Raw genomic sequence first — 69,879 nt, forward strand, 5'->3', positions numbered from 1 at the left:
GCGAGTTCCTCGGGGGCCTCTCGGGATTCCTCTCCCGTCGATGCCGGGGCCTAAGACCTTGTGTGGAGTCGGGGCCGGAACCTGAGGATTCCTCTCCAGTGCTGACATGGATCTTGGGGTACTTCTGGAGTCTCCCCAGGGGAGTCAGTCCTCGTCTCGAATGCGGGCATGCACTTGCGCTTTCCTCCAGAGCGGTAGCAGCAGTGTCACGCAGTCCGCCGCGTGCATCAATGGATCTATGGTTTTCCCTCGAGTCTTTCCCACGAGGCTTTCCCACGAGGCTTTCCCACAGGGCTGTCCCACGTGCACACGTGGTGGGAGTCGATCCTCGGCTTGAACGTCAAGGCAGTGCAGGGAAAACAGGTTCCTCTGGAATGGACTGACACATCTGGGGGACTCTTGGAATGGTGGCATGACTCTGGAGTTCCTCTCGCCTTTCCTGTGGAGAGCGCCTCCTCTTGAGATGCGATGGGAACGCCGGGAATTCTTTCCCTTCGAAACAGGGAAAGGATCCCTCATCTCGAGCTAGGACCCGGAAACCGGGCTCCCCTGGATGTGTGCGGGACACCACGTGCTTCCTCTCGAGTGGAGACGGGTATGTCGGGGAACTTCTTGAGTTGCAGCAATGGTGTGAAGGACCCTTTGGAAGTTCCAGTGGTTAGATGTGATTGGCCTCGAGAAGCCTCAGCGGAAATGGGCCTCATCTCGCCTGGAGGTGAAAACCTCCTGGATTGTCTCGAGTTGCGGCAGGTGCTCTCGACTTACCACGGGGACCTCGGGGACCCGCTCTGGTGGCCTCAGGAAAGGCCAGTCCCCATGCGAGTTCCTCGGGGGCCTCTCGGGATTCCTCTCCCGTCGATGCCGGGGCCTAAGTCCTTGTGTGGAGTCGGGGCCGGAACCTGAGGATTCCTCTCCAGTGCTGACATGGATCTTGGGGTACTTCTGGAGTCTCCCCAGGGGAGTCAGTCCTCGTCTCGAATGCGGGCATGCACTTGCGCTTCCTCCAGAGCGGTAGCAGCAGTGTCACGCAGTCCGCCGCGTGGATCAAAGGATCTATGGTTTTCCCTCGAGTCTTTCCCACGAGGCTTTCCCACGAGGCTTTCCCACAGGGCTGTCCCACGTGCACACGTGGTGGGAGTCGATCCTCGGCTTGAATGTCAAGGCAGTGCAGGGAAAACAGGTTCCTCTGGAATGGACTGACACATCTGGGGGACTCTTGGAATGGTGTCACGACCCTGGAGTTCCTCTCGCTTTTCCTGTGGAGAGCGCCTCCTCTTGAGATGCGACGGGAACGCCGGGAATTCTTTCCCTACGAAACAGGGAAAGGATCCCTCACCTAGAGCTAGGGGGCGGAAACGGAGCTCCCCTGGATGTGTGCGGGACCCCACGTGCTTCCTCTCGAGTGAAGACGGGTATGTCGGGGAACTTCTTGAGTTGCAGCAAGGGTGTGAAGGACCCTTTGGAATGTCCAGTGGTTAGATGTGATTGGCTTCCAGAAGCCTCAGCGGAAATGGGCCTCATCTCGCCTGGAGGGCAAAACCTCCTGGATTTTCTCGAGTTGCGGCAGGTGCTGTCGACTTACGACGGGGACCTCAGGGACCCGCTCTGGTGGCCTCAGGAAAGGCCAGTCCCCATGCGAGTTCCTCGGGGGCCTCTCGGGATTCCTCTCCCGTCGATGCCGGGGCCTAAGACCTTGTGTGGAGTCGGGGCCGGAACCTGAGGATTCCTCTCCAGTGCTGACATGGATCTTGGGGTACTTCTGGAGTCTCCCCAGGGGAGTCAGTCCTCGTCTCGAATGCGGGCATGCACTTGCGCTTTCCTCCACAGCGGTAGCAGCAGTGTCATGCAGTCCGCCGCGTGGATCAAAGGATCTATGGTTTTCCCTCGAGTCTTTCCCACGAGGCTTTCCCACGAGGCTTTCCCACAGGGCTGTCCCACGTGCACATGTGGTGGGAGTCGATCCTCAGCTTGAACGTCAAGGCAGTGCAGGGAAAACAGGTTCCTCTGGAATGGACTGACACATCTGGGGGACTGTTGGAGTTCCTCTCGCCTTTCCTGTGGAGAGCGCCTCCTCTTGAGATGCGACGGGAACGCCGGGAATTCTTTCCCTACGAAACAGGGAAAGGATCCCTCATCTCGAGCTAGGAGGCGGAAACGGGGCTCCCCTGGATGTGTGCGGGACCCCACGTGCTTCCTCTCGAGTGGAGACGGGTATGTCGGGGAACTTCTTGAGTTGCAGCAACGGTGTGAAGGAACCTTTGGAAGTTCCAGTGGTTAGATGTGATTGGTCTCGAGAAGCCTCAGCGGAAATGGGCCTCATCTCGCCTGGAGGGCAAAACCTCCTGGATTTTCTCGAGTTGCCGCAGGTGCTCTCGACTTAAGACGGGGACCTCAGGGACCCGCTCTGGTGGCCTCAGGAAAGGCCAGTCCCCATGCGAGTTCCTCGGGGGTGTCTCGGGATTCCTCTCCCGTCAATGCCGGGCCTAAGACCTTGTGTGGAGTCGGGGCCGGAACCTGAGGATTCCTCTCCATTGCTGACATGGATCTTGGGGTACTTCTGGAGTCTCCCCAGGGGAGTCAGTCCTCGTCTCGAATGCGGGCATGCACTTGCGCTTTCCTCCAGAGCGGTAGCAGCAGTGTCACGCAGTCCGCGGCGTGGATCAAAGGATCTATGGTTTTCCCTCGAGTCTTTCCCACGAGGCTTTCCCACAGGGCTGTCCCACGTGCACACGTGGTGGGAGTCGATCCTCGGCTTGAACGTCAAGGCAGGGCAGGGAAAACAGGTTCCTCTGGAATGGACTGACACATCTGGGGGACTCTTGGAATGGTGGCACGACCCTGGAGTTCCTCTCGCCTTTCCTGTGGAGAGCGCCTCCTCTTGAGATGCGACGGGAACGCCGGGAATTCTTTCCCTACGAAACAGGGAAAGGATCCCTCATCTCGAGCTAGGAGGCGGAAACGGAGCACCCCTGGATGTTTGCGGGACCCCACGTGCTTCCTCTCGAATGGAGACAGGTATGTCGGGGAACTTCTTGAGTTGCAGCAACGGTGTGAAGGACCCTTTGGAAGTTCCAGTGGTTAGATGTGATTGGCCTCGAGAAGCCTCAGCGGAAATGGGCCTCATCTCGCCTGGAGGGCAAAACCTACTGGATTTTCTCGAGTTGCGGCAGGTGCTCTCGACTTACGACGGGGACCTCAGGGACCCGCTCTGGTGGCCTCAGGAAAGGCCAGTCCCCATGCGAGTTCCTCGGGGGCCTCTCGGGATTCCTCTCCCGTCGATGCCGGGGCCTAAGACCTTGTGTGGAGTCGGGGCCGGAACCTGAGGATTCCTCTCCAGTGCTGACATTAATCTTGGTGTACTTCTGGAGTCTCCCCAGGGGAGTCAGTCCTCGTCTCGAATGCGGGCATGCACTTGCGCTTTCCTCCAGAGCGGTAGCAGCAGTGTCACGCAGTCTGCCGCGTGGATCAAAGGATCTATGGTTTTCCCTCGAGTCTTTCCCACGAGGCTTTCCCACGAGGCTTTCCCACAGGGCTGTCCCACGTGCACACGTGGTGGGAGTCGATCCTCGGCTTGAACGTCAAGGCAGTGCAGGGAAAACAGGTTCCTCTGGAATGGGCTGACACATCTGGGGGACTCTAGGAATGGTGGCACGACCCTGGAGTTCCTCTCGCCTTTCCTGTGAAGAGCGCCTCCTCTTGAGATGCGACGGGAACGCCGGGAATTCTTTCCCTACGAAACAGGGAAAGGATCCCTCATCTCGAGCTAGGAGGCGGAAACGGGGCTCCACTGGATGTGTGCGGGACCCCACGTGCTTCCTCTCGAGTGGAGACGGGTATGTCGGGGAACTTCTTGAGTTGCAGCAACGGTGTGAAGGAACCTTTGGAAGTTCCAGTGGTTAGATGTGATTTGCCTCGAGAAGCCTCAGCGGAAATGGGCCTCATCTCGCCTGGAGGGCAAAACCTCCTGGATTTTCTCGAGTTGCGGCAGGTGCTCTCGACTTACGACGGGGACCTCAGGGACCCGCTCTGGTGGCCTCAGGAAAGGCCAGTCCCCATGCGAGTTCCTCGGGTGTGTCTCGGAATTCCTCTCCCGTCGATGCCGGGGCCTAAGACCTTGTGTGGAGTCGGGGCCGGAACCTGAGGATTCCTCTCCAGTGCTGACATGGATCTTGGGGTACTTCTGGAGTCTCCCCAGGGGAGTCAGTCCTCGTCTCGAATGCGGGCATGCACTTGCGCTTTCCTCCAGAGCGGTAGCAGCAGTGTCACGCAGTCCGCCGCGTGCATCAATGGATCTATGGTTTTCCCTCGAGTCTTTCCCACGAGGCTTTCCCACGAGGCTTTCCCACAGGGCTGTCCCACGTGCACACGTGGTGGGAGTCGATCCTCGGCTTGAACGTCAAGGCAGTGCAGGGAAAACAGGTTCCTCTGGAATGGACTGACACATCTGGGGGACTCTTGGAATGGTGGCATGACTCTGGAGTTCCTCTCGCCTTTCCTGTGGAGAGCGCCTCCTCTTGAGATGCGATGGGAACGCCGGGAATTCTTTCCCTTCGAAACAGGGAAAGGATCCCTCATCTCGAGCTAGGACCCGGAAACCGGGCTCCCCTGGATGTGTGCGGGACACCACGTGCTTCCTCTCGAGTGGAGACGGGTATGTCGGGGAACTTCTTGAGTTGCAGCAATGGTGTGAAGGACCCTTTGGAAGTTCCAGTGGTTAGATGTGATTGGCCTCGAGAAGCCTCAGCGGAAATGGGCCTCATCTCGCCTGGAGGTGAAAACCTCCTGGATTGTCTCGAGTTGCGGCAGGTGCTCTCGACTTACCACGGGGACCTCGGGGACCCGCTCTGGTGGCCTCAGGAAAGGCCAGTCCCCATGCGAGTTCCTCGGGGGCCTCTCGGGATTCCTCTCCCGTCGATGCCGGGGCCTAAGTCCTTGTGTGGAGTCGGGGCCGGAACCTGAGGATTCCTCTCCAGTGCTGACATGGATCTTGGGGTACTTCTGGAGTCTCCCCAGGGGAGTCAGTCCTCGTCTCGAATGCGGGCATGCACTTGCGCTTCCTCCAGAGCGGTAGCAGCAGTGTCACGCAGTCCGCCGCGTGGATCAAAGGATCTATGGTTTTCCCTCGAGTCTTTCCCACGAGGCTTTCCCACGAGGCTTTCCCACAGGGCTGTCCCACGTGCACACGTGGTGGGAGTCGATCCTCGGCTTGAATGTCAAGGCAGTGCAGGGAAAACAGGTTCCTCTGGAATGGACTGACACATCTGGGGGACTCTTGGAATGGTGTCACGACCCTGGAGTTCCTCTCGCTTTTCCTGTGGAGAGCGCCTCCTCTTGAGATGCGACGGGAACGCCGGGAATTCTTTCCCTACGAAACAGGGAAAGGATCCCTCACCTAGAGCTAGGGGGCGGAAACGGAGCTCCCCTGGATGTGTGCGGGACCCCACGTGCTTCCTCTCGAGTGAAGACGGGTATGTCGGGGAACTTCTTGAGTTGCAGCAAGGGTGTGAAGGACCCTTTGGAATGTCCAGTGTTTAGATGTGATTGGCTTCCAGAAGCCTCAGCGGAAATGGGCCTCATCTCGCCTGGAGGGCAAAACCTCCTGGATTTTCTCGAGTTGCGGCAGGTGCTGTCGACTTACGACGGGGACCTCAGGGACCCGCTCTGGTGGCCTCAGGAAAGGCCAGTCCCCATGCGAGTTCCTCGGGGGCCTCTCGGGATTCCTCTCCCGTCGATGCCGGGGCCTAAGACCTTGTGTGGAGTCGGGGCCGGAACCTGAGGATTCCTCTCCAGTGCTGACATGGATCTTGGGGTACTTCTGGAGTCTCCCCAGGGGAGTCAGTCCTCGTCTCGAATGCGGGCATGCACTTGCGCTTTCCTCCACAGCGGTAGCAGCAGTGTCATGCAGTCCGCCGCGTGGATCAAAGGATCTATGGTTTTCCCTCGAGTCTTTCCCACGAGGCTTTCCCACGAGGCTTTCCCACAGGGCTGTCCCACGTGCACATGTGGTGGGAGTCGATCCTCAGCTTGAACGTCAAGGCAGTGCAGGGAAAACAGGTTCCTCTGGAATGGACTGACACATCTGGGGGACTGTTGGAGTTCCTCTCGCCTTTCCTGTGGAGAGCGCCTCCTCTTGAGATGCGACGGGAACGCCGGGAATTCTTTCCCTACGAAACAGGGAAAGGATCCCTCATCTCGAGCTAGGAGGCGGAAACGGGGCTCCCCTGGATGTGTGCGGGACCCCACGTGCTTCCTCTCGAGTGGAGACGGGTATGTCGGGGAACTTCTTGAGTTGCAGCAACGGTGTGAAGGAACCTTTGGAAGTTCCAGTGGTTAGATGTGATTGGTCTCGAGAAGCCTCAGCGGAAATGGGCCTCATCTCGCCTGGAGGGCAAAACCTCCTGGATTTTCTCGAGTTGCCGCAGGTGCTCTCGACTTAAGACGGGGACCTCAGGGACCCGCTCTGGTGGCCTCAGGAAAGGCCAGTCCCCATGCGAGTTCCTCGGGGGTGTCTCGGGATTCCTCTCCCGTCAATGCCGGGCCTAAGACCTTGTGTGGAGTCGGGGCCGGAACCTGAGGATTCCTCTCCAGTGCTGACATGGATCTTGGGGTACTTCTGGAGTCTCCCCAGGGGAGTCAGTCCTCGTCTCGAATGCGGGCATGCACTTGCGCTTTCCTCCAGAGCGGTAGCAGCAGTGTCACGCAGTCCGCGGCGTGGATCAAAGGATCTATGGTTTTCCCTCGAGTCTTTCCCACGAGGCTTTCCCACAGGGCTGTCCCACGTGCACACGTGGTGGGAGTCGATCCTCGGCTTGAACGTCAAGGCAGGGCAGGGAAAACAGGTTCCTCTGGAATGGACTGACACATCTGGGGGACTCTTGGAATGGTGGCACGACCCTGGAGTTCCTCTCGCCTTTCCTGTGGAGAGCGCCTCCTCTTGAGATGCGACGGGAACGCCGGGAATTCTTTCCCTACGAAACAGGGAAAGGATCCCTCATCTCGAGCTAGGAGGCGGAAACGGAGCACCCCTGGATGTTTGCGGGACCCCACGTGCTTCCTCTCGAATGGAGACAGGTATGTCGGGGAACTTCTTGAGTTGCAGCAACGGTGTGAAGGACCCTTTGGAAGTTCCAGTGGTTAGATGTGATTGGCCTCGAGAAGCCTCAGCGGAAATGGGCCTCATCTCGCCTGGAGGGCAAAACCTACTGGATTTTCTCGAGTTGCGGCAGGTGCTCTCGACTTACGACGGGGACCTCAGGGACCCGCTCTGGTGGCCTCAGGAAAGGCCAGTCCCCATGCGAGTTCCTCGGGGGCCTCTCGGGATTCCTCTCCCGTCGATGCCGGGGCCTAAGACCTTGTGTGGAGTCGGGGCCGGAACCTGAGGATTCCTCTCCAGTGCTGACATTAATCTTGGTGTACTTCTGGAGTCTCCCCAGGGGAGTCAGTCCTCGTCTCGAATGCGGGCATGCACTTGCGCTTTCCTCCAGAGCGGTAGCAGCAGTGTCACGCAGTCTGCCGCGTGGATCAAAGGATCTATGGTTTTCCCTCGAGTCTTTCCCACGAGGCTTTCCCACGAGGCTTTCCCACAGGGCTGTCCCACGTGCACACGTGGTGGGAGTCGATCCTCGGCTTGAACGTCAAGGCAGTGCAGGGAAAACAGGTTCCTCTGGAATGGGCTGACACATCTGGGGGACTCTAGGAATGGTGGCACGACCCTGGAGTTCCTCTCGCCTTTCCTGTGAAGAGCGCCTCCTCTTGAGATGCGACGGGAACGCCGGGAATTCTTTCCCTACGAAACAGGGAAAGGATCCCTCATCTCGAGCTAGGAGGCGGAAACGGGGCTCCACTGGATGTGTGCGGGACCCCACGTGCTTCCTCTCGAGTGGAGACGGGTATGTCGGGGAACTTCTTGAGTTGCAGCAACGGTGTGAAGGAACCTTTGGAAGTTCCAGTGGTTAGATGTGATTTGCCTCGAGAAGCCTCAGCGGAAATGGGCCTCATCTCGCCTGGAGGGCAAAACCTCCTGGATTTTCTCGAGTTGCGGCAGGTGCTCTCGACTTACGACGGGGACCTCAGGGACCCGCTCTGGTGGCCTCAGGAAAGGCAAGTCCCCATGCGAGTTCCTCGGGTGTGTCTCGGAATTCCTCTCCCGTCGATGCCGGGGCCTAAGACCTTGTGTGGAGTCGGGGCCGGAACCTGAGGATTCCTCTCCAGTGCTGACATGGATCTTGGGGTACTTCTGGAGTCTCCCCAGGGGAGTCAGTCCTCGTCTCGAATGCGGGCATGCACTTGCGCTTTCCTCCAGAGCGGTAGCAGCAGTGTCACGCAGTCCGCCGCGTGGATCAAAGGATCTATGGTTTTCCCTCGAGTCTTTCCCACGAGGCTTTCCCACAGGGCTGTCCCACGTGCACACGTGGTGGGAGTCGATCCTCGGCTTGAACGTCAAGGCAGTGCAGGGAAAACAGGTTCCTCTGGAATGGACTGACACATCTGGGGGACTCTTGGAATGGTGGCACGACCCTGGAGTTCCTCTCGCCTTTCCTGTGGAGAGCGCCTCCTCTTGAGATGCGACGGGAACGCCGGGAATTCTTTCCCTACGAAACAGGGAAAGGATCCCTCATCTCGAGGTAGGAGGCGGAAACGAGGCTCCCCTGGATGTCTGCGGGACACCACGTGCTTCCTCTCGAGTGGAGACGGGTATGTCGGGGAACTTCTTGAGTTGCAGCAACGGTGTGAAGGACCCTTTGGAAGTTCCAGTGGTTAGATGTGATTGGCCTCGAGAAGCCTCAGCTGAAATGGGCCTCATCTCGCCTGGAGGGCAAAACCTCCTGGATTTTCTCGAGTTGCGGCAGGTGCTCTCGACTTACGACGGGGACCTCAGGGACCCGCTCTGGTGGCCTCAGGAAAGGCCAGTCCCCATGCGAGTTCCTCGGGGGCCTCTCGGGATTCCTCTCCCGTCGATGCCGGGGCCTAAGACCTTGTGTGGAGTCGGGGCCGGAACCTGAGGATTCCTCTCCAGTGCTGACATGGATCTTGGGGTACTTCTGGAGTCTCCCCAGGGGAGTCAGTCCTCGTCTCGAATGCGGGCATGCACTTGCGCTTTCCTCCAGAGCGGTAGCAGCAGTGTCACGCAGTCCGCCGCGTGGATCAAAGGATCTATGGTTTTCCCTCGAGTCTTTCCCAAGAGGCTTTCCCACGAGGCTTTCCCACAGGGCTGTCCCACGTGCACACGTGGTGGGAGTCGATCCTCGGCTTCAACGTCAAGGCAGTGCAGGGAAAACAGGTTCCTCTGGAATGGACTGACACATCTGGGGGACTCTTGGAATGGTGGCACGACCCTGGAGTTCCTCTCGCCTTTCCTGTGGAGAGCGCCTCCTCTTGAGATGCGACGGGAACGCCGGGAATTCTTTCCCTACGAAACAGGGAAAGGATCCCTCATCTTGAGCTAGGAGGCGGAAACGGGGCTCCCCTGGATGTGTGCGGGACACCACGTGCTTCCTCTCGAGTGCAGACGGGTATGTCGGGGAACTTCTTGAGTTGCAGCAAGGGTGTGAAGGACCCTTTGGAATGTCCAGTGGTTAGATGTGATTGGCTTCGATAAGCCTCAGCGGAAATGGGCCTCATCTCGCCTGGAGGGCAAAACCTCCTGGATTTTCTCGAGTTGCGGCAGGTGCTCTCGACTTACGACGGGGACCTCAGGGACCCGCTCTGGTGGACTCAGGAAAGGCCAGTCCCCATGCGAGTTCCTCGGGGGCCTCTCGGGATTCCTCTCCCGTCGATGCCGGGGCCTAAGACCTTGTGTGGAGTCGGGGCTGGAACCTGAGGATTCCTCTCCATTGCTGACATGGATCTTGGGGTACTTCTGGAGTCTCCTCAGGGGAGTCAGTCCTCGTCTCGAATGCGGGCATGCACTTGTGCTTTCCTCCAGAGCGGTAGCAGCAGTGTCACGCAGTTCGCCGCGTGGATCAAAGGATCTATGGTTTTCCCTCGAGTCTTTCCCACGAGGCTTTCCCACGAGGCTTTCCCACAGGGCTGTCCCACGTGCACACGTGGTGGGAGTCGATCCTCGGCTTGAACGTCAATGCAGTGCAGGGAAAACAGGTTCCTCTGGAATGGACTGACACATCTGGGGGACTCTTGGAATGGTGGCACGACCCTGGAGTTCCTCTCGCCTTTCCTGTGGAGAGCGCCTCCTCTTGAGATGCGACGGGAACGCCGGGAATTCTTTCCCTACGAAACAGGGAAAGGATCCCTCATCTCGAGCTAGGAGGCGGAAACGGGGCTCCCCTGGATGTGTGCGGGACACCACGTGCTTCCTCTCGAGTGCAGACGGGTATGTCGGGGAACTTCTTGAGTTGCAGCAAGGGTGTGAAGGACCCTTTGGAAGTTCCAGTGGTTAGATGTGATTGGCCTCGAGAAGCCTCAGCGGAAATGGGCCTCATCTCGCCTGGAGGGCAAAACCTCCTGGATTTTCTCGAGTTGCGGCAGGTGCTCTCGACTTACGACGGGGACCTCAGGGACCCGCTCTGGTGGCCTCAGGAAAGGCCAGTCCCCATGCGAGTTCCTCGGGGGCCTCTCGGGATTCCTCTCCCGTCGATGCCGGGGCCTAAGACCTTGTGTGGAGTCGGGGCCGGAACCTGAGGATTCCTCTCCAGTGCTGACATGGATCTTGGGGTACTTCTGGAGTCTCCCCAGGGGAGTCAGTCCTCGTCTCGAATGCGGGCATGCACTTGCGCTTTCCTCCAGAGCGGTAGCAGCAGTGTCACGCAGTCTGCCGCGTGGATCAAAGGATCTATGGTTTTCCCTCGAGTCTTTCCCACGAGGCTTTCCCACGAGGCTTTCCCACAGGGCTGTCCCACGTGCACACGTGGTGGGAGTCGATCCTCGGCTTGAACGTCAAGGCAGTGCAGGGAAAACAGGTTCCTCTGGAATGGGCTGACACATCTGGGGGACTCTTGGAATGGTGGCACGACCCTGGAGTTCCTCTCGCCTTTCCTGTGGAGAGCGCCTCCTCTTGAGATGCGACGGGAACGCCGGGAATTCTTTCCCTACGAAACAGGGAAAGGATCCCTCATCTCGAGCTAGGAGGCGGAAACGGGGCTCCCCTGGATGTGTGCGGGACCCCACGTGCTTCCTCTCGAGTGGAGACGGGTATGTCGGGGAACTTCTTGAGTTGCAGCAACGGTGTGAAGGAACCTTTGGAAGTTCCAGTGGTTAGATGTGATTTGCCTCGAGAAGCCTCAGCGGAAATGGGCCTCATCTCGCCTGGAGGGCAAAACCTCCTGGATTTTCTCGAGTTGCGGCAGGTGCTCTCGACTTACGACGGGGACCTCAGGGACCCGCTCTGGTGGCCTCAGGAAAGGCCAGTCCCCATGCGAGTTCCTCGGGGGTGTCTCGGGATTCCTCTCCCGTCAATGCCGGGGCCTAAGACCTTGTGTGGAGTCGGGGCCGGAACCTGAGGATTCCTCTCCAGTGCTGACATGGATCTTGGGGTACTTCTGGAGTCTCCCCAGGGGAGTCAGTCCTCGTCTCGAATGCGGGCATGCACTTGCGCTTTCCTCCAGAGCGGTAGCAGCAGTGTCACGCAGTCCGCCGCGTAGATCAAAGGATCTATGGTTTTCCCTCGAGTCTTTCCCACGAGGCTTTCCCACAGGGCTGTCCCACGTGCACACGTGGTGGGAGTCGATCCTCGGCTTGAACGTCAAGGCAGGGCAGGGAAAACAGGTTCCTCTGGAATGGCCTGACACATCTGGGGGTCTCTTTGAATGGTGGCACGACCCTGGAGTTCCTCTCGCCTTTCCTGTGGAGAGCGCCTCCTCTTGAGATGCGACGGGAACGCCGGGAATTCTTTCCCTCCGAAACAGGGAAAGGATCCCTCATCTCGAGCTAGGAGGCGGAAACGGGGCTCCCCTGGATGTGTGCGGGACCCCACGTGCTTCCTCTCGTGTGGAGACGGGTATGTCTGGGAACTTCTTGAGTTGCAGCAACGGTGTGAAGGACCCTTTGGAAGTTCCAGTGGTTAGATGTGATTGGCCTCGAGAAGCCTCAGCTGAAATGGGCCTCATCTCGCCTGGAGGGCAAAACCTCCTGGATTTTCTCGAGTTGCGGCAGGTGCTCTCGACTTACGACGGGGACCTCAGGGACCCGCTCTGGTGGCCTCAGGAAAGGCCAGTCCCCATGCGAGTTCCTCGGGGGCCTCTCGGGATTCCTCTCCCGTCGATGCCGGGGCCTAAGACCTTGTGTGGAGTCGGGGCCGGAACCTGAGGATTCCTCTCCAGTGCTGACATGGATCTTGGGGTACTTCTGGAGTCTCCCCAGGGGAGTCAGTCCTCGTCTCGAATGCGGGCATGCACTTGCGCTTTCCTCCAGAGCGGTAGCAGCAGTGTCACGCAGTCCGCCGCGTGGATCAAAGGATCTATGGTTTTCCCTCGAGTCTTTCCCAAGAGGCTTTCCCACGAGGCTTTCCCACAGGGCTGTCCCACGTGCACACGTGGTGGGAGTCGATCCTCGGCTTCAACGTCAAGGCAGTGCAGGGAAAACAGGTTCCTCTGGAATGGACTGACACATCTGGGGGACTCTTGGAATGGTGGCACGACCCTGGAGTTCCTCTCGCCTTTCCTGTGGAGAGCGCCTCCTCTTGAGATGCGACGGGAACGCCGGGAATTCTTTCCCTACGAAACAGGGAAAGGATCCCTCATCTTGAGCTAGGAGGAGGAAACGGGGCTCCCCTGGATGTGTGCGGGACACCACGTGCTTCCTCTCGAGTGCAGACGGGTATGTCGGGGAACTTCTTGAGTTGCAGCAAGGGTGTGAAGGACCCTTTGGAATGTCCAGTGGTTAGATGTGATTGGCTTCCAGAAGCCTCAGCGGAAATGGGCCTCATCTCGCCTGGAGGGCAAAACCTCCTGGATTTTCTCGAGTTGCGGCAGGTGCTCTCGACTTACGACGGGGACCTCAGGGACCCGCTCTGGTGGCCTCAGGAAAGGCCAGTCCCCATGCGAGTTCCTCGGGGGCCTCTCGGGATTCCTCTCCCGTCGATGCCGGGGCCTAAGACCTTGTGTGGAGTCGGGGCCGGAACCTGAGGATTCCTCTCCAGTGCTGACATGGATCTTGGGGTACTTCTGGAGTCTCCCCAGGGGAGTCAGTCCTCGTCTCGAATGCGGGCATGCACTTGCGCTTTCCTCCAGAGCGGTAGCAGCAGTGTCACGCAGTTTGCCGCGTGGATCAAAGGATCTATGGTTTTCCCTCGAGTCTTTCCCACGAGGCTTTCCCACGAGGCTTTCCCACAGGGCTGTCCCACGTGCACACGTGGTGGGAGTCGATCCTCGGCTTGAACGTCAAGGCAGTGCAGGGAAAACAGGTTCCTCTGGAATGGACTGACACATCTGGGGGACTCTTGGAATGGTGGCACGACCCTGGAGTTCCTCTCGCCTTTCCTGTGGAGAGCGCCTCCTCTTGAGATGCGACGGGAACGCCGGGAATTCTTTCCCTACGAAACAGGGAAAGGATCCCTCATCTCGAGCTAGGAGGCGGAAACGGGGCTCCCCTGGATGTGTGCGGGACACCACGTGCTTCCTCTCGAGTGCAGACGGGTATGTCGGGGAACTTCTTGAGTTGCAGCAAGGGTGTGAAGGACCCTTTGGAAGTTCCAGTGGTTAGATGTGATTGGCCTCGAGAAGCCTCAGCGGAAATGGGCCTCATCTCGCCTGGAGGGCAAAACCTCCTGGATTTTCTCGAGTTGCGGCAGGTGCTCTCGACTTACGACGGGGACCTCAGGGACCCGCTCTGGTGGCCTCAGGAAAGGCCCGTCCCCATGCGAGTTCCTCGGGGGCCTCTCGGGATTCCTCTCCCGTCGATGCCGGGGCCTAAGACCTTGTGTGGAGTCGGGGCCGGAACCTGAGGATTCCTCTCCAGTGCTGACATGGATCTTGGGGTACTTCTGGAGTCTCCCCAGGGGAGTCAGTCCTCGTCTCGAATGCGGGCATGCACTTGCGCTTTCCTCCAGAGCGGTAGCAGCAGTGTCACGCAGTCTGCCGCGTGGATCAAAGGATCTATGGTTTTCCCTCGAGTCTTTCCCACGAGGCTTTCCCACGAGGCTTTCCCACAGGGCTGTCCCACGTGCACACGTGGTGGGAGTCGATCCTCGGCTTGAACGTCAAGGCAGGGCAGGGAAAACAGGTTCCTCTGGAATGGACTGACACATCTGGGGGACTCTTGGAATGGTGGCACGACCCTGGAGTTCCTCTCGCCTTTCCTGTGGAGAGCGCCTCCTCTTGAGATGCGACGGGAACGCCGGGAATTCTTTCCCTCCGAAACAGGGAAAGGATCCCTCATCTCGAGCTAGGAGGCGGAAACGGGGCTCCCCTGGATGTGTGCGGGACCCCACGTGCTTCCTCTCGAGTGGAGACGGGTATGTCTGGGAACTTCTTGAGTTGCAGCAACGGTGTGAAGGACCCTTTGGAAGTTCCAGTGGTTAGATGTGATTGGCCTGGAGAAGCCTCAGCGGAAATGGGCCTCATCTCGCCTGGAGGGCAAAACCTCCTGGATTTTCTCGAGTTGCGGCAGGTGCTCTCGACTTACGACGGGGACCTCAGGGACCCGCTCTGGTGGCCTCAGGAAAGGCCAGTCCCCATGCGAGTTCCTCGGGGGTGTCTCGGGATTCCTCTCCCGTCGATGCCGGGGCCTAAGACCTTGTGTGGAGTCGGGGCCGGAACCTGAGGATTCCTCTCCAGTGCTGACATGGATCTTGGGGTACTTCTGGAGTCTCCCCAGGGGAGTCAGTCCTCGTCTCGAATGCGGGCATGCACTTGCGCTTTCCTCCAGAGCGGTAGCAGCAGTGTCACGCAGTCCGCGGCGTGGATCAAAGGATCTATGGTTTTCCCTCGAGTCTTTCCCACGAGGCTTTCCCACAGGGCTGTCCCACGTGCACACGTGGTGGGAGTCGATCCTCGGCTTGAACGTCAAGGCAGTGCAGGGAAAACAGGTTCCTCTGGAATGGACTGACACATCTGGGGGACTCTTGGAATGGTGGCACTACCCTGGAGTTCCTCTCGCCTTTCCTGTGGAGAGCGCCTCCTCTTGAGATGCGACGGGAACGCCGGGAATTCTTTCCCTACGAAACAGGGAAAGGATCCCTCATCTCGAGGTAGGAGGCGGAAACGAGGCTCCCCTGGATGTCTGCGGGACACCACGTGCTTCCTCTCGAGTGGAGACGGGTATGTCGGGGAACTTCTTGAGTTGCAGCAACGGTGTGAAGGACCCTTTGGAAGTTCCAGTGGTTAGATGTGATTGGCCTCGAGAAGCCTCAGCGGAAATGGGCCTCATCTCGCCTGGAGGGCAAAACCTCCTGGATTTTCTCGAGTTGCGGCAGGTGCTCTCGACTTACGACGGGGACCTCAGGGACCCGCTCTGGTGGCCTCAGGAAAGGCCAGTCCCCATGCGAGTTCCTCGGGGGCCTCTCGGGATTCCTCTCCCGTCGATGCCGGGGCCTAAGACCTTGTGTGGAGTCGGGGCCGGAACCTGAGGATTCCTCTCCAGTGCTGACATGGATCTTGGGGTACTTCTGGAGTCTCCCCAGGGGAGTCAGTCCTCGTCTCCAATGCGGGCATGCACTTGCGCTTTCCTCCAGAGCGGTAGCAGCAGTGTCACGCAGTCCGCCGCGTGGATCAAAGGATCTATGGTTTTCCCTCGAGTCTTTCCCAAGAGGCTTTCCCACGAGGCTTTCCCACAGGGCTGTCCCACGTGCACACGTGGTGGGAGTCGATCCTCGGCTTCAACGTCAAGGCAGTGCAGGGAAAACAGGTTCCTCTGGAATGGACTGACACATCTGGGGGACTCTTGGAATGGTGGCACGACCCTGGAGTTCCTCTCGCCTTTCCTGTGGAGAGCGCCTCCTCTTGAGATGCGACGGGAACGCCGGGAATTCTTTCCCTACGAAACAGGGAAAGGATCCCTCATCTTGAGCTAGGAGGCGGAAACGGGGCTCCCCTGGATGTGTGCGGGACACCACGTGCTTCCTCTCGAGTGCAGACGGGTATGTCGGGGAACTTCTTGAGTTGCAGCAAGGGTGTGAAGGACCCTTTGGAATGTCCAGTGGTTAGATGTGATTGGCTTCGAGAAGCCTCAGCGGAAATGGGCCTCATCTCGCCTGGAGGGCAAAACCTCCTGGATTTTCTCGAGTTGCGGCAGGTGCTCTCGACTTACGACGGGGACCTCAGGGACCCGCTCTGGTGGACTCAGGAAAGGCCAGTCCCCATGCGAGTTCCTCGGGGGCCTCTCGGGATTCCTCTCCCGTCGATGCCGGGGCCTAAGACCTTGTGTGGAGTCGGGGCCGGAACCTGAGGATTCCTCTCCAGTGCTGACATGGATCTTGGGGTACTTCTGGAGTCTCCCCAGGGGAGTCAGTCCTCGTCTCGAATGCGGGCATGCACTTGCGCTTTCCTCCAGAGCGGTAGCAGCAGTGTCACGCAGTCCTCCGCGTGGATCAATGGATCTATGGTTTTCCCTCGAGTCTTTCCCACGAGGCTTTCCCACGAGGCTTTCCCACAGGGCTGTCCCACGTGCACACGTGGTGGGAGTCGATCCTCGGCTTGAACGTCAAGGCAGTGCAGGGAAAACAGGTTCCTCTGGAATGGACTGACACATCTGGGGGACTCTTGGAATGGTGGCATGACCCTGGAGTTCCTCTCGCCTTTCCTGTGGAGAGCGCCTCCTCTTGAGATGCGACGGGAACGCCGGGAATTCTTTCCCCACGAAACAGGGAAAGGATCCCTCATCTCGAGCTAGGAGGCAGAAACGGGGCTCCCCTGGATGTGTGCGGGACCCCACGTGCTTCCTCTCGAGTGCAGACGGGTATGTCGGGGAACTTCTTGAGTTGCAGCAAGGGTGTGAAGGACCCTTTGGAAGTTCCAGTGGTTAGACGTGATTGGCCTCGAGAAGCCTCAGCGGAAATGGGCCTCATCTCGCCTGGAGGGCAAAACTCCTGGATTTTCTCGAGTTGCGGCAGGTGCTCTCGACTTACGACGGGGACCTCAGGGACCCGCTCTGGTGGCCTCAGGAAAGGCCAGTCCCCATGCGAGTTCCTCGGGGGCCTCTCGGGATTGCTCTCCCGTCGATGCCGGGGCCTAAGACCTTGTGTGGAGTCGGGGCCGGAACCTGAGGATTACTCTCCAGTGCTGACATGGATCTTGGGGTACTTCTGGAGTCTCCCCAGGGGAATCAGTCCTCGTCTCGAATGCCGGCATGCACTTGCGCTTTCCTCCAGAGCGGTAGCAGCAGTGTCACGCAGTCCGCCGCGTGGATCAAAGGATCTATGGTTTTCCCTCGAGTCTTTCCCACGAGGCTTTCCCACGAGGCTTTCCCACAGGGCTGTCCCACGTGCACACGTGGTGGGAGTCGATCCTCTGCTTGAACGTCAAGGCAGTGCAGGGAAAACAGGTTCCTCTTGAATGGACTGACACATCTGGGGGACTCTTGGAATGGTGGCATGACCCTGGAGTTCCTCTCGCCTTTCCTGAGGAGAGCGCCTCCTCTTGAGATGCTACGGGAACGCCGGGAATTCTTTCCCTACGAAACAGGGAAAGGATCCCTCATCTCGAGATAGGAGGCGGAAACGGGCCTCCCCTGGATGTGTGCGGGACACCACGTGCTTCCTCTCGAGTGCAGACGGGTATGTCGGGGAACTTCTTGAGTTGCAGCAAGGGTGTGAAGGACCCTTTGGAAGTTCCAGTGGTTAGATGTGATTGGCCTCGAGAAGCCTCAGCGGAAATGGGCCTCATCTCGCCTGGAGGGCAAAACCTCCTGGATTTTCTCGAGTTGCGGCAGGTGCTCTCGACTTACGACGGGGGCTTAGGGACCAGCTCTGGTGGCCTCAGGAAAGGCCAGTCCCCATGCGAGTTCCTCGGGGGCCTCTCGGGATTCCTCTCCCGTCGATGCCGGGGCCTAAGACCTCGTGTGGAGTCGGGGCAGGAACCTGAGGATTCCTCTCCAGTGCTGACATGGATCTTGGGGTACTTCTGGAGTCTCCCCAGGGGAGTCAGTCCTCGTCTCGAATGCGGGCATGCACTTGCGCTTTCCTCCAGAGCGGTAGCAGCAGTGTCACCCAGTCCGCCGCGTGGATCAAAGGATCTATGGTTTTCCCTCGAGTCTTTCCCACTAGGCTTTCCCACGAGGCTTTCCCACTGGGCTGTCCCACGTGAACACGTGGTGGGAGTCGATCCTCGGCTTGAAAGTCTAGGCAGTGCAGGGAAAACAGGTTCCTGTGGAATGGACTGACACATCTGGGGGACTCTTGGAATGGTGGCAAGACCCTGGAGTTCCTCTCGCCTTTCCTGTGGAGAGCGCCTCCTCTTGAGATGCGACGAGAACGCCGGGAATTCTTTCCCTACGAAACAGAGAAAGGATCCCTCATCTCGAGCTAGGAGGCGGAAACGGGGCTCCCCTGGATGTGTGCGGGACCCCACGTGCTTCCTCTCGAGTGGAGACGGGTATGTCGGGGAACTTCTTGAGCTGCAGCAATGGTGTGAAGGACCCTTTGGAAGTTCCAGTGGTTAGATGTGATTGGCCTCGAGAAGCCGCAGCGGAAATGGGCCTCATCTCGCCTGGAGGGCAAAACCTCCTGGATTTTCTCGAATTGCGCCAGGTGCTCTCGACTTACGACGGGAACCTCAGGGACCCGCTCTGGTGACCTCAGGAAAGGCCTGTCCCCATGCGAGTTCCTCGGGGGCCTCTCGGGATTCCTCTCCTGTCGATGCCGGGGCCTAAGACCTTGTGTGGAGTCGGGGCCGGAACCTGAGGATTCCTCTCCAGTGCTGACATGGATCTTGGGGTACTTCTGGAGTCTCCCCAGGGGAGTCAGTCCTCGTCTCGAATGCGGGCATGCACTTGCGCTTTCCTCCAGAGCGGTAGCAGCAGTGTCACGCAGTCCTCCGCGTGGATCAAAGGATCTATGGTTTTCCCTCGAGTCTTTCCCACGAGGCTTTCCCACGAGGCTTTCCCACAGGGCTGTCCCACGTGCACACGTGGTGGGAGTCGATCCTCGGCTTGAATGTCAAGGCAGTGCAGGGAAAACAGGTTCCTCTTGAATGGACTGACACATCTGGGGGACTCTTGGAATGGTGGCATGACCCTGGAGTTCCTCTCGCCTTTCCTGAGGAGAGCGCCTCCTCTTGAGATGCGACGGGAACGCCGGGAATTCTTTCCCTACGAAACAGGGAAAGGATCCCTCATCTCGAGATAGGAGGCGGAAACGGGCCTCCCCTGGATGTGTGTGGGACACCATGTGCTTCCTCTCGAGTGCAGACGGGTATGTCGGGGAACTTCTTGAGTTGCAGCAAGGGTGTGAAGGACCCTTTGGAAGTTCCAGTGGTTAGATGTGATTGGCCTCGAGAAGCCTCAGCGGAAATGGGCCTCATCTCGCCTGGAGGGCAAAACCTCCTGGATTTTCTCGAGTTGCGGCAGGTGCTCTCGACTTACGACGGGGGCTTAGGGACCAGCTCTGGTGGCCTCAGGAAAGGCCAGTCCCCATGCTAGTTCCTCGGGGGCCTCTCGGGATTCCTCTCCCGTCGATGCCGGGGCCTAAGACCTCGTGTGGAGTCGGGGCAGGAACCTGAGGATTCCTCTCCAGTGCTGACATGGATCTTGGGGTACTTCTGGAGTCTCCCCAGGGGAGTCAGTTCTCGTCTCGAATGCGGGCATGCACTTGCGCTTTCCTCCAGAGCGGTAGCAACAGTGTCACCCAGTCCGCCGCGTGGATCAAAGGATCTATGGTTTTCCCTCGAGTCTTTCCCACGAGGCTTTCCCACGAGGCTTTCCCACTGGGCTGTCCCACGTGAACACGTGGTGGGAGTCGATCCTCAGCTTGAACGTCTAGGCAGTGCAGGGAAAACAGGTTCCTGTGGAATGGACTGACACATCTGGGGGACTCTTGGAATGGTGGCAAGACCCTGGAGTTCCTCTCGCCTTTCCTGTGGAGAGTGCCTCCAATTGAGATGCGACGAGAACGCCGGGAATTCTTTCCCTACGAAACAGAGAAAGGATCCCTCATCTCGAGCTAGGAGGCGGAAACGGGGCTCCCCTGGATGTGTGCGGGACCCCACGTGCTTCCTCTCGAGTGGAGACGGGTATGTCGGGGAACTTCTTGAGCTGCAGCAATGGTGTGAAGGACCCTTTGGAAGTTCCAGTGGTTAGATGTGATTGGCCTCGAGAAGCCGCAGCGGAAATGGGCCTCATCTCGCCTGGAGGGCAAAACCTCCTGGATTTTCTCGAATTGCGCCAGGTGCTCTCGACTTACGACGGTAACCTCAGGGACCCGCTCTGGTGGCCTCAGGAAAGGCCTGTCCCCATGCGAGTTCCTCGGGGGCCTCTCGGGATTCCTCTCCTGTCGATGCCGGGGCCTAAGACCTTGTGTGGAGTCGGGGCCGGAACCTGAGGATTCCTCTCCAGTGCTGACATGGATCTTGGGGTGCTTCTGGAGTCTCCCCAGGGGAGTCAGTCCTCGTCTCGAATGCGGGCATGCACTTGCGCTTTCCTCCAGAGCGGTAGCAGCAGTGTCACGCAGTCCGCCTTGTGGATCAATGGATCTATGGTTTTCCCTCGAGTCTTTCCCACGAGGCTTTCCCACGAGGCTTTCCCACAGGGCTGTCCCAAGTGCACACGTGGTGGGAGTCGATCCTCGGCTTGAAAATCAAGGCAGTGCAGGGAAAACAGGTTCCTCTGCAATGGACTGACGCATCTGGGGGACTCTTGGAATGGTGGCACGACTCTGGAGTTCCTCTCGCCTTTCCTGTGGAGAGCGCCTCCTCTTGAGATGCGACGGGAACGCCGGGAATTCTTTCCCTACGAAACAGGGAAAGGATCCCTCATCTCGAGCTAGGAGGCGGAAACGGGGCTCCCCTGGATGTGTGCGGGACCCCACGTGCTTCCTCTCGAGTGGAGACGGGTATGTCGGGGAACTTCTTGAGTTGCAGCAAGGGTGTGAAGGACCCTTTGGAAGTTCCAGTGGTTAGATGTGATTGGCCTCGAGAAGCCTCAGCGGAAATGGGCCTCATCTCGCCTGCAGGGCAAAACCGCCTGGATTTTCTCGTGTTGCGGCAGGTGCTCTCGACTTACGACGAGGACCTCAGGGACCCGCTCTGGTGGCCTCAGGAAAGGCCAGTCCCCATGCGAGTTCCTCTGGGGATTCCTCTCCCGTCGATGCCGGGGCCTAAGACCTTGTGTGGAGTCGGGGCCGGAACCTGAGGATTCCTCTCCAGTGCTGACATGGATCTTGGGGTACTTCTGGAGTCTCCCCAGGGGAGTCAGTCCTCGTCTCGAATGCGGGCATGCACTTGCGCTTTCCTCCAGAGCGGTAGCAGCAGTGGCACGCAGTCCGCCGCGTGGATCAAAGGATCTATGGTTTTCCCTCGAGTCTTTCCCACGAGGCTTTGCCACGAGGCTTTCCCACAGGGCTGTCCCACGTGCACACGTGGTGGGAGTCGATCCTCGGCTTGAACGTCAAGGCAGTGCAGGGAAAACAGGTTCCTCTGGAATGGACTGACACATCTGGTGGACTCTTGGAATGGTGGCACGACCCTGGAGTTCCTCTCGCCTTTCCTGTGGAGAGCGCCTCCTCTTGAGATGCGACGGGAACGCCGGGAATTCTTTCCCTACGAAACAGGGAAAGGATCCCTCATCTCGAGCTAGGAGGCGAAACGGGGCTCCCCTGGATGTGTGCGGGACACAACGTGCTTCCTCTCGAGTGGAGACGGGTATGTCTGGGAACTTCTTGAGTTGCAGCAAAGGTGTGAAGGACCCTTTGGAAGTTCCAGTGGTTAGATGTGATTCGCCTCGAGAAGCCTCAGCGGAAATGGGCCTCATCTCGCCTGGAGGGCAAAACCTCCTGGATTTTCTCGAGTTGCGGCAGGTGCTCTCGACTTACGACGGGGACCTCAGGGACCCGCTCTGGTGGCCTCAGGAAAGGCCAGTCCACATGCGAGTTCCTCGGGGGCCTCTCGGGATTCCTCTCCCGTCGATGCCGGGGCCTAAGACCTTGTGTGGAGTCGGGGCCGGAACCTGAGGATTCCTCTCCAGTGCTGACATGGATCTTGGGGTACTTCTGGAGTCTGCCCAGGGGAGTCAGTCCTCGTCTCGAATGCGGGCATGCACTTGCGTTTTCCTCCAGAGCGGTAGCAGCAGTGTCACGCAGTCCGCCGCGTGGATCAAAGGATCTATGGTTTTCCCTCGAGTCTTTCCCACGAGGCTTTCCCACGAGGCTTTCCCACAGGGCTGTCCCACGTGCACACGTGGTGGGAGTCGATCCTCGGCTTGAACGTCAAGGCAGTTCATGGAAAACAGGTTCCTCTGGAATGGACTGACACATCTGGGGGACTCTTGGAATGGTGTCACGACCCTGGAGTTCCTCTCGCCTTTCCTGTGGAGAGCGCCTCCTCTTGAGATGCGACGGGAACGCCGGGAATTCATTCCCTACGAAACAGGGAAAGGATCCCTCATCTCGAGCTAGGAGGCGGAAACGGGGCTCCCCTGGATGTGTGCAGACCCACGTGCTTCCTCTCGAGTGGAGACGGGTATGTCGGGGAACTTCTTGAGTTGCAGCAAGGGTGTGAAGGACCCTTTGGAAGTTCCAGTGGTTAGACGTTATTAGCCTCGAGAAGCCTCAGCGGAAATGGGCCTCATCTCGCCTGGAGGGCAAAACCTCCTGGATTTTCTCGAGTTGCGGCAGGTGCTCTCGACTTACGACGGGGACCTCAGGGACCCGCTCTGGTGGCCTCAGGAAAGGCCAGTCCCCATGCGAGTTCCTCGGGGGCCTCTGGGGATTCCTCTCCCGTCGATGCCGGGGCCTAAGTCCTTGTGTGGAGACGGGGTCGGAACCTGAGGATTCCTCTCCAGTGCTGACATGGATCTTGGGGTACTTCTGGAGTCTCCCCAGGGGAGTCAGTCTTCGTCTCGAATGCGGGCATGCACTTGCGCTTTCCTCCAGAGCGGTAGCAGCAGTGTCACGTAGTCCACCGCGTGGATCAAAGGATCTATGGTTTTCCCTCGAGTCTTTTCCACGAGGCTTTCCCACGAGGCTTTCCCACAGGGCTGTCCCACGTGCACACGTGGTGGGAGTCGATCCTCGGCTTGAACGTCAAGGCAGTGCAGGGAAAACAGGTTCCTCTGGAATGGACTGACACATCTGGGGGACTCTTGGAATGGTGGCACGACCCTGGAGTTCCTCTCGCCTTTCCTGTGGAGAGCGCCTCCTCTTGAGATGCGACGGGAACGCCGGGAATTCTTTCCCTACGAAACAGGGAAAGGATCCCTCATCTCGAGCTAGGAGGCGGAAACGGGGCTCCCCTGGATGTGTGCGGGACCCACGTGCTTCCTCTCGAGTGAAGACGTGTATGTCGGGGAACTTCTTGAGTTGCAGCAAGGGTGTGAAGGACCCTTTGGAAGTTCCAGTGGTTAGACGTTATTAGCCTCGAGAAGCCTCAGCGGAAATGGGTCTCATCTCCCCTGGAGGGCAAAACCTCCTGGATTTTCTCGAGTTGCGGCAGGTGCTCTCGAGTTACGACGGGGACCTCAGGGACCCGCTCTGGTGGCCTCAGGAAAGGCCAGTCCCCATGCGAGTTCCTCGGGGGCCACTCGGGATTCCTCTCCCGTCGATGCCGGGGCCTAAGACCTTGTGTGGAGTCGGGGCCGGAACCTGAGGATTCCTCTCCAGTGCTGACATGGATCTTGGGGTACTTCTGGAGTCTCCCCAGGGGAGTCAGTCCTCGTCTCGAATGCGGGCATGCACTTGCGCTTTCCTCCAGAGCGGTAGCAGCAGTGTCACGCAGTCCGCCGCGTGGATCAAAGGATCTATGGTTTTCCCTCGAGTCTTTCCCACGAGGCTTTCCCACGAGGCTTTCCCACAGGGCTGTCCCACGTGCACACGTGGTGGGAGTCGATCCTCGGCTTGAACGTCAAGGCAGTGCAGGGAAAACAGGTTCCTCTGGAATGGACTGACACATCTGGGGGACTCTTGGAATGGTGTCACGACCCTGGAGTTCCTCTCGCCTTTCCTGTGGAGAGCGCCTCCTCTTGAGATGCGACGGGAACGCCGGGAATTCTTTCCCTACGAAACAGGGAAAGGATCCCTCATCTCGAGCTAGGAGGCGGAAACGGGGCTCCCCTGGATGTGTGCGGGACCCCACGTGCTTCCTCTCGAGTGCAGACGGGTATGTCGGGGAACTTCTTGAGTTGCAGCAAGGGTGTGAAGGACCCTTTGGAAGTTCCAGTGGTTAGATGTGATTGGCCTCGAGATGCCTCAGCGGAAATGGGCCTCATCTCGCCTGGAGGGCAAAACCTCCTGGATTTTCTCGAGTTGCGGCAGGTGCTCTCGACTTACGACGGGAACCTCAGGGACCCGCTCTGGTGGCCTCAGGAAAGGCCAGTCCCCATGCGAGTTCCTCGGGGGCCTCTCGGGATTCTTCTCCCGTCGATGCCGGGGCCTAAGAACTTGTGTGGAGTCGGGGCCGGAACCTGAGGATTCCTCTCCAGTGCTGACATGGATCTTGGGGTTCTTCTGGAGTCTCCCCAGGGGAGTCAGTCCTCGTCTCGAATGCGGGCATGCACTTGCGCTTTCCTCCAGAGCGGTAGCAGCAGTGTCACGCAGTCCGCCGCGTGGATCAAAGGATCTATGGTTTTCCCTCGAGTCTTTCCCACGAGGCTTTCCCACGAGGCTTTCCCACAGGGCTGTCCCACGTGCACACGTGGTGGGAGTCGATCCTCGGCTTGAACGTCAAGGCAGTGCAGGGAAAACAGGTTCCTCTGGAATGGACTGACACATCTGGGGGACTCTTGGAATGGTGTCACGACCCTGGAGTTCCTCTCGCCTTTCCTGTGGAGAGCGCCTCCTCTTGAGATGCGACGGGAACGCCGGGAATTCTTTCCCTACGAAACAGGGAAAGGATCCCTCATCTCGAGCTAGGAGGCGGAAACGGGGCTCCCCTGGATGTGTGCAGGACACCACGTGCTTCCTCTCGAGTGCAGACGGGTATGTCGGGGAACTTCTTGAGTTGCAGCAAGGGTGTGAAGGACCCTTTGGAAGTTCCAGTGGTTAGATGTGATTGGCCTCGAGATGCCTCAGCGGAAATGGGCCTCATCTCGCCTGGAGGGCAAAACCTCCTGGATTTTCTCGAGTTGCGGCAGGTGCTCTCGACTTACGACGGGAACCTCAGGGACCCGCTCTGGTGGCCTCAGGAAAGGCCAGTCCCCATGCGAGTTCCTCGGGGGCCTCTCGGGATTCTTCTCCCGTCGATGCCGGGGCCTAAGAACTTGTGTGGAGTCGCGGCCGGAACCTGAGGATTCCTCTCCAGTGCTGACATGGATCTTGGGGTTCTTCTGGAGTCTCCCCAGGGGAGTCAGTCCTCGGCTCGAATGCGGGAATGCACTTGCGCTTTCCTCCAGAGCGGTAGCCGCAGTGTCACGCAGTCCGCCGCGTGGATCAAAGGATCTATGGTTTTCCCTCGAGTCTTTCAAACGAGGCTTTCCCACGAGGCTTTCCCACAGGGCTGTCCCACGTGCACACGTGGTGGGAGTCGATCTTCGGCTTGAACGTCAAGGCAGTGCAGGGAAAACAGGTTCCTCTGGAATGGACTGACACATCTGGGGGACTCTTGGAATGGTGTCACGACCCTGGAGTTCCTCTCGCCTTTCCTGTTTAAAGCGCCTCTTCTTGAGTTGCGTCGGGAACGCCGGGAATTCTTTCCCTACGAAACAGGGAAAGGATCCCTCATCCCGAGCTAGGAGGCGAAACGGGGCTCCCCAGGATGTGTGCGGGACACCACGTGCTTCCTCTCGAGTGGAGACGGGTATGTCGGGGAACTTCTTGAGTTGCAGCAAGGGTGTGAAGGACCCTTTGGAAGTTCCAGTGGTTAGACGTGATTGGCCTCGAGAAGCCTCAGCGGAAATCGGCCTCATCTCGCCTGGAGGGCAAAACCTCCTGGATTTTCTCGAGTTGCGGCAGGTGCACTCGACTTACGACGGGGACCTCAGAGACCCGCTCTGGTGGCCTCAGGAAAGGCCAGTCCCCATGCGAGTTCCTCGGGGGCCTCTCGGGATTCCTCTCCCTTCGATGCCGGGGCCTAAGACCTTGTGTGGAGTCGGGGCCGGAACCTGAGGATTCCTCTCCAGTGCTGACATGGAACTTGGGGTACTTCTGGAGTCTCCCCAGGGGAGTCAGTCCTCGTCTCGAATGCGGGAATGCACTTGCGCTTTCCTCCAGAGCGGTAGCAGCAGTGTCACGCAGTCCGCCGCGTGGATCAAAGGATCTATGGTTTTCCCTCGAGTCTTTCCCACGAGGTTTCCCACGAGGCTTTCCCACAGGGCTGTCCCACGTGCACACGTGGTGGGAGTCGATCCTCGGCTTGAACGTCAAGGCAGTACAGGGAAAACAGGTTCCTCTGGAATGGACTGACACATCTGGGGGACTCTTGGAATGGTGGCATGACCCTGGAGTTCCTCTCGCCTTTCCTGTGGAGAGCGCCTCCTCTTGAGATGCGACGGGAACGCCGGGAATTCTTTCCCTACAAAACAGGGAAAGGATCCCTCATCTCGAGCTAGGAGGCGGAAACGGGGCTCCCCTGGATGTGTGCGGGACCCCACGTGCTTCCTCTCGAGTGCAGACGGGTATGTCGGGGAACTTCTTGATTTGCAGTAATGGTGTGAAGGACCCTTTGGAAGTTCCAGTGGTTAGATGCGATTGGCCTCGAGAAGCCTCAGCGGAAATGGGCCTCATCTGGCCTGTAGGGCAAAACCTCCTGGATTTTCTCGAGTTGAGGCAGGTGCTCTCGACTTACGACGGGGACCTCAGGGAACCGCACTGGTGGCCTCAGGAGAGGCCAGTCCCCATGCGAGTTCCTCGGGGGCCTCTCGGGATTCCTCTCCCGTCGATTCCGGGGCCTAAGACCTTGTGTGGAGTCGGGGCCGGAACCTGAGGATTCCTCTCCAGTGCTGACATGGATCTTGGGGTACTTCTGGAGTCTCCCCAGGGGAGTCAGTCCTCGTCTCGAATGCGGGCATGCACTTTCGCTTTCCTCCAGAGCGGTAGCAGCAGTGTCACGCAGTCCGCCGCGTGGATCAAAGGATCTATGGTTTTCCCTCGAGTCTTTCCCACGAGGCTTTCCCACAGGGCTGTCCCACGTGCACACGTGGTGGGAGTCGATCCTCGGCTTGAACGTCAAGGCAGTGCAGGGAAACAGGTTCCTCTGGAATGGACTGACACATCTGGGGGACTCTTGGAATGGTGGCACGACCCTGGAGTTCCTCTCGCCTTTCCTGTGGAGAGCGCCTCCTCTTGAGATGCGACGGGAACCCCGGGAATTCTTTCCCTACGAAACAGGGAAAGGATCCCTCATCTCGAGCTAGGAGGCGGAAACGGGGCTCCCCTGGATGTGTGCGGGACCCCACATGCTTCCTCTCGAGTGCAGACGGGTATGTCGGGGAACTTCTTGAGTTGCAGCAAGGGTGTGAAGGACCCTTTGGAAGTTCCAGTGGTTAGACGTGATTGGCCTCGAGAAGCCTCAGCGGAAATGGGCCTCATCTCGCCTGGAGGGCAAAACCTCCTGGATTTTCTCGAGTTGCGGCAGGTGCTCTCGACTTACGACGGGGACCTCAGGGAACCGCTCTGGTGGCCTCAGGAAAGGCCAGTCCCCATGCGAGTTCCTCGGGGGCGTCTCGGGATTCCTCTCCCGTCGATGCCGGGGCCTAAGACCTTGTGTGGAGTCGCGGCCGGAACCTGAGGATTTCTCTCCAGTGCTGACATGGATCTTGGGGTACTTCTGGAGTCTCCCCAGGGGAGTCAGTCCTCGTCTCGAATGCGGGCATGCACTTGCGCTTTCCTCCAGAGCGGTAGCAGCAGTGTCACGCAGTCCGCCGCGTGGATCAAAGATCTATGGTTTTCCCTCGAGTCTTTCCCACGAGGCTTTCCCACGAGGCTTTCCCACAGGGCTGTCCCACGTGCACACGTGGTGGGAGTCGATCCTCGGCTTGAACGTAAAGGCAGTGCAGGGAAAACAGGTTCCTCTGGAATGGACTGACACATCTGGGGGACTCTTGGCATGGTGTCACGACCCTGGAGTTCCTCTCGCCTTTCCTGTGGAGAGCGCCTCCTCTTGAGATGCGACGGGAACGCCGGGAATTCTTTCCCTACGAAACAGGGAAAGGATCCCTCATCTCGAGCTAGGAGGCGGAAACGGGACTCCCCTGGATGTGTGCGGGACCTCACGTGCTTCCTCTCGAGTGGAGACGGGTATGTCGGGGAACTTCTTGAGTTGCAGCAAGGGTGTGAAGGACCCTTTGGAAGTTCCAGTGGTTAGATGTGATTGGCCTCGAGAAGCCTCAGCGGAAATGGGTCTCATCTCGCCTGGAGGGCAAAACCTCCTGGATTTTCTCGAGTTGCGGCAGGTGCTCTCGACTTACGACGGGGACCTCAGTGACCCGCTCTGCTGGCCTCAGGACAGGCCAGTCCCCATGCGAGTTTTTCGGGGGCCTCTCGGGATTCCTCTCCCGTCGATGCCGGGGCCTAAGACCTTGTGTGGAGTCGGGGCCGGAACCTGAGGATTCCTCTCCAGTGCTGACATGGATTTTGGGGTACTTCTGGAGTCTCCCCAGGGGAGTCAGTCCTCGTCTCGAATGCGGGCATGCACTTGCGCTTTCCTCCAGAGCGGTAGCAGCAGTTTCAAGCAGTCCACCGCGTGGATCAAAGGATCTATGGTTTTCCCTCGAGTCTTTCCCACGAGGCTTTCCCACGAGGCTTTCCCACAGGGCTGTCCCACGTGCACACGAGGTGGGAGTCGATCCTCGGCTTGAACGTCAAGGCAGTGCAGGGAAAACAGGTTCCTCTGGAATGGACTGACACATCTGGGGGACTCTTGGAATGGTGGCACGACCCTGGAGTTCCTCTCGCCTTTCCTGTGTAGAGCGCCTCCTCTTGAGATGCGACAGGAACGCCGGGAATTCTTTCCCTAAGAAACAGGGAAAGGATCCCTCATCTCAAGCTAGGAGGCGGAAACGGGGCTCCCCTGGATATGTGCGGGACACCACATGCTTCCTCTCGAGTGGAGACGGGTATGTCGGAGAACTTCTTGAGTTGCAGCAAGGGTGTGAAGGACCCTTTGGAAGTTCCAGTGGTTAGACGTGATTGGCCTCGAGAAGCCTCAGCGGAAATGGGCCTCATCTTGCCTGGAGGGCAAAACCTCCTGGATTTTCTCGAGTTGCGGCAGGTGCTCTCGACTTACGACGGGGACCTCAGGGACCCGCTCTGGTGGCCTCAGGAAAGGCCAGTCCCCATGCGAGTTCCTCGGGGGCCTCTCGGGATTCCTCTCCCGTCGATGCCGGGGTCTAAGACCTTGTGTGGAGTCGGGGCCGGAACCTGAGGATTCCTCTCCAGTGCTGACATGGATCTTGGGGTACTTCTGGAGTCTCCCCAGGGGAGTCAGTCCTCGTCTCGAATGCGAGCATGCACTTGCGCTTTCCTCCAGAGCGGTAGCAGCAGTGTCACGCAGTCCGCCGCGTGGATCAAAGGATCTATGGTTTTCCCTCGAGTCTTTCCCACGAGGCTTTCCCACGAGGCTTTCCCACAGGGCTGTCCCACGTGCACACGAGGTGGGAGTCGATCCTCGGCTTGAACGTCAATACAGTGCAGGGAAAACAGGTTCCTCTGGAATGGACTGACACATCTGGTGGACTCTTGGAATGGTGGCATGACCCTGCAGTTCCTCTTGCCTTTCCTGTGGAGAGCGCCTCCTCTTGAGATGCGACGGGAACGCCGGGAATTCTTTCCCTACGAAACAGGGAAAGGATCCCTCATCTCGAGCTAGGAGGCGGAAACGGGGCTCCCCTGGATGTGTGCGGGACACCACGTGCTTCCTCTCGAGTGCAGACGGGTATGTCGGGGAACTTCTTGAGTTGCAGCAAGGGTGTGAAGGACCCTTTGGAAGTTCCAGTGGTTAGATGTGATTGGCCTCGAGAAGCCTCAGCGGAAATGGGCCTCAACTCGCCTGGAGGGCAAAACCTCCTGGATTTTCTCGAGTTGCGGCAGGTGCTCTCGACTTACGACGGGGACCTCAGGGACCCGCTCTGGTGGCCTCAGGACAGGCCAGTCCCAATGCGAGTTCATCGGGGGCCTCTCGGGATTCCTCTCCCGTCGATGCCGGGGCCTAAGACCTTGTGTGGAGTCGGGGCCGGAACCTGAGGATTCCTCTCCAGTGCTGACATGGATCTTGGGGTACTTCTGAAGTCTCCCCAGGGGAGTCAGTCCTCGTCTCGAATGCGGGCATGCACTTGCGCTTTCCTCCAGAGCGGTAGCAGCAGTGTCATGCAATCCGCCGCGTGGATCAAAGGATCTATGGTTTTCCCTCGAGTCTTTCCCCCGAGGCTTTCCCACGAGGCTTTCCCACAGGGCTGTCCCACGTGCACACGTGGTGGGAGTCGATCCTCGGCTCGAACGTCAAGGCAGTGCAGGGAAAACAGGTTCCTCTGGAATGCACTGACACATCTGGGGGACTCTTGGAATGGTGGCACGACCCTGGAGTTCCTCTCGCCTTTCCTGTGGAGAGCGCCTCCTCTTGAGATGCGACGGGAACGCCGGGAATTCTTTCCCTACGAAACAGGGAAAGGATCCCTCATCTCGAGCTAGGAGGCGGAAACGGGGCTACCTTGGATGTGTGCGGGACCCCACGTGCTTCCTCTCGAGTGGAGACGGGTATGTCGGGGAACTTCTTGAGTTGCAGCAATGGTGTGAAGGACCCTTTGGAAGTTCCAGTGGTTAGATGTCATTGGCCTCGAGAAGCCTCAGCGGAAATGGGCCTCATCTCGCCTGGAGGGCAAAACCTCCTGGATTTTCTCGAGTTGCGGCAGGTGCTCTCGACTTACGACGGGGACCTCAGGGACCCGCTCTGGTGGCCTCAGGAAAGGCCAGTCCCCATGCGAGTTCCTCGGGGGCCTCTCGGGATTCCTCTCCCGTCGATGCCGGGGCCTAAGACCTTGTGTGGAGTCGGGGCCGGAACCTGAGGATTCCTCTCCAGTGCTGACATGGATCTTGGGGTACTTCTGGAGTCTCCCCAGGGGAGTCAGTCCTCCTCTCGAATGCGGGCATGCATTACGCTTTCTCCAGAGCGGTAGCAGCAGTGTCACGCAGTCCGCCGCGTGGATCAAAGTATCTATGGTTTTCCCTCGACTCTTTCCCACGAGGCTTTCCCACGAGGCTTTCCCACAGGGCTGTCCCACATGCACACGTGGTGGGAGTCGATCCTCGGCTTGAACGTCAAGGCAGTGCAGGGAAAACAGGTTCCTCTGGAATGGACTGACACATCTGGGGGACTCTTGGAATGGTGGCACGACCCTGGAGTTCCTCTCGCCTTTCCTGTGGAGAGCGCCTCCTCTTGAGATGCGACGGGAACGTCGGGAATTCTTTCCCTACGAAACAGGGAAAGGATCCCTCATCTCGAGCTAGGAGGCGGAAACGGGGCTCCCCTGGATGTGTGCGGGACACCACGTGCTTCCTCTCGAGTGGAGACGGGTATGTCCGGGAACTTCTTGAGTTGCAGCAAGGGTGTGAAGGACCCTTTGGAAGTTCCAGTGGTTAGATGTGATTGGCCTCGAGAAGCCTCAGCGGAAATGGGCCTCATCTCGCCTGGAGGGCAAAACCTCCTGGATTTTCTCGAGTTGCGGCAGGTGCTCTCGACTTACGACGGGGACCTCAGGGATACGCTCTGGTGGCCTCAGGAAAGGCCTGTCCCCATGCGAGTTCCTCGGGGGCCTCTCGGGATTCCTCTCCCGTCGATGCCGGGGCCTAAGACCTTGTGTGGAGTCGGGGCCGGAACCTGAGGATTCCTCTCCAGTGCTGACATGGATCTTGGGGTACTTCTGGAGTCTCCCCAGGGGAGTCAGTCCTCGTCTCGAATGCGGGCATGCACTTGCGCTTTCCTCCAGAGCGGTAGCAGCAGTGTCACGCAGTCCGCCGCGTGGATCAAAGGATCTATGGTTTTCCCTCGAGTCTTTCCCACGAGGCTTTCCCACGAGGCTTTCCCACAGGGCTGTCCCACGTGCACACGTGGTGGGAGTCGATCCTCGGCTTGAACGTCAAGGCAGTGCAGGGAAAACAGGTTCCTCTGGAATGGACTGACACATCTGGGGGACTCTTGGAATGGTGGCACGACCCTGGAGTTCCTCTCGCCTTTCCTGTGGAGAGCGCCTCCTCTTGAGATGCGACGGGAACACCGGGAATTCTTTCCCTAAGAAACAGGGAAAGGATCCCTCATCTCGAGCTAGGAGGCGGAAACGGGGCTCCCCTGGATATGTGCGGGACACCACATGCTTCCTCTCCAGTGGAGACGGGTATGTCGGGGAACTTCTTGAGTTGCAGCAAGGGTGTGAAGGACCCTTTGGAAGTTCCAGTGGTTAGACGTGATTGGCCTCGAGAAGCCTCAGCGGAAATGGGCCTCATCTTGCCTGGAGGGCAAAACCTCCTGGATTTTCTCGAGTTGCGGCAGGTGCTCTCGACTTACGACGGGGACCTCAGGGACCCGCTCTGGTGGCCTCAGGAAAGGCCAGTCCCCATGCGAGTTCCTCGGGGGCCTCTCGGGATTCCTCTCCCGTCGATGCCGGGGCCTAAGACCTTGTGTGGAGTCGGGGCCGGAACCTGAGGATTCCTCTCCAGTGCTGACATGGATCTTGGGGTACTTCTGGAGTCTCCCCAGGGGAGTCAGTCCTCGTCTCGAATGCGAGCATGCACTTGCGTTTTCCTCCAGAGCGGTAGCAGCAGTGTCACGCAGTCCGCCGCGTGGATCAAAGGATCTATGGTTTTCCCTCGAGTCTTTCCCACGAGGCTTTCCCACGAGGCTTTCCCACAGGGCTGTCCCACGTGCACACGAGGTGGGAGTCGATCCTCGGCTTGAACGTCAATACAGTGCAGGGAAAACAGGTTCCTCTGGAATGGACTGACACATCTGGGGGACTCTTGGAATGGTGGCATGACCCTGGAGTTCCTCTCGCCTTTCCTGTGGAGAGCGCCTCCTCTTGAGATGCGACGGGAACGCCGGGAATTCTTTCCCTACGAAACAGGGAAAGGATCCCTCATCTCGAGCTAGGAGGCGGAAACGGGGCTCCCCTGGATTTGTGCGGGACACCACGTGCTTCCTCTCGAGTGCAGACGGGTATGTCGGGGAACTTCTTGAGTTGCAGCAAGGGTGTGAAGGACCCTTTGGAAGTTCCAGTGGTTAGATGTGATTGGCCTCGAGAAGCCTCAGCGGAAATGGGCCTCAACTCGCCTGGAGGGCAAAACCTCCTGGATTTTCTCGAGTTGCGGCAGGTGCTCTCGACTTACGACGGGGACCTCAGGGACCCGCTCTGGTGGCCTCAGGACAGGCCAGTCCCCATGCGAGTTCATCGGGGGCCTCTCGGGATTCCTCTCCCGTCGATGCCGGGGCCTAAGACCTTGTGTGGAGTCGGGGCCGGAACCTGAGGATTCCTCTCCAGTGCTGACATGGATCTTGGGGTACTTCTGAAGTCTCCCCAGGGGAGTCAGTCCTCGTCTCGAATGCGGGCATGCACTTGCGCTTTCCTCCAGAGCGGTAGCAGCAGTGTCATGCAATCCGCCGCGTGGATCAAAGGATCTATGGTTTTCCCTCGAGTCTTTCTCCCGAGGCTTTCCCACGAGGCTTTCCCACAGGGCTGTCCCACGTGCACACGTGGTGGGAGTCGATCCTCGGCTCGAACGTCAAGGCAGTGCAGGGAAAACAGTTTCCTCTGGAATGCACTGACACATCTGGGGGACTCTTGGAATGGTGGCACGACCCTGGAGTTCCTCTCGCCTTTCCTGTGGAGAGCGCCTCCTCTTGAGATGCGACGGGAACACCGGGAATTCTTTCCCTAAGAAACAGGGAAAGGATCCCTCATCTCGAGCTAGGAGGCGGAATCGGGGCTCCCCTGGATATGTGCGGGACACAACATGCTTCCTCTCCAGTGGAGACGGGTATGTCGGGGAACTTCTTGAGTTGCAGCAAGGGTGTGAAGGACCCTTTGGAAGTTCCAGTGGTTAGACGTGATTGGCCTCGAGAAGCCTCAGCGGAAATGGGCCTCATCTTGCCTGGAGGGCAAAATCTCCTGGATTTTCTCGAGTTGCGGCAGGTGCTCTCGACTTACGACGGGGACCTCAGGGACCCGCTCTGGTGGCCTCAGGAAAGGCCAGTCCCCATGCGAGTTCCTCGGGGGCCTCTCGGGATTCCTCTCCCGTCGATGCCGGGGCCTAAGACCTTGTGTGGAGTCGGGGCCGGAACCTGAGGACTCCTCTCCAGTGCTGACATGGATCTTGGGGTACTTCTGGAGTCTCCCCATGGGAGTCAGTCCTCGTCTCGAATGCGAGCATGCACTTGCGCTTTCCTCCAGAGCGGTAGCAGCAGTGTCACGCAGTCCGCCGCGTGGATCAAAGGATCTATGGTTTTCCCTCGAGTCTTTCCCACGAGGCTTTCCCACGAGGCTTTCCCACAGGGCTGTCCCACGTGCACACGAGGTGGGAGTCGATCCTCGGCTTGAACGTCAATACAGTGCAGGGAAAACAGGTTCCTCTGGAATGGACTGACACATCTGGTTGACTCTTGGAATGGTGGCATGACCCTGGAGTTCCTCTCGCCTTTCCTGTGGAGAGCGCCTCCTCTTGAGATGCGACGGGAACGCCGGGAATTCTTTCCCTACGAAACAGGGAAAGGATCCCTCATCTCGAGCTAGGAGGCGGAAACGGGGCTCCCCTGGATGTGTGCGGGACACGACGTGCTTCCTCTCGAGTGCAGACGGGTATGTCGGGGAACTTCTTGAGTTGCAGCAAGGGTGTGAAGGACCCTTTGGAAGTTCCAGTGGTTAGATGTGATTGGCCTCGAGAAGCCTCAGCGGAAATGGGCCTCATCTCGCCTGGAGGGCAAAACCTCCTGGATTTTCTCGAGTTGCGGCAGGTGCTCTCGACTTACGACGGGGACCTCAGGGACCCGCTCTGGTGGCCTCAGGACAGGCCAGTCCCCATGCGAGTTCATCGGGGGCCTCTCGGGATTCCTCTCCCGTCGATGCCGGGGCCTAAGACCTTGTGTGGAGTCGGGGCCGGAACCTGAGGATTCCTCTCCAGTGCTGAAATGGATCTTGGGGTACTTCTGAAGTCTCCCCAGGGGAGTCAGTCCTCGTCTCAAATGCGGGCATGCACTTGCACTTTCCTCCAGAGCGGTAGCAGCAGTGTCACGCAGTCCGCCCCGTGGATCAAAGGATCTATGGTTTTCCCTCGAGTCTTTCCACCGAGGCTTTCCCACGAGGCTTTCCCACAGGGCTGTCCCACGTGCACACGTGGTGGGAGTCGATCCTCGGCTCGAACGTCAAGGCAGTGCAGGGAAAACAGGTTCCTCTGGAATGGACTGACACATCTGGGGGACTCTTGGAATGGTGGCACGACCCTGGAGTTCCTCTCGCCTTTCCTGTGGAGAGCGCCTCCTCTTGAGATGCGACGGGAACGCCGGGAATTCTTTCCCTACGAAACAGGGAAAGGATCCCTCATCTTGAGCTAGGAGGCGGAAACGGGGCTCCCCTGGATGTGTGCGGGACCCCACGTGCTTCCTCTCGAGTGGAGACGGGTATGTCGGGGAACTTCTTGAGTTGCAGCAATGGTGTGAAGGACCCTTTGGAAGTTCCAGTGGTTAGATGTCATTGGCCTGGAGAAGCCTCAGCGGAAATGGGCCTCATCTCGCCTGGAGGGCAAAACCTCCTGGATTTTCTCGAGTTGCGGCAGGTGCTCTCGACTTACGACGGGGACCTCAGGGACCCGCTCTGGTGGCCTCAGGAAAGGCCAGTCCCCATGCGAGTTCCTCGGGGGCCTCTCGGGATTCCTCTCCCGTCGATGCCGGGGCCTAAGACCTTGTGTGGAGTCGGGGCCGGAACCTGAGGATTCCTCTCCAGTGCTGACATGGATCTTGGGGTACTTCTGGAGTCTCCCCAGGGGAGTCAGTCCTCGTCTCGAATGCGGGCATGCATTGCGCTTTCTCCAGAGCGGTAGCAGCAGTGTCACGCAGTCCGCCGCGTGGATCAAAGTATCTATGGTTTTCCCTCGAGTCTTTCCCAAGAGGCTTTCCCACGAGGCTTTCCCACAGGGCTGTCCCACGTGCACACGAGGTGGGAGTCGATCCTCGGCTTGAACGTCAATACAGTGCAGGGAAAACAGGTTCCTCTGGAATGGACTGATACATCTGGGGGACTCTTGGAATGGTGGCATGACCCTGGAGTTCCTCTCGCCTTTCCTGTGGAGAGCGCCTCCTCTTGAGATGCGACGGGAACGCCGGGAATTCTTTCCCTACGAAACAGGGAAAGGATCCCTCATCTCGAGCTAGGAGGCGGAAACGGGGCTCCCCTGGATTTGTGCGGGACACCACGTGCTTCCTCTCGAGTGCAGACGGGTATGTCGGGGAACTTCTTGAGTTGCAGCAAGGGTGTGAAGGACCCTTTGGAAGTTCCAGTGGTTAGATGTGATTGGCCTCGAGAAGCCTCAGCGGAAATGGGCCTCAACTCGCCTGGAGGGCAAAACCTCCTGGATTTTCTCGAGTTGCGGCAGGTGCTCTCGACTTACGACGGGGACCTCAGGGACCCGCTCTGGTGGCCTCAGGACAGGCCAGTCCCCATGCGAGTTCATCGGGGGCCTCTCGGGATTCCTCTCCCGTCGATGCCGGGGCCTAAGACCTTGTGTGGAGTCGGGGCCGGAACCTGAGGATTCCTCTCCAGTGCTGACATGGATCTTGGGGTACTTCTGAAGTCTCCCCAGGGGAGTCAGTCCTCGTCTCGAATGCGGGCATGCACTTGCGCTTTCCTCCAGAGCGGTAGCAGCAGTGTCACGCAATCCGCCGCGTGGATCAAAGGATCTATGGTTTTCCCTCGAGTCTTTCTCCCGAGGCTTTCCCACGAGGCTTTCCCACAGGGCTGTCCCACGTGCACACGTGGTGGGAGTCGATCCTCGGCTTGAACGTCAAGGCAGTGCAGGGAAAACAGTTTCCTCTGGAATGCACTGACACATCTGGGGGACTCTTGGAATGGTGGCACGACCCTGGAGTTCCTCTCGCATTTCCTGTGGAGAGCGCCTCCTCTTGAGATGCGACGGGAACACCGGGAATTCTTTCCCTTAGAAACAGGGAAAGGATCCCTCATCTCGAGCTAGGAGGCGGAATCGGGGCTCCCCTGGATATGTGCGGGACACAACATGCTTCCTCTCCAGTGGAGACGGGTATGTCGGGGAACTTCTTGAGTTGCAGCAAGGGTGTGAAGGACCCTTTGGAAGTTCCAGTGGTTAGACGTGATTGGCCTCGAGAAGCCTCAGCGGAAATGGGCCTCATCTTGCCTGGAGGGCAAAATCTCCTGGATTTTCTCGAGTTGCGGCAGGTGCTCTCGACTTACGACGGGGACCTCAGGGACCCGCTCTGGTGGCCTCAGGAAAGGCCAGTCCCCATGCGAGTTCCTCGGGGGCCTCTCGGGATTCCTCTCCCGTCGATGCCGGGGCCTAAGACCTTGTGTGGAGTCGGGGCCGGAACCTGAGGACTCCTCTCCAGTGCTGACATGGATCTTGGGGTACTTCTGGAGTCTCCCCATGGGAGTCAGTCCTCGTCTCGAATGCGAGCATGCACTTGCGCTTTCCTCCAGAGCGGTAGCAGCAGTGTCACGCAGTCCGCCGCGTGGATCAAAGGATCTATGGTTTTCCCTCGAGTCTTTCCCACGAGGCTTTCCCACGAGGCTTTCCCACAGGGCTGTCCCACGTGCACACGAGGTGGGAGTCGATCCTCGGCTTGAACGTCAATACAGTGCAGGGAAAACAGGTTCCTCTGGAATGGACTGACACATCTGGTTGACTCTTGGAATGGTGGCATGACCCTGGAGTTCCTCTCGCCTTTCCTGTGGAGAGCGCCTCCTCTTGAGATGCGACGGGAACGCCGGGAATTCTTTCCCTACGAAACAGGGAAAGGATCCCTCATCTCGAGCTAGGAGGCGGAAACGGGGCTCCCCTGGATGTGTGCGGGACACGACGTGCTTCCTCTCGAGTGCAGACGGGTATGTCGGGGAACTTCTTGAGTTGCAGCAAGGGTGTGAAGGACCCTTTGGAAGTTCCAGTGGTTAGATGTGATTGGCCTCGAGAAGCCTCAGCGGAAATGGGCCTCATCTCGCCTGGAGGGCAAAACCTCCTGGATTTTCTCGAGTTGCGGCAGGTGCTCTCGACTTACGACGGGGACCTCAGGGACCCGCTCTGGTGGCCTCAGGACAGGCCAGTCCCCATGCGAGTTCATCGGGGGCCTCTCGGGATTCCTCTCCCGTCGATGCCGGGGCCTAAGACCTTGTGTGGAGTCGGGGCCGGAACCTGAGGATTCCTCTCCAGTGCTGAAATGGATCTTGGGGTACTTCTGAAGTCTCCCCAGGGGAGTCAGTCCTCGTCTCGAATGCGGGCATGCACTTGCACTTTCCTCCAGAGCGGTAGCAGCAGTGTCACGCAGTCCGTCCCGTGGATCAAAGGATCTATGGTTTTCCCTCGAGTCTTTCCACCGAGGCTTTCCCACGAGGCTTTCCCACAGGGCTGTCCCACGTGCACACGTGGTGGGAGTCGATCCTCGGCTCGAACGTCAAGGCAGTGCAGGGAAAACAGGTTCCTCTGGAATGGACTGACATCTGGGGGACTCTTGGAATGGTGGCACGACCCTGGAGTTCCTCTCGCCTTTCCTGTGGAGAGCGCCTCCTCTTGAGATGCGACGGGAACGCCGGGAATTCTTTCCCTACGAAACAGGGAAAGGATCCCTCATCTCGAGCTAGGAGGCGGAAACGGGGCTCCCCTGGATGTGTGCGGGACCCCACGTGCTTCCTCTCGAGTGGAGACGGGTATGTCGGGGAACTTCTTGAGTTGCAGCAATGGTGTGAAGGACCCTTTGGAAGTTCCAGTGGTTAGATGTCATTGGCCTCGAGAAGCCTCAGCGGAAATGGGCCTCATCTCGCCTGGAGGGCAAAACCTCCTGGATTTTCTCGAGTTGCGGCAGGTGCTCTCGACTTACGACGGGGACCTCAGGGACCCGCTCTGGTGGCCTCAGGAAAGGCCAGTCCCCATGCGAGTTCCTCGGGGGCCTCTCGGGATTCCTCTCCCGTCGATGCCGGGGCCTAAGACCTTGTGTGGAGTCGGGGCCGGAACCTGAGGATTCCTCTCCAGTGCTGACATGGATCTTGGGGTACTTCTGGTGTCTCCCCAGGGGAGTCAGTCCTCGTCTCGAATGCGGGCATGCATTGCGCTTTCTCCAGAGCGGTAGCAGCAGTGTCACGCAGTCCGCCGCGTGGATCAAAGTATCTATGGTTTTCCCTCGAGTCTTTCCCACGAGGCTTTCCCACGAGGCTTTCCCACAGGGCTGTCCCACATGCACACGTGGTGGGAGTCGATCCTCGGCTTGAACGTCAAGGCAGTGCAGGGAAAACAGGTTCCTCTGGAATGGACTGACACATCTGGGGGACTCTTGGAATGGTGGCACGACCCTGGAGTTCCTCTCGCCTTTCCTGTGGAGAGCGCCTCCTCTTGAGATGCGACGGGAACGCCGGGAATTCTTTCCCTACGAAACAGGGAAAGGATCCCTCATCTCGAGCTAGGAGGCGGAAACGGGGCTCCCCTGGATGTGTGCGGGACACCACGTGCTTCCTCTCGAGTGGAGACGGGTATGTCCGGAAACTTCTTGAGTTGCAGCAAGGGTGTGAAGGACCCTTTGGAAGTTCCAGTGGTTAGATGTGATTGGCCTCGAGAAGCCTCAGCGGAAATGGGCCTCATCTCGCCTGGAGGGCAAAACCTCCTGGATTTTCTCGAGTTGCGGCAGGTGCTCTCGACTTACGATGGGGACCTCAGGGATACGCTCTGGTGGCCTCAGGAAAGGCCTGTCCCCATGCGAGTTCCTCGGGGGCCTCTCGGGATTCCTCTCCCGTCGATGCCGGGGCCTAAGACCTTGTGTGGAGTCGGGGCCGGAACCTGAGGATTCCTCTCCAGTGCTGACATGGATCTTGGGGTACTTCTGGAGTCTCCCCAGGGGAGTCAGTCCTCGTCTCGAATGCGGGCATGCACTTGCGCTTTCCTCCAGAGCGGTAGCAGCAGTGTCACGCAGTCCGCCGCGTGGATCAAAGGATCTATGGTTTTCCCTCGAGTCTTTCCCACGAGGCTTTCCCACGAGGCTTTCCCACAGGGCTGTCCCACGTGCACACGTGGTGGGAGTCGATCCTCGGCTTGAACGTCAAGGCAGTGCAGGGAAAACAGGTTCCTCTGGAATGGACTGACACATCTGGGGGACTCTTGGAATGGTGGCACGACCCTGGAGTTCCTCTCGCCTTTCCTGTGGAGAGCGCCTCCTCTTGAGATGCGGCGGGAACGCCGGGAATTCTTTCCCTACGAAACAGGGAAAGGATCCCTCATCTCGAGCTAGGAGGCGGAAACGGGGCTCCCATGGATGTGTGCGGGACCCCACGTGCTTCCTCTCGAGTGGAGACGGGTATGTCGGGGAACTTCTTGAGTTGCAGCAATGCTGTGAAGGACCCTTTGGAAGTTCCAGTGGTTAGATGTGATTAGCCTCGAGAAGCCTCAGCGGAAATGGGCCTCATCTCGCCTGGAGGGCAAAACCTCCTGGATTTTCTCGAGTTGCGGCAGGTGCTCTCGACTTACGACGGGGACCTCAGGGACCCGCTCTGGTGGCCTCAGGAAAGGCCAGTCCCCATGCGAGTTCCTCGGGGGCCTCTCGGGATTCCTCTCCCGTTGATGCCGGGGCCTAAGACCTTGTGTGGAGTCGGGGCCGGAACCTGAGGATTCCTCTCCAGTGCTGACATGGATCTTGGGGTACTTCTGGAGTCTCCCCAGGGGAGTCAGTCCTCGTCTCGAATGAGGGCATGCACTTGCGCTTTCCTCCGGAGCGGTAGCAGTAGTGTCACTCAGTCCGCCGCGTGGATCAAAGGATGTTTGGTTTTCCCTCGAGTCTTTCCCACGAGGCTTTCCCACGAGGCTGTCCCACGTGCACACGTGGTGGGAGTCGATCCTCGGCTTGAACGTCAAGGCAGTGCAGGGAAAACAGGTTCCTCTGGAATGGACTGACACATCTGGGGGACTCTTGGAATGGTGGCACGACCCTGGAGTTCCTCTCGCCTTTCCTGTGGAGAGCGCCTCCTCTTGAGATGCGACGGGAACGCTGGGAATTCTTTCCCTACGAAACAGGGAAAGGATCCCTCATCTCGAGCTAGGAGGCGGAAACGGGGCTCCCCTGGATGTGTGCGGGACACCACGTGCTTCCTCTCGAGTGGAGACGGGTATGTCGGGGAACTTCTTGAGTTGCAGCAAGGGTGTGAAGGACCCTTTGGAAGTTCCAGTGGTTAGATGTGATTGGCCTCGAGAAGCCTCAGCGGAAATGGGCCTCATCTCGCCTGGAGGGCAAAACCTCGTGGATTTTCTCGAGTTGCGGCAGGTGCTCTCGACTTACGACGGGGACCTCAGGGACCCGCTCTGCAGCCTCAGGAAAGGCCAGTACCAATGCGAGTTCCTCGGGGGCCTCTCGGGATTCCTCTCCCGTCGATGCCGGGGCCTAAGACCTTGTGTGGAGTCGGGGCCGGAACCTGAGGATTCCTCTCCAGTGCTGACATGGATCTTGGGGTACTTCTGGAGTCTCCCCAGGGGAGTCAGTCCTCGTCTCGAATGCGGGCATGCACTTGCGCTTTCCTCCAGAGCGGTAGCAGCAGTGTCACGCAGTCCGCCGCGTGGATCAAAGGATCTATGGTTTTCCCTCGAGTCTTTCCCACGAGGCTTTCCCACGAGGCTTTCCCACAGGGCTTTCCCACGTGCACACGTGGTGGGAGTCGATCCTCGGCTTGAACGTCAAGGCAGTGCAGGGAAAACAGGTTCCTCTGGAATGGACTGACACATCTGGGGGACTCTTGGAATGGTGGCACCACCCTGGAGTTCCTCTCGCCTTTCCTGTGGAGAGCGCCTCCTCTTGAGATGCGACGGGAACGCCGGGAATTCTTTCCCTACGAAACAGGGATAGGATCCCTCATCTCGAGCTAGGAGGCGGAAACGGGGCTCCCCTGGATGTGTGCGGGACCCCACGTGCTTCCTCTCGAGTGGAGACGGGTATGTCGGGGAACTTCTTGAGTTGCAGCAAGGGTGTGAAGGACCCTTTGGAAGTTCCAGTGGTTAGATGTGATTGGCCTCGAGAAGCCTCAGAGGAAATGGGCCTCATCTCGCCTGGAGGGCAAAACCTCCTGGATTTTCTCGAGTTGCGGCAGGTGCTCTCGACTTACGACGGGGACCTCAGGGACCCGCTCTGGTGGCCTCAGGAAAGGCCAGTCCCCATGCGAGTTCCTCGGGGGCCTGTCGGGATTCCTCTCCCGTCGATGCCGGGGCCTAAGACCTTGTGTGGAGTCGGGGCCGGAACCTGAGGATTCCTCTCCAGTGCTGACATGGATCTTGGGGTACTTCTGGAGTCTCCCCAGGGGAGTCAGTCCTCGTCTCGAATGCGGGCATGCACTTGCGCTTTCCTCCAGAGCGGTAGCAGCAGTGTCACGCAGTCCGCCGCGTGGATCAAAGGATCTATGGTTTTCCCTCGAGTCTTTCCCACGAGGCTTTCCCACGAGGCTTTCCCACAGGGCTGTCCCACGTGCACACGTGGTGGGAGTCGATCCTCGGCTTGAACGTCAAGGCAGTGCAGGGAAAACAGGTTCCTCTGGAATGGACTGACACATCTGGGGGACTCTTGGAATGGTGTCACGACCCTGGAGTTCCTCTCGCATTTCCTGTGGAGAGCGCCTCCTCTTGAGATGCGACGGGAACGCCGGGAATTCTTTCCCTACGAAACAGGGAAAGGATCCCTCATCTCGAGCTAGGAGGCGGAAACGGGGCTCCCCTGGATGTGTGCGGGACACCACGTGCTTCCTCTCGAGTGCAGACGGGTATGTCGGGGAACTTCTTGAGTTGCAGCAAGGGTGTGAAGGACCCTTTGGAAGTTCCAGTGGTTAGATGTGATTGGCCTCGAGAAGCATCAGCGGAAATGGGCCTCATCTTGCCTGGAGGGCAAAACCTCCTGGATTTTCTCGAGTTGCGGCAGGTGCTCTCGACTTACGACGGGGACCTCAGGGACCCGCTCTGGTGGCCTCAGGAAAGGCCAGTCCCCATGCGAGTTCCTCGGGGGCCTCTCGGGATTCCTCTCCAGTCGATGCCGGGGCCTAAGACCTTGTGTGGAGTCGGGGCCGGAACCTGAGGATTCCTCTCAAGTGCTGACATGGATCTTGGGGTACTTCTGGAGTCTCCCCAGGGGAGTCAGTCCTCGTCTCGAATGCGGGCATGCACTTGCGCTTTCCTCCAGAGCGGTAGCAGCAGTGTCACGCAGTCCGCCGCGTGGATCAAAGGATGTTTGGTTTTCCATCGAGTCTTTCCCACGAGGCTTTCCCATGAGGCTGTCCCACGTGCACACGTGGTGGGAGTCGATCCTCGGCTTGAACGTCAAGGCAGTGCAGGGAAAACAGATTCCTCTGGAATGGACTGACACATCTGGTGGACTCTTGGAATGGTGTCACGACCCTGGAGTTCCTCTCGCCTTTCCTTTGTAGAGCGCCTCCTCTTGAGATGCGACGGGAACGCCGGGAATTCTTTCCCTACGAAACAGGGAAAGGATCCCTCATCTCGAGCTAGGAGGCGGAAACGGGGCTCCCCTGGATGTGTGCAGGACCCCACGTGCTTCCTCTCGAGTGGAGACGGGTATGTCTGGGAACTTCTTGAGTTGCAGCAAGGGTGTGAAGGACCCTTTGGAAGTTCCAGTGGTTAGATGTGATTGGCCTCGAGAAGCCTCAGCGGAAATGGGCCTCATCTCGCCTGGAGGGCAAAACCTCCTGGATTTTCTCGAGTTGCGGCAGGTGCTCTCGACTTACGACGGGGACCTCAGGGACCCGCTCTGGTGGCCTCAGGACAGGCCAGTCCCCATGCGAGTTCATCGGGGGCCTCTCGGGATTCCTCTCCCGTCGATGCCGGGGCCTAAGACCTTGTGTGGAGTCGGGGCCGGAACCTGAGGATTCCTCTCCAGTGCTGAAATGGATCTTGGGGTACTTCTGAAGTCTCCCCAGGGGAGTCAGTCCTCGTCTCGAATGCGGGCATGCACTTGCACTTTCCTCCAGAGCGGTAGCAGCAGTGTCACGCAGTCCGCCGCGTGCATCAATGGATCTATGGTTTTCCCTCGAGTCTTTCCCCCGAGGCTTTCCCACGAGGCTTTCCCACAGGGCTGTCCCACGTGCACACGTGGTGGGAGTCGATCCTCGGCTCGAACGTCAAGGCAGTGCAGGGAAAACAGGTTCCTCTGGAATGGACTGACACATCTGGGGGACTCTTGGAATGGTGGCACGACCCTGGAGTTCCTCTCGCCTTTCCTGTGGAGAGCGCCTCCTCTTGAGATGCGGCGGGAACGCCGGGAATTCTTTCCCTACGAAACAGGGAAAGGATCCCTCATCTCGAGCTAGGAGGCGGAAACGGGGCTCCCATGGATGTGTGCGGGACCCCACGTGCTTCCTCTCGAGTGGAGACGGGTATGTCGGGGAACTTCTTGAGTTGCAGCAATGCTGTGAAGGACCCTTTGGAAGTTCCAGTGGTTAGATGTGATTAGCCTCGAGAAGCCTCAGCGGAAATGGGCCTCATCTCGCCTGGAGGGCAAAACCTCCTGGATTTTCTCGAGTTGCGGCAGGTGCTCTCGACTTACGACGGGGACCTCAGGGACCCGCTCTGGTGGCCTCAGGAAAGGCCAGTCCCCATGCGAGTTCCTCGGGGGCCTCTCGGGATTCCTCTCCCGTTGATGCCGGGGCCTAAGACCTTGTGTGGAGTCGGGGCCGGAACCTGAGGATTCCTCTCCAGTGCTGACATGGATCTTGGGGTACTTCTGGAGTCTCCCCAGGGGAGTCAGTCCTCGTCTCGAATGAGGGCATGCACTTGCGCTTTCCTCCGGAGCGGTAGCAGTAGTGTCACTCAGTCCGCCGCGTGGATCAAAGGATGTTTGGTTTTCCCTCGAGTCTTTCCCACGAGGCTTTCCCACGAGGCTGTCCCACGTGCACACGTGGTGGGAGTCGATCCTCGGCTTGAACGTCAAGGCAGTGCAGGGAAAACAGGTTCCTCTGGAATGGACTGACACATCTGGTGGACTCTTGAAATGGTGGCACGACCCTGGAGTTCCTCTCGCCTTTCCTGTGGAGAGCGCCTCCTCTTGAGATGCGACGGGAACGCTGGGAATTCTTTCCCTACGAAACAGGGAAAGGATCCCTCATCTCGAGCTAGGAGGCGGAAACGGGGCTCCCCTGGATGTGTGCGGGACACCACGTGCTTCCTCTCGAGTGGAGACGGGTATGTCGGGGAACTTCTTGAGTTGCAGCAAGGGTGTGAAGGACCCTTTGGAAGTTCCAGTGGTTAGATGTGATTGGCCTCGAGAAGCCTCAGCGGAAATGGGCCTCATCTCGCCTGGAGGGCAAAACCTCGTGGATTTTCTCGAGTTGCGGCAGGTGCTCTCGACTTACGACGGGGACCTCAGGGACCCGCTCTGCAGCCTCAGGAAAGGCCAGTACCAATGCGAGTTCCTCGGGGGCCTCTCGGGATTCCTCTCCCGTCGATGCCGGGGCCTAAGACCTTGTGTGGAGTCGGGGCCGGAACCTGAGGATTCCTCTCCAGTGCTGACATGGATCTTGGGGTACTTCTGGAGTCTCCCCAGGGGAGTCAGTCCTCGTCTCGAATGCGGGCATGCACTTGCGCTTTCCTCCAGAGCGGTAGCAGCAGTGTCACGCAGTCCGCCGCGTGGATCAAAGGATCTATGGTTTTCCCTCGAGTCTTTCCCACGAGGCTTTCCCACGAGGCTTTCCCACAGGGCTTTCCCACGTGCACACGTGGTGGGAGTCGATCCTCGGCTTGAACGTCAAGGCAGTGCAGGGAAAACAGGTTCCTCTGGAATGGACTGACACATCTGGGGGACTCTTGGAATGGTGGCACCACCCTGGAGTTCCTCTCGCCTTTCCTGTGGAGAGCGCCTCCTCTTGAGATGCGACGGGAACGCCGGGAATTCTTTCCCTACGAAACAGGGATAGGATCCCTCATCTCGAGCTAGGAGGCGGAAACGGGGCTCCCCTGGATGTGTGCGGGACCCCACGTGCTTCCTCTCGAGTGGAGACGGGTATGTCGGGGAACTTCTTGAGTTGCAGCAAGGGTGTGAAGGACCCTTTGGAAGTTCCAGTGGTTAGATGTGATTGGCCTCGAGAAGCCTCAGAGGAAATGGGCCTCATCTCGCCTGGAGGGCAAAACCTCGTGGATTTTCTCGAGTTGCGGCAGGTGCTCTCGACTTACGACGGGGACCTCAGGGACCCGCTCTGGTGGCCTCAGGAAAGGCCAGTCCCCATGCGAGTTCCTCGGGGGCCTGTCGGGATTCCTCTCCCGTCGATGCCGGGGCCTAAGACCTTGTGTGGAGTCGGGGCCGGAACCTGAGGATTCCTCTCCAGTGCTGACATGGATCTTGGGGTACTTCTGGAGTCTCCCCAGGGGAGTCAGTCCTCGTCTCGAATGCGGGCATGCACTTGCGCTTTCCTCCAGAGCGGTAGCAGCAGTGTCACGCAGTCCGCCGCGTGGATCAAAGGATCTATGGTTTTCCCTCGAGTCTTTCCCACGAGGCTTTCCCACAGGGCTGTCCCACGTGCACACGTGGTGGGAGTCGATCCTCGGCTTGAACGTCAAGGCAGTGCAGGGAAAACAGGTTCCTCTGGAATGGACTGACACATCTGGGGGACTCTTGGAATGGTGTCACGACCCTGGAGTTCCTCTCGCATTTCCTGTGGAGAGCGCCTCCTCTTGAGATGCGACGGGAACGCCGGGAATTCTTTCCCTACGAAACAGGGAAAGGATCCCTCATCTCGAGCTAGGAGGCGGAAACGGGGCTCCCCTGGATGTGTGCGGGACACCACGTGCTTCCTCTCGAGTGCAGACGGGTATGTCGGGGAACTTCTTGAGTTGCAGCAAGGGTGTGAAGGACCCTTTGGAAGTTCCAGTGGTTAGATGTGATTGGCCTCGAGAAGCATCAGCGGAAATGGGCCTCATCTTGCCTGGAGGGCAAAACCTCCTGGATTTTCTCGAGTTGCGGCAGGTGCTCTCGACTTACGACGGGGACCTCAGGGAACCGCTCTGGTGGCCTCAGGAAAGGCCAGTCCCCATGCGAGTTCCTCGGGGGCCTCTCGGGATTCCTCTCCAGTCGATGCCGGGGCCTAAGACCTTGTGTGGAGTCGGGGCCGGAACCTGAGGATTCCTCTCAAGTGCTGACATGGATCTTGGGGTACTTCTGGAGTCTCCCCAGGGGAGTCAGTCCTCGTCTCGAATGCGGGCATGCACTTGCGCTTTCCTCCAGAGCGGTAGCAGCAGTGTCACGCAGTCCGCCGCGTGGATCAAAGGATGTTTGGTTTTCCATCGAGTCTTTCCCACGAGGCTTTCCCATGAGGCTGTCCCACGTGCACACGTGGTGGGAGTCGATCCTCGGCTTGAACGTCAAGGCAGTGCAGGGAAAACAGATTCCTCTGGAATGGACTGACACATCTGGTGGACTCTTGGAATGGTGTCACGACCCTGGAGTTCCTCTCGCCTTTCCTTTGTAGAGCGCCTCCTCTTGAGATGCGACGGGAACGCCGGGAATTCTTTCCCTACGAAACAGGGAAATGATCCCTCATCTCGAGCTAGGAGGCGGAAACGGGGCTCCCCTGGATGTGTGCAGGACCCCACGTGCTTCCTCTCGAGTGGAGACGGGTATGTCTGGGAACTTCTTGAGTTGCAGCAAGGGTGTGAAGGACCCTTTGGAAGTTCCAGTGGTTAGATGTGATTGGCCTCGAGAAGCCTCAGCGGAAATGGGCCTCATCTCGCCTGGAGGGCAAAACCTCCTGGATTTTCTCGAGTTGCGGCAGGTGCTCTCGACTTACGACGGGGACCTCAGGGACCCGCTCTGGTGGCCTCAGGACAGGCCAGTCCCCATGCGAGTTCATCGGGGGCCTCTCGGGATTCCTCTCCCGTCGATGCCGGGGCCTAAGACCTTGTGTGGAGTCGGGGCCGGAACCTGAGGATTCCTCTCCAGTGCTGAAATGGATCTTGGGGTACTTCTGAAGTCTCCCCAGGGGAGTCAGTCCTCGTCTCGAATGCGGGCATGCACTTGCACTTTCCTCCAGAGCGGTAGCAGCAGTGTCACGCAGTCCGCCGCGTGCATCAATGGATCTATGGTTTTCCCTCGAGTCTTTCCCCCGAGGCTTTCCCACGAGGCTTTCCCACAGGGCTGTCCCACGTGCACACGTGGTGGGAGTCGATCCTCGGCTCGAACGTCAAGGCAGTGCAGGGAAAACAGGTTCCTCTGGAATGGACTGACACATCTGGGGGACTCTTGGAATGGTGGCACGACCCTGGAGTTCCTCTCGCCTTTCCTGTGGAGAGCGCCTCCTCTTGAGATGCGACGGGAACGCCGGGAATTCTTTCCCTACGAAACAGGGAAAGGATCCCTCATCTCGAGCTAGGAGGCGGAAACGGGGCTCCCCTGGATGTGTGCGGGACACCACGTGCTTCCTCTCGAGTGCAGACGGGTATGTCGGGGAACTTCTTGAGTTGCAGCAAGGGTGTGAAGGACCCTTTGGAAGTTCCAGTGGTTAGATGTGATTGGCCTCGAGAAGCATCAGCGGAAATGGGCCTCATCTTGCCTGGAGGGCAAAACCTCCTGGATTTTCTCGAGTTGCGGCAGGTGCTCTCGACTTACGACGGGGACCTCAGGGAACCGCTCTGGTGGCCTCAGGAAAGGCCAGTCCCCATGCGAGTTCCTCGGGGGCCTCTCGGGATTCCTCTCCAGTCGATGCCGGGGCCTAAGACCTTGTGTGGAGTCGGGGCCGGAACCTGAGGATTCCTCTCAAGTGCTGACATGGATCTTGGGGTACTTCTGGAGTCTCCCCAGGGGAGTCAGTCCTCGTCTCGAATGCGGGCATGCACTTGCGCTTTCCTCCAGAGCGGTAGCAGCAGTGTCACGCAGTCCGCCGCGTGGATCAAAGGATGTTTGGTTTTCCATCGAGTCTTTCCCACGAGGCTTTCCCATGAGGCTGTCCCACGTGCACACGTGGTGGGAGTCGATCCTCGGCTTGAACGTCAAGGCAGTGCAGGGAAAACAGATTCCTCTGGAATGGACTGACACATCTGGTGGACTCTTGGAATGGTGTCACGACCCTGGAGTTCCTCTCGCCTTTCCTTTGTAGAGCGCCTCCTCTTGAGATGCGACGGGAACGCCGGGAATTATTTCCCTACGAAACAGGGAAAGGATCCCTCATCTCGAGCTAGGAGGCGGAAACGGGGCTCCCCTGGATGTGTGCAGGACCCCACGTGCTTCCTCTCGAGTGGAGACGGGTATGTCTGGGAACTTCTTGAGTTGCAGCAAGGGTGTGAAGGACCCTTTGGAAGTTCCAGTGGTTAGATGTGATTGGCCTCGAGAAGCCTCAGCGGAAATGGGCCTCATCTCGCCTGGAGGGCAAAACCTCCTGGATTTTCTCGAGTTGCGGCAGGTGCTCTCGACTTACGACGGGGACCTCAGGGACCCGCTCTGGTGGCCTCAGGACAGGCCAGTCCCCATGCGAGTTCATCGGGGGCCTCTCGGGATTCCTCTCCCGTCGATGCCGGGGCCTAAGACCTTGTGTGGAGTCGGGGCCGGAACCTGAGGATTCCTCTCCAGTGCTGAAATGGATCTTGGGGTACTTCTGAAGTCTCCCCAGGGGAGTCAGTCCTCGTCTCGAATGCGGGCATGCACTTGCACTTTCCTCCAGAGCGGTAGCAGCAGTGTCACGCAGTCCGCCGCGTGCATCAATTGATCTATGGTTTTCCCTCGAGTCTTTCCCCCGAGGCTTTCCCACGAGGCTTTCCCACAGGGCTGTCCCACGTGCACACGTGGTGGGAGTCGATCCTCGGCTCGAACGTCAAGGCAGTGCAGGGAAAACAGGTTCCTCTGGAATGGACTGACACATCTGGGGGACTCTTGGAATGGTGGCACGACCCTGGAGTTCCTCTCGCCTTTCCTGTGGAGAGCGCCTCCTCTTGAGATGCGACGGGAACCCCGGGAATTCTTTCCGTACGAAACAGGGAAAGGATCCCTCATCTCGAGCTAGGAGGCGGAAACGGGGCTCCCCTGGATGTGTGCGTGACACCACGTGCTTCCTCTCGAGTGGAGACGGGTATGTCCGGGAACTTCTTGAGTTGCAGCAAGGGTGTGAAGGACCCTTTGGAAGTTCCAGTGGTTAGATATGATTGGCCTCGAGAAGCCTCAGCGGAAATGGGCCTCATCTCGCCTGGAGGGCAAAACCTCCTGGATTTTCTCGAGTTGCGGCAGGTGCTCTCGACTTACGACGGGGACCTCAGGGATACGCTCTGGTGGCCTCAGGAAAGGCCAGTCCCCATGCGAGTTCCTCGGGGGCCTCTCGGGATTCCTCTCCCGTCGATGCCGGGGCCTAAGACCTTGTGTGGAGTCGGGGCCGGAACCTGAGGATTCCTCTCCAGTGCTGACATGGATCTTGGGGTACTTCTGGAGTCTCCCCAGGGGAGTCAGTCCTCGTCTCGAATGCGGGCATGCACTTGCGCTTTCCTCCAGAGCGGTAGCAGCAGTGTCACGCAGTCCGCCGCGTGGATCAAAGGATCTATGGTTTTCCCTCGAGTCTTTCCCACGAGGCTTTCCCACGAGGCTTTCCCACAGGGCTGTCCCACGTGCACACGTGGTGGGAGTCGATCCTCGGCTTGAACGTCAAGGCAGTGCAGGGAAAACAGGTTCCTCTGGAATGGACTGACACATCTGGGGGACTCTTGGAATGGTGGCACGACCCTGGAGTTCCTCTCGCCTTTCCTGTGGAGAGCGCCTCCTCTTGAGATGCGGCGGGAACGCCGGGAATTCTTTCCCTACGAAACAGGGAAAGGATCCCTCATCTCGAGCTAGGAGGCGGAAACGGGGCTCTCATGGATGTGTGCGGGACCCCACGTGCTTCCTCTCGAGTGGAGACGGGTATGTCGGGGAACTTCTTGAGTTGCAGCAATGCTGTGAAGGACCCTTTGGAAGTTCCAGTGGTTAGATGTGATTGGCCTCGAGAAGCCTCAGCGGAAATGGGCCTCATCTCGCCTGGAGGGCAAAACCTCCTGGATTTTCTCGAGTTGCGGCAGGTGCTCTCGACTTACGACGGGGACCTCAGGGACCCGCTCTGGTGGCCTCAGGAAAGGCCAGTCCCCATGCGAGTTCCTCGGGGGCCTCTCGGGATTCCTCTCCCGTTGATGCCGGGGCCTAAGACCTTGTGTGGAGTCGGGGCCGGAACCTGAGGATTCCTCTCCAGTGCTGACATGGATCTTGGGGTATTTCTGGAGTCTCCCCAGGGGAGTCAGTCCTCGTCTCGAATGCGGGCATGCACTTGCGCTTTCCTCCGGAGCGGTAGCAGTAGTGTCACTCAGTCCGCCGCGTGGATCAAAGGATGTTTGGTTTTCCCTCGAGTCTTTCCCACGAGGCTTTCCCACGAGGCTGTCCCACGTGCACACGTGGTGGGAGTCGATCCTCGGCTTGAACGTCAACGCAGTGCAGGGAAAACAGGTTCCTCTGGAATGGACTGACACATCTGGGGGACTCTTGGAATGGTGTCACGACCCTGGAGTTCCTCTCGCATTTCCGGTTGAGAGCGCCTCCTCTTGAGATGCGACGGGAACGCCGGGAATTCTTTCCTTACGAAACAGGGAAAGGATCCCTCATCTCGAGCTAGGAGGCGGAAACGGGGCTCCCCTGGATGTGTGCGGGACCCACGTGCTTCCTCTCGAGTGGAGACGAGTATGTCGGGGAACTTCTTGAGTTGCAGCAAGGGTGTGAAGGACCCTTTGGAAGTTCCAGTGGTTAGACGTGATTAGCCTCGAGAAGCCTCAGCGGAAATGGGCCTCATCTCGCCTGGAGGGCAAAACCTCGTGGATTTTCTCGAGTTGCGGCAGGTGCTCTCGACTTACGACGGAGACCTCAGGGACCCGCTCTGGTGGCCTCAGAAAAGGCCAGTCCCCATGCGAGTTCCTCGGGGGCCTCTCGGGATTCCTCTCCCGTCGATGCCGGGGCCTAAGACCTTGTGTGGAGTCGGGGCCGGAACCTGAGGATTCCTCTCCAGTGCTGACATGGATCTTGGGGTACTTCTGGAGTCTCCCCAGGGGAGTCAGTCCTCGTCTCGAATGCGGGCATGCACTTGCGCTTTCCTCCAGAGCGGTAGCAGCAGTGTCACGCAGTCCGCCGCGTGGATCAAAGGATCTATGGTTTTCCCTCGAGTCTTTCCCACGAGGCTTTCCCACGAGGCTTTCCCACAGGGCTGTCCCACGTGCACACGTGGTGGGAGTCGATCCTCGGCTTGAACGTCAAGGCAGTGCAGGGAAAACAGGTTCCTCTGGAATCGACTGACTCATCTGAGGGACTCTTGGAATGGTGGCACGACCCTGGAGTTCCTCTCGCCTTTCCTGTGGAGAGCGCCTCCTCTTGAGATGCGAAGGGAACGCCGGGAATTCTTTCCCTACGAAACAGGGAAAGGATCCCTCATCTCGAGCTAGGAGGCGGAAACGGGGCTTCCCTGGATGTGTGCGGGACCCACGTGCTTCCTCTCGAGTGGAGACGGGTATGTCGGGGAACTTCTTGAGTTGCAGCAAGGGTGTGAAGGACCCTTTGGAAGTTCCAGTGGTTAGACGTGATTAGCCTCGAGAAGCCTCAGCGGAAATGGGCCTCATCTCGCCTGGAGGGCAAAACCTCCTGGATGTTCTCGAGTTGCGGCAGGTGCTCTCGACTTACGACGGGGACCTCAGGGTCCCGCTCTGGTGGCCTCAGGAAAGGCCAGTCCCCATGCGAGTTCCTCGGGGGCCTCTCGGGATTCCTCTCCCGTTGATGCCGGGGCCTAAGACCTTGTGTGGAGTCGGGGCCGGAACCTGAGGATTCCTCTCCAGTGCTGACATGGATCTTGGGGTACTTCTGGAGTCTCCCCAGGGGAGTCAGTCCTCGTCTCGAATGCGGGCATGCACTTGCGCTTTCCTCCAGAGCGGTAGCAGCAGTGTCACGCAGTCCGCCGCGTGGATCAAAGGATCTATGGTTTTCCTTCGAGTCTTTCCCACGAGGCTTTCCCACGAGGCTTTCCCACAGGGCTTTCCCACGTGCACACGTGGTGGGAGTCGATCCTCGGCTTGAACGTCAAGGCAGTGCAGGAAAACAGGTTCCTCTGGAATGGACTGACACATCTGGGGGACTCTTGGAATGGTGGCACGACCCTGGAGTTCCTCTCGCGTTTCCTGTGGAGAGCGCCTCCTCTTGAGATGCGACGGGAACGCCGGGAATTCTTTCCCTACGAAACAGGGAAAGGATCCCTCATCTCGAGCTAGGAGGCGGAAACGGGGCTCCCCTGGATGTGTGCGGGACACCACGTGCTTCCTCTCGAGTGCAGACGGGTATGTCGGGGAACTTCTTGAGTTGCAGCAATGGTGTGAAGGACCCTTTGGCAGTTCCAGTGGTTAGATGTGATTGGCCTCGAGAAGCCTCAGCGGAAATGGGCCTCATCTCGCCTGGAGGGCAAAACCTCCTGGATTTTCTCGAGTTGCAGCAGGTGCTCTCGACTTACGACGGGGACCTCAGGGAACCGCTCTGGTGGCCTCAGGAAAGGCCAGTCCCCATGCGAGTTCCTCGGGGGCCTCTCGGGATTCCTCTCCCGTCGATGCCGGGGCCTAAGACCTTGTGTGGAGTCGGGGCCGGAACCTGAGGATTCCTCTCCAGTGCTGACATGGATCTTGGGGTACGTCTGGAGTTTCCCCAGGGGAGTCAGTCCTCGTCTCGAATGCGGGCATGCATTGCGCTTTCCTCCAGAGCGGTAGCAGCAGTGTCACGCAGTCCGCCGCTTGGATGAAAGGATCTTTGGTTTTCCCTCGAGTCTTTCCCACGAGGCTTTCCCACGAGTCTTTCCCACAGGGCTGTCCCACGTACACACGTGGTGGGAGTCGATCCTCGGCTTGAACGTCAAGGCAGTGCAGGGAAAACAGGTTCCTCTGGAATGGACTGACACATCTGGGGGACTCTTGGAATGGTGTCACGACCCTGGAGTTCCTCTCGCCTTTCCTGTGGAGAGCGCCTCCTCTTGAGATGCGACGGGAACGCCGGGAATTCTTTCCCTACGAAACAGGGAAAGGATCCCTCATCTCGAGCTAGGAGGCGGAAACGGGGCTCCCCTGGATGTGTGCGGGACACCACGTGCTTCGTCTCGAGTGGAGACGGGTATGTCGGGGAAATTCTTGAGTTGCAGCAATGGTGTGAAGGACCCTTTGGAAGTTCCAGTGGTTAGATGTGATTGGCCTCGAGAAGCCTCAGCGGAAATGGGCCTCATCTCGCCTGGAGGGCAAAACCTCCTGGATTTTCTCGAGTTGCGGCAGGTGCTCTCGACTTACGACGGGGACCTCAGGGACTCGCTCTGGTGGCCTCAGGAAAGGCCAGTCCCCATGCGAGTTCCTCGGGGGCGTCTCGGGATTCCTCTCCCGTAGATCCCGGGGCCTAAGACCTCGTGTGGAGTCGGGGCCGGAACCTGAGGATTCCTCTCCAGTGCTGACATGGATCTTGGGGTACTTCTGGAGTCTCCCCAGGGGCGTCAGTCCTCGTCTCGAATGCGGGCATGCACTTGCGCTTTCCTCCAGAGCGGTAGCAGCAGTGTCACGCAGTCCGCCTCGTGGATCAAAGGATCTATGGTTTTCCCTCGAGTCTTTCCCACGAGGCTTTCCCACGAGGCTTTCCCACAGGGCTGTCCCACGTGCACACGTGGTGGGAGTCGATCCTCGGCTTGAACGTCAAGGCAGTGCAGGGAAAACAGGTTCCTCTGGAATGGACTGACACATCTGGGGGACTCTTGGAATGGTGGCACGACCCTGGAGTTCCTCTCGCCTTTCCTGTGGAGAGCGCCTCCTCTTGAGATGCGACGGGAACGCCGGGAATTCTTTCCCTACGAAACAGGGAAAGGATCCCTCATCTCAAGCTAGGAGGCGGAAACGGGGCTCCCCTGGATGTGTGCGGGACCCACGTGCTTCCTCTCGAGTGGAGACGGGTATGTCAGGGAACTTCTTGAGTTGCAGCAAGGGTGTGAAGGACCCTTTGGAAGTTCCAGTGGTTAGACGTGATTAGCCTCGACAAGCCTCAGCGGAAATGGGCCTCATCGCGCCTGGAGGGCAAAACCTCCTGGATTTTCTCGAGTTGCGGCAGGTGCTCTCGACTTACGACGGGGACCTCAGGGATCCGCTCTGGTGGCCTCAGGAAAGGCCAGTCCCCATGCGAGTTCCTCGGGGGCCTCTCGGGATTCCTCTCCCGTCGATGCCGGGGCCTAAGACCTTGTGTGGAGTCGGGGCCGGAACCTGAGGATTCCTCTCCAGTGCTGACATGGATCTTGGGGTACTTCTGGAGTCTCGCCAGGGGAGTCAGTCCTCGTCTCGAATGCGGGCATGCACTTGCGCTTTCCTCCAGAGCGGTAGCAGCAGTGTCACGCAGTCCGCCGCGTGGATCAAAGGATCTATGGTTTTCCCTCGAGTCTTTCCCACGAGGCTTTCCCACGAGGCTTTCCCACAGGGCTGTCCCACGTGCACACGTGGTGGGAGTCGATCCTCGGCTTGAACGTCAAGGCAGTGCAGGGAAAACAGGTTCCTCTGGAATGGACTGACACATCTGGGGGACTCTTGGAATGGTGGCATGACCCTGGAGTTCCTCTCGCCTTTTCTGTGGAGAGCGCCTCCTCTTGAGCTGCGACGGGAACGCCGGGAATTCTTTCCCTACGAAACAGGGAAAGGATCCCTCATCTGGAGCTAGGAGGCGGAAACGGGGCTCCCCTGGATGTGTCCGGGACACTACGTGCTTCCTCTCGAGTGCAGACGGGTATGTCGGGGATCTTCTTGAGTTGCAGCAAGGGTGTGAAGGACCCTTTGGAACTTCCAGTGGTTAGATGTGATTGGCCTCGAGAAGCCTCAGCGGAAATGGGCCTCATCTCGCCTGGAGGGCAAAACCTCCTGGATTTTCTCGAGTTGCGGCAGGTGCTCTCGACTTACGACGGGGACCTCAGGGACCCGCTCTGGTGGCCTCAGGAAAGGCCAGTCCCCATGCGAGTTCCTCGGGGGCCTCTCGGGATTCCTTTCCCGTCGATGCCGGCGCCTAAGACCCTGTGTGGAGTCGGGGCCGGAACCTGAGGATTCCTCTCCAGTGCTGACATGGATCTTGGGGTACTTCTGGAGTCTCCCCAGGGGAGTCAGTCCTCGTCTCGAATGCGGGCATGCACTTGCGCTTTCCTCCAGAGCGGGAGCAGCAGTGTCACGCAGTCCGCCGCGTGGATCAAAGGATCTATGGTTTTCCCTCGAGTCTTTCCCACGAGGCTTTCCCACGAGGCTTTCCCACAGGGCTGTCCCACGTGCACACGTGGTGGGAGTCGATCCTCGGCTTGAACGTCAAGGCAGTGCAGGGAAAACAGGTTCCTCTGGAATGGACTGACACATCTGGGGGACTCTTGGAATGGTGTCTCGACCCTGGAGTTCCTCTCGCCTTTCCTGTGGAGAGCGCCTCCTCTTGAGATGCGACGGGAACGCCGGGAATTCTTTCCCTACGAAACAGGGAAAGGATCCCTCATCTCGAGCTAGGAGGTGGAAACGGGGCTCCCCTGGATGTGTGCGGGACCCCACGTGCTTCCTCTCGAGTGGAGACGGGTACGTCGGGAAACTTCTTGAGTTGCAGCAAGGGTGTGAAGGACCCTTTGGAAGTTCAAGTGGTTAGATGTGATTGGCCTCGAGAAGCCTCAGCGGAAATGGGCCTCATCTCGCATGGAGGGCAAAACCTCCTGGATTTTCTCGAGTTGCGGCAGGTGCTCTCGACTTACGACGGGGACCCCAGGGAACCGCTCTGGTGGCCTCAGGAAAGGCCAGTTCCCATGCGAGTTCCTCGGGGGCTTCTCGGGATTCCTCTCCCGTCGATGCCGGGGCCTAAGACCTTGTGTGGAGTCGGGGCCGGAACCTGAGGATTCCTCTCCAGTGCTGACATGGATCTTGGGGTACTTCTGGAGTCTCCGCAGGGGAGTCAGTCCTCGTGTCGAATGCGGGCATGCACTTGCTCTTTCCTCCAGAGCGGTAGCAGCAGTGTCACGCAGTCCTCCGCGTGGATAAAAGGATCTATTGTTTTCCCTCGAGTCTTTCCCACGAGGCTTTCCCACGAGGCTTTCCCACAGGGCTGTCCCACGTGCACACGTGGTGGGAGTCGATCCTCGGCTTGAATGTCAGGCAGTGCAGGGAAAACAGGTTCCTCTGGAATGGACTGACACATCTGGGGGACTCTTGGAATGGTGGCACGACCCTGGAGTTCCTCTCGCCTTTCCTGTGGAGCGCGCCTCCTCTTGAGATGCGACTGGAACGCCGGGAATTCTTTCCCTACGAAACAGGGAAAGGATCCCTCATCTCGAGCTAGGAGGCGGAAACGGGGCTCCCCTGGATGTGTGCGGGACCCCACGTGCTTCCTCTCGAGTGCAGACGGGTATGTCGGGGAACTTCTTGAGTTGCAGCAAGGGTGTGAAGGACCCTTTGGAAGTTCCAGTGGTTAGACGTGATTAGCCTCGAGAAGCCTCAGCGGAAATGGGCCTCATCTCGCCTGGAGGGCAAAACCTCCTGGATTTTCTCGAATTGCGGCAGGTGCTCTCGACTTACGACGGGGACCTCAGGGACCCGCTCTGGTGGCCTCAGGAAAGGCCAGTCCCCATGCGAGTTCCTCGGGGGCCTCTGGGGATTCCTCTCCCGTCGATGCCGGGGCCTAAATCCTTGTGTGGAGTCGGGGCCGGAACCTGAGGATTCCTCTCCAGTGCTGACATGGATCTTGGGGTACTTCTGGAGTCTCCCCAGGGGAGTCAGTCCTCGTCTCGAATGCGGGCATGCACTTGCGCTTTCCTCCAGAGCGGTAGCAGCAGTGTCACCCAGTCTGCCGCGTGGATCAAAGGATCTATGGTTTTCCCTCGAGTCTTTCCCACGAGGCTTTCCCACGAGGCTTTCCCACAGGGCTGTCCCACGTGCACACGTGGTGGGAGTCGATCCTCCGCTTGAACGTCAAGGCAGTGCAGGGAAAACAGGTTCCTCTGGAATGGACTGACACATCTGGGGGACTCTTGGAATGGTGGAACGACCCTGGAGTTCCTCTCGCCTTTCCTGTGGAGAGCGCCTCCTCTTGAGATGCGACGGGAACGCCGGGAAATCTTTCCCTACGAAACAGGGAAAGGATCCCTCATCTCGAGCTAGGAGGCGGAAACGGGGCTCCCCTGTATGTGTGCGGGACCCCACGTGCTTCCTCTCGAGTGGAGACGGGTATGTCGGGGAACTTCTTGAGTTGCAGCAAGGGTGTGAAGGACCCTTTGGAAGTTCCAGTGGTTAGACTTGATTGGCCTCGAGAAGCCTCAGCGGAAATGGGCCTCATCTCGCCTGGAGGGCAAAACCTCCTGGATTTTCTCGAGTTGCAGCAGGTGCTCTCGACTTACGACGGGGACCTCAGGGACCCGCTCTGGTGGCCTCAGGAAAGGCCAGTCCCCATGCGAGTTCCTCGGGGGCCTCTCGGGATTCCTCTCCCGTCGATGCCGGGGCCTAAGACCTTGTGTGGAGTCGGGGCCGGAACCTGAGGATTCCTCTCCAGTGCTGACATGGATCTTGGGGTACTTCTGGAGTCTCCCCAGGGGAGTCAGTCCTCGTCTCGAATGCAGGCATGCACTTGCGCTTTCCTCCAGAGCGGTAGCAGCAGTGTCACGCAGTCCGCCGCGTGGATCAAAGGATCTATGGTTTTCCCTCGAGTCTTTCCCACGAGGCTTTCCCACGAGGCTTTCCCACAGGGCTGTCCCACGTGCACACGTGGTGGGAGTCGATCCTCGGCTTGAAAGTCAAGGCAGTGCAGGGAAAACAGGTTCCTCTGGAATGGACTGACACATCTGGGGGACTCTTGGAATGGTGTCTCGACCCTGGAGTTCCTCTCGCCTTTCCTGTGGAGAGTGCCTCCTCTTGAGATGCGACGGGAACGCCGGGAATTCTTTCCCTACGAAACAGGGAAAGGATCCCTCATCTCGAGCTAGGAGGCGGAAACGGGGCTCCCATGGATGTGTGTGGGACACCACGTGCTTCCTCTCGAGTGGAGACGGGTATGTCGGGGAACTTCTTGAGTTGCAGCAAGGGTGTGAAGGACCCTTTGGAAGTTCCAGTGGTTACATGTGATTGGCCTCGAGAAGCCTCAGCGGAAATGGGCCTCATCTCGCCTGGAGGGCAAAACCTCCTGGATTTTCTCGAGTTGCGGCAGGTGCTCTCGACTTACGACGGGTACCTCAGGGACCCGCTCTGGTGGCCTCAGGAAAGGCCAGTCCCCATGCGAGTTCCTCGGGGGCCTCTCGGGATTCCTCTCCCTTCGATGCCGGGGCCTAAGACCTTGTGTGGAGTCGGGGCCGGAACCTGAGGATTCCTCTCCAGTGCTGACATGGATCTTGGGGTACTTCTGGAGTCTCCCCAGGTTAGTCAGTCCTCGTCTCGAATGCGGGCATGCACTTGCGCTTTCCTCCAGAGTGGTAGCAGCAGTGTCACGCAGTCCGCCGCGTGGATCAAAGGATCTATGGTTTTCCCTCGAGTCTTTCCCACGAGGCTTTCCCACGAGGCTTTCCCACAGGGCTGTCCCACGTGCACACGTGGTGGGAGTCGATCCTCGGCTGGAACGTCAAGGCAGTGCAGGGAAAACAGGTTCCTCTGGAATGGACTGACACATCTCGGGGACTCTTGGAATGGTGTCTCGACCCTGGAGTTCCTCTCGCCTTTCCTGTGGAGAGCGCCTCCTCTTGAGATGCGACGGTAACGCCGGGAATTCTTTCCCTATGAAACAGGGAAAGGATCCCTCATCTCGAGCTAGGAGGCGGAAACGGGGCTCCCCTGGATGTGTGTGGGACACCACGTGCTTCCTCTCGAGTGGAGACGGGTATGTCGGGGAACTTCTTGAGTTGCAGCAAGGGTGTGAAGGACCCTTTGGAAGTTCCAGTGGTTACATTTGATTGGCCTCGAGAAGCCTCAGCGGAAATGGGCCTCATCTCGCCTGGAGGGCAAAACCTCCTGGATTTTCTCGAGTTGCGGCAGGTGCTCTCGACTTACGACGGGGACCTCAGGGACCCGCTCTGGTGGCCTCAGGAAAGGCCAGTCCCCATGCGAGTTCCTAGGGTGCCTCTCGGGATTCCTCTCCCGTCGATGCCGGGGCCTAAGACCTTGTGTGGAGTCGGGGCCGGAACCTGAGGATTCCTCTCCAGTGCTGACATGGATCTTGGGGTACTTCTGGAGTCTCCCCAGGGGAGTCAGTCCTCGTCTCGAATGCGGGCATGCACTTGCGCTTTCCTCCAGAGCGGTAGCAGCAGTGTCACGCAGTCCGCCCCGTGGATCAAAGGATCTATGGTTTTCCCTCGAGTCTTTTCCACGAGGCTTTCCCACGAGGCTTTCCCACAGGGCTGTCCCACGTGCACACGTGGTGGGAGTCGATCCTTGGCTTGAACGTCAAGGCAGTGCAGGGAAAACAGGTTCCTCTGGAATGGACTGACACATCTGGGGGACTCTTGGAATGGTGGCACGACCCTGGAGTTCTTCTCGCCTTTCCTGTGGAGAGCGCCTCCTCTTGAGATGCGACGGGAACGCCGGGAATTCTTTCCCTACGAAACAGGGAAAGGATCCCTCATCTCGAGCTAGGAGTCGGTAACGGAGCTCCCCTGGATGTGGGCGGGACACCACGTGCTTCCTCTCGAGTGGAGACGGGTATGTCGGGGAACTTCTTGAGTTGCAGCAAGGGTGTGAAGGACCCTTTGGAAGTTCCAGTGGTTAGACGTGATTAGCCTCGAGAAGCCTCAGCGGAAATGGGCCTCATCTCGCCTGGAGGGCAAAACCTCCTGGATTTTCTCGAGTTGCGGCAGGTGCTCTCGACTTACGACGGGGACCTCAGGGACCCGCTCTGGTGGCCTCAGGAAAGGCCAGTCCCCATGCGAGTTCCTCGGGGTCCTCTCAGGATTCCTCTCCCGTCGATGCCGGGGCCTAAGACCTTGTGTGGAGTCGGGGCCGGAACCTGAGGATTCCTCTCCAGTGCTGACATGGATCTTGGGGTACTTCTGGAGTCTCCCCAGGGGAGTCAGTCCTCCTCTCGAATGCGGGCATGCACTTGCGCTTTCCTCCAGAGGGGTAGCAGCGGTGTCACGCAGTCCGCCGCGTGGATCAAAGGATCTATGGTTTTCCCTCGAGTCTTTCCCACGAGGCTTTCCCACGAGGCTTTCCCACAGGGCTGTCCCACGTGCACACGTGGTGGGAGTCGATCCTCGGCTTGAACGTCAAGGCAGTGCAGGGAAAACAGGTTCCTCTGGAATGGACTGACACATCTGGGGGACTCATGGAATGGTGTCTCGACCCTGGAGTTCCTCTCGCCTTTCCTGTGGAGAGCGCCTCCTCTTGAGATGCGACGGGAACGCCGGGAATTCTTTCCCTACGAAACAGGGAAAGGATCCCTCATCTCGAGCTAGGAGGCGGGAACGGGGCTCCCCTGGATGTGTGCGGGACCCCACGTGCTTCCTCTCGAGTAGAGACGGGTATGTCGGGGAACTTCTTGAGTTGCAGCAATGGTGTGAAGGACCCTTTGGAAGTTCCAGTGGTTAGATGTGATTGGCCTCGAGAAGCCTCAGCGGAAATGGGCCTCATCTCGCCTGGAGGGCAAAACCTCCTGGATTTTCTCGAGTTGCGGCAGGTGCGCTCGACTTACGACGGGGACCTCAAGGACCCGCTCTGGTGGCGTCAGGAAAGGCCAGTCCCCATGCGAGTTCCTCGGGGGCCTCTCGGGATTCCTCTCCCGTCGATGCCGGGCCTGAGACCTTGTGCGGAGTCGGGGCCGGAACCTGAGGATTCCTCTCCAGTGCTGACATGGATCTGGGGTACTTCTGGAGTCTCCCGAGGGGAGTCAGTCCTCGTCTCGAATGCGGGCATGCATTGCGCTTTCCTCCAGAGCGGTAGCAGCAGTGTCACGCAGTCCGCCGCGTGGATCAAAGGATCTATGGTTTTCCCTCGAGTCATTCCCACGAGGCTTTCCCACGAGGCTTTCCCACAGGGCTGTCCCACGTGCACACGTGGTGGGAGTCGATCCTCGGCTTGAACGTCAAGGCAGTGCAGGGAAAACAGGTTCCTCTGGAATGGACTGACACATCTGGGGGACTCTTGGAATGGTGGAACGACCCTGGAGTTCCTCTCGCCTTTCCTGTGGAGAGCGCCTCCTCTTGAGATGCGACGGGAACGCCGGGAATTCTTTCCCTACGAAACAGGGAAAGGATCCCTCATCTCGAGCTAGGAGGCGGAAACGGGGCTCCCCTGGATGTGTGCGGGACCCCACGTGCTTCCTCTCGAGTGGAGACGGGTATGTCGGGGAACTTCTTGAGTTGCAGCAAGGGTGTGAAGGACCCTTGGAAGTTCCAGTGGTTAGACGTGATTGGCCTCGAGAAGCCTCAGCGGAAATGGGTCTCATCTCGCCTGGAGGGCAAAACCTCCTGGATTTTCTCGAGTTGCGGCAGGTGCTCTCGACTTACGACGGGGACCTCAGGGACCCGCTCTGGTGGCCTCAGGAAAGGCCAGTCCCCATGCGAGTTCCTCGGGGGCCTCTCGGGATTCCTCTCCCTTCGATGCCGGGGCCTAAGACCTTGTGTGGAGTCGGGGCCGGAACCTGAGGATTCCTCTCCAGTGCTGACATGGATCTGGGGTACTTCTGGAGTCTCCCCAGGGGAGTCAGTCCTCGTCTCGAATGCGGGCATGCATTGCGCTTTCCTCCAGAGCGTTAGCAGCAGTGTCACGCAGTCCGCCGCGTGGATCAAAGGATCTATGGTTTTCCCTCGAGTCTTTCCCACGAGGCTTTCCCACGAGGCTTTCCCACAGGGCTGTCCCACGTGCACACGTGGTGGGAGTCGATCCTCGGCTTGAACGTCAAGGCAGTGCAGGGAAAACAGGTTCCTCTAATGGACTGACACATCTGGGGGACTCTTGGAATGGTGGAACGACCCTGGAGTTCCTCTCGCCTTTCCTGTGGAGAGCGCCTCCTCTTGAGATGCGACGGGAACGCCGGGAATTCTTTCCCTACGAAACAGGGAAAGGATCCCTCATCTCGAGCTAGGAGGCGGAAACGGGGCTCCCCTGGATGTGTGCGGGACCACACGTGCTTCCTCTCGAGTGGAGACGGGTATGTCGGGGAACTTCTTGAGTTGCAGCAAGGGTGTGAAGGACCCTTGGAAGTTCCAGTGGTTAGACGTGATTGGCCTCGAGAAGCCTCAGCGGAAATGGGCCTCATCTCGCCTGGAGGGCAAAACCTCCTGGATTTTCTCGAGTTGCGGCAGGTGCTCTCGACTTACGACGGGGACCTCAGGGACCCGCTCTGGTGGCCTCAGGAAAGGCCAGTCCCCATGCGAGTTCCTCGGGGGCCTCTCGGGATTCCTCTCCCTTCGATGCCGGGGCCTAAGACCTTGTGTGGAGTCGGGGCCGGAACCTGAGGATTCCTCTCCAGTGCTGACATGGATCTTGGGGTACTTCTGGAGTCTCCCCAGGTTAGTCAGTCCTCGTCTCGAATGCGGGCATGCACTTGCGCTTTCCTCCAGAGCGGTAGCAGCAGTGTCACGCAGTCCGCCGCGTGGATCAAAGGATCTATGGTTTTCCCTCGAGTCTTTCCCACGAGGCTTTCCCACGAGGCTTTCCCACAGGGCTGTCCCACGTGCACACGTGGTGGGAGTCGATCCTCGGCTTGAACGTCAAGGCAGTGCAGGGAAAACAGGTTCCTCTGGAATGGACTGACACATCTGGGGGACTCTTGGAATGGTGTCTCGACCCTGGAGTTCCTCTCGCCTTTCCTGTGGAGAGCGCCTCCTCTTGAGATGCGACGGTAACGCCGGGAATTCTTTCCCTATGAAACAGGGAAAGGATCCCTCATCTCGAGCTAGGAGGCGGAAACGGGGCTCCCCTGGATGTGTGAGGGACAACACGTGCTTCCTCTCGAGTGGAGACGGGTATGTCGGGGAACTTCTTGAGTTGCAGCAAGGGTGTGAAGGACCCTTTGGAAGTTCCAGTGGTTACATTTGATTGGCCTCGAGAAGCCTCAGCGGAAATGGGCCTCATCTCGCCTGGAGGGCAAAACCTCCTGGATTTTCTCCAGTTGCGGCAGGTGCTCTCGACTTACGACGGGGACCTCAGGGACCGGCTCTGGTGGCCTCAGGAAAGGCCAGTCCCCATGCGAGTTCTTCGGGGGTCTCTCGGGATTCCTCTCCCGTCGATGCCGGGGCCTAAGACCTTGTGTGGAGTCGGGGCCGGAACCTGAGGATTCCTCTCCAGTGCTGACATGGATCTTGGGGTACTTCTGGAGTCTCCCCAGGGGAGTCAGTCCTCGTCTCGAATGCGGGCATGCACTTGCGCTTTCCTCCAGAGCGGTAGCAGCAGTGTCACGCAGTCCGCCGCGTGGATCAAAGGATCTATGGTTTTCCCTCGAGTCTTTTCCACGAGGCTTTCCCACGAGGCTTTCCCACAGGGCTGTCCCACGTGCACACGTGGTGGGAGTCGATCCTTGGCTTGAACGTCAAGACAGTGCAGGGAAAACAGGTTCCTCTGGAATGGACTGACACATCTGGGGGACTCTTGGAATGGTGGCACGACCCTGGAGTTCCTCTCGCCTTTCCTGTGGAGAGTGCCTCCTCTTGAGATGCGACGGGAACGCCGGGAATTCTTTCCCTACGAAACAGGGAAAGGATCCCTCATCTCGAGCTAGGAGTCGGTAACGGAGCTCCCCTGGATGTGGGCGGGACACCACGTGCTTCCTCTCGAGTGGAGACGGGTATGTCGGGGAACCTCTTGAGTTGCAGCAAGGGTGTGAAGGACCCTTTGGAAGTTCCAGTGGTTAGACGTGATTAGCCTCGAGAAGCCTCAGCGGAAATGGGCCTCATCTCGCCTGGAGGGCAAAACCTCCTGGATTTTCTCGAGTTGCGGCAGGTGCTCTCGACTTACGACGGGGACCTCAGGGACCCGCTCTGGTGGCCTCAGGAAAGGCCAGTCCCCATGCGAGTTCCTCGGGGTCCTCTCGGGATTCCTCTCCCGTCGATGCCGGGGCCTAAGACCTTGTGTGGAGTCGGGGCCGGAACCTGAGGATTCCTCTCCAGTGCTGACATGGATCTTGGGGTACTTCTGGAGTCTCCCCAGGGGAGTCAGTCCTCCTCTCGAATGCGGGCATGCACTTGCGCTTTCCTCCAGAGGGGTAGCAGCAGTGTCACGCAGTCCGCCGCGTGGATCAAAGGATCTATGGTTTTCCCTCGAGTCTTTCCCACGAGGCTTTCCCACGAGGCTTTCCCACAGGGCTGTCCCACGTGCACACGTGGTGGGAGTCGATCCTCGGCTTGAACGTCAAGGCAGTGCAGGGAAAACAGGTTCCTCTGGAATGGACTGACACATCTGGGGGACTCTTGGAATGGTGGAACGACCCTGGAGTTCCTCTCGCCTTTCCTGTGGAGAGCGCCTCCTCTTGAGATGCGACGGGAACGCCGGGAATTCTTTCCCTACGAAACAGGGAAAGGATCCCTCATCTCGAGCTAGGAGGCGGAAACGGGGCTCCCCTGGATGTGTGCGGGACCCCACGTGCTTCCTCTCGAGTGGAGACGGGTATGTCGGGGAACTTCTTGAGTTGCAGCAAGGGTGTGAAGGACCCTTGGAAGTTCCAGTGGTTAGACGTGATTGGCCTCGAGAAGCCTCAGCGGAAATGGGCCTCATCTCGCCTGGAGGGCAAAACCTCCTGGATTTTCTCGAGTTGCGGCAGGTGCTCTCGACTTACGACGGGGACCTCAGGGACCCGCTCTGGTGGCCTCAGGAAAGGCCAGTCCCCATGCGAGTTCCTCGGGGGCCTCTGGGGATTCCTCTCCCTTCGATGCCGGGGCCTAAGACCTTGTGTGGAGTCGGGGCCGGAACCTGAGGATTCCTCTCCAGTGCTGACATGGATCTTGGGGTACTTCTGGAGTCTCCCCAGGGGAGTCAGTCCTCGTCTCGAATGCGGGCATGCACTTGCGCTTTCCTCCAGAGCGGTAGCAGCAGTGTCACGCAGTCCGCCGCGTGGATCAAAGGATCTATGGTTTTCCCTCGAGTCTTTCCCACGAGGCTTTCCCACGAGGCTTTCCCACAGGGCTGTCCCACGTGCACACGTGGTGGGAGTCGATCCTCGGCTTGAACGTCAAGGCAGTGCAGGGAAAACAGGTTCCTCTGGAATGGACTGACACATCTGGGGGACTCTTGGAATGGTGTCTCGACCCTGGAGTTCCTCTCGCCTTTCCTGTGGAGAGCGCCTCCTCTTGAGATGCGACGGTAACGCCGGGAATTCTTTCCCTATGAAACAGGGAAAGTATCCCTCATCTCGAGCTAGGAGGCGGAAACGGGGCTCCCCTGGATGTGTGTGGGACACCACGTGCTTCCTCTCGAGTGGAGACGGGTATGTCGGGGAACTTCTTGAGTTGCAGCAAGGGTGTGAAGGACCCTTTGGAAGTTCCAGTGGTTACATTTGATTGGCCTCGAGAAGCCTCAGCGGAAATGGGCCTCATCTCGGCTGGAGGGCAAAACCTCCTGGATTTTCTCCAGTTGCGGCAGGTGCTCTCGACTTACGACGGGGACCTCAGGGACCGGCTCTGGTGGCCTCAGGAAAGGCCAGTCCCCATGCGAGTTCTTCGGGGGTCTCTCGGGATTCCTCTCCCGTCGATGCCGGGGCCTAAGACCTTGTGTGGAGTCGGGGCCGGAACCTGAGGATTCCTCTCCAGTGCTGACATGGATCTTGGGGTACTTCTGGAGTCTCCCCAGGGGAGTCAGTCCTCGTCTCGAATGCGGGCATGCACTTGCGCTTTCCTCCAGAGCGGTAGCAGCAGTGTCACGCAGTCCGCCGCGTGGATCAAAGGATCTATGGTTTTCCCTCGAGTCTTTTCCACGAGGCTTTCCCACGAGGCTTTCCCACAGGGCTGTCCCACGTGCACACGTGGTGGGAGTCGATCCTTGGCTTGAACGTCAAGGCAGTGCAGGGAAAACAGGTTCCTCTGGAATGGACTGACACATCTGGGGGACTCTTGGAATGGTGGCACGACCCTGGAGTTCCTCTCGCCTTTCCTGTGGAGAGTGCCTCCTCTTGAGATGCGACGGGAACGCCGGGAATTCTTTCCCTACGAAACAGGGAAAGGATCCCTCATCTCGAGCTAGGAGTCGGTAACGGAGCTCCCCTGGATGTGGGCGGGACACCACGTGCTTCCTCTCGAGTGGAGACGGGTATGTCGGGGAACTTCTTGAGTTGCAGCAAGGGTGTGAAGGACCCTTTGGAAGTTCCAGTGGTTAGACGTGATTAGCCTCGAGAAGCCTCAGCGGAAATGGGCCTCATCTCGCCTGGAGGGCAAAACCTCCTGGATTTTCTCGAGTTGCGGCAGGTGCTCTCGACTTACGACGGGGACCTCAGGGAACCGCTCTGGTGGCCTCAGGAAAGGCCAGTCCCCATGCGAGTTCCTCGGGGTCCTCTCGGGATTCCTCTCCCGTCGATGCCGGGGCCTAAGACCTTGTGTGGAGTCGGGGCCGGAACCTGAGGATTCCTCTCCAGTGCTGACATGGATCTTGGGGTACTTCTGGAGTCTCCCCAGGGGAGTCAGTCCTCCTCTCGAATGCGGGCATGCACTTGCGCTTTCCTCCAGAGGGGTAGCAGCAGTGTCACGCAGTCCGCCGCGTGGATCAAAGGATCTATGGTTTTCCCTCGAGTCTTTCCCACGAGGCTTTCCCACGAGGCTTTCCCACAGGGCTGTCCCACGTGCACACGTGGTGGGAGTCGATCCTCGGCTTGAACGTCAAGGCAGTGCAGGGAAAACAGGTTCCTCTGGAATGGACTGACACATCTGGGGGACTCTTGGAATGGTGTCTCGACCCTGGAGTTCCTCTCGCCTTTCCTGTGGAGAGCGCCTCCTCTTGAGATGCGACGGGAACGCCGGGAATTCTTTCCCTACGAAACAGGGAAAGGATCCCTCATCTCGAGCTAGGAGGCGGAAACGGGGCTCCCCTGGATGTGTGCGGGACCCCACGTGCTTCCTCTCGAGTAGAGACGGGTATGTCGGGGAACTTCTTGAGTTGCAGCAATGGTGTGAAGGACCCTTTGGAAGTTCCAGTGGTTAGATGTGATTGGCCTCGAGAAGCCTCAGCGGAAATGGGCCTCATCTCGCCTGGAGGGCAAAACCTCCTGGATTTTCTCGAGTTGCGGCAGGTGCGCTCGACTTACGACGGGGACCTCAAGGACCCGCTCTGGTGGCGTCAGGACAGGCCAGTCCCCATGCGAGTTCCTCGGGGGCCTCTCGGGATTCCTCTCCCGTCGATGCCGGGCCTGAGACCTTGTGCGGAGTCGGGGCCGGAACCTGAGGATTCCTCTCCAGTGCTGACATGGATCTGGGGTACTTCTGGAGTCTCCCGAGGGGAGTCAGTCCTCGTCTCGAATGCGGGCATGCATTGCGCTTTCCTCCAGAGCGGTAGCAGCAGTGTCACGCAGTCCGCCGCGTGGATCAAAGGATCTATGGTTTTCCCTCGAGTCATTCCCACGAGGCTTTCCCACGAGGCTTTCCCACAGGGCTGTCCCACGTGCACACGTGGTGGGAGTCGATCCTCGGCTTGAACGTCAAGGCAGTGCAGGGAAAACAGGTTCCTCTGGAATGGACTGACACATCTGGGGGACTCTTGGAATGGTGGAACGACTCTGGAGTTCCTCTCGCCTTTCCTGTGGAGAGCACCTCCTCTTGAGATGCGACGGGAACGCCGGGAATTCTTTCCCTACGAAACAGGGAAAGGATCCCTCATCTCGAGCTAGGAGGCGGAAACGGGGCTCCCCTGGATGTGTGCGGGACCCCACGTGCTTCCTCTCGAGTGGAGACGGGTATGTCGGGGAACTTCTTGAGTTGCAGCAAGGGTGTGAAGGACCCTTGGAAGTTCCAGTGGTTAGACGTGATTGGCCTCGAGAAGCCTCAGCGGAAATGGGCCTCATCTCGCCTGGAGGGCAAAACCTCCTGGATTTTCTCGAGTTGCGGCAGGTGCTCTCGACTTACGACGGGGACCTCAGGGACCCGCTCTGGTGGCCTCAGGAAAGGCCAGTCCCCATGCGAGTTCCTCGGGGGCCTCTCGGGATTCCTCTCCCTTCGATGCCGGGGCCTAAGACCTTGTGTGGAGTCGGGGCCGGAACCTGAGGATTCCTCTCCAGTGCTGACATGGATCTGGGGTACTTCTGGAGTCTCCCCAGGGGAGTCAGTCCTCGTCTCGAATGCGGGCATGCATTGCGCTTTCCTCCAGAGCGGTAGCAGCAGTGTCACGCAGTCCGCCGCGTGGATCAAAGGATCTATGGTTTTCCCTCGAGTCTTTCCCACGAGGCTTTCCCACGAGGCTTTCCCACAGGGCTGTCCCACGTGCACACGTGGTGGGAGTCGATCCTCGGCTTGAACGTCAAGGCAGTGCAGGGAAAACAGGTTCCTCTGGAATGGACTGACACATCTGGGGGACTCTTGGAATGGTGGAACGACCCTGGAGTTCCTCTCGCCTTTCCTGTGGAGAGCGCCTCCTCTTGAGATGCGACGGGAACGCCGGGAATTCTTTCCCTACGAAACAGGGAAAGGATCCCTCATCTCGAGCTAGGAGGCGGAAACGGGGCTCCCCTGGATGTGTGCGGGACCCCACGTGCTTCCTCTCGAGTGGAGACGGGTATGTCGGGGAACTTC

This window comes from Ovis canadensis, chromosome 8 (assembly GCF_042477335.2).
Source record: "Ovis canadensis isolate MfBH-ARS-UI-01 breed Bighorn chromosome 8, ARS-UI_OviCan_v2, whole genome shotgun sequence".
Taxonomy (NCBI): Eukaryota; Metazoa; Chordata; class Mammalia; order Artiodactyla; family Bovidae; genus Ovis; species Ovis canadensis.